This window comes from Lactuca sativa, chromosome 5, assembly GCF_002870075.4.
Source record: "Lactuca sativa cultivar Salinas chromosome 5, Lsat_Salinas_v11, whole genome shotgun sequence".
In the NCBI taxonomy this organism is placed as follows: Eukaryota; Viridiplantae; Streptophyta; class Magnoliopsida; order Asterales; family Asteraceae; genus Lactuca; species Lactuca sativa.
The window spans coordinates 317,318,381-317,390,469 of record NC_056627.2 but is presented as its reverse complement, the minus strand read 5'-3'; the positions used below and the strand labels follow the sequence as shown (position 1 = coordinate 317,390,469).

Below are 72,089 nucleotides of genomic sequence, written 5' to 3'. Positions count from 1 at the left end.
GAACTCGACGAGTTAAAGGGAAACTCAGTGAGTTGGATCGAAATATCACGATTTTGTGCTTAATGGAAACTCGGCGAGTTGTGGGATAACTCAACGAGTTAAGTCAACTCGGAGTGTTGACTTTGACTTTGACTTTGACTTTGGCCAAGTTTGACCTTTAAGGGGTTTTGAAATATTGATCGATATATAAGGGATTGTTTTTGTTTATGGGTTGAGTTGAGCTGTTTCCGGTGTTGGGGATTTATCCAATTATCTTTCAGCCTTCAATGTGAGTTTCCTTACCGGGTTTAGTGGGTCGAAGGCACCAAGGTCGTCCCATGTTTACATTATGTTGTTAGTATGGTAGTTGTCTATGTGACTCTTGCATGTGTTGTGTTCATATGTTTTCTGGGTCAAGGCCCGATGGATATCTGTATGCTATGTATCTCTGTGATTATTGCATGTGTATGTGTTTATTTGATATATGTTATTGTGTGACATCCCCAATTTTCACGGCCAGAAAAGACCGATTTTGTTTATGCTTTATAAAAATCAGAGTACTTCATTTCATAAAAATGTTGCGGAATTTGTTCCCAGAAAAACACGATAAATACGTTACCAAAACATTTTCAAAGAAACGTATTTTATTCATTTTAAAATGTTTAGGATGTCATCGTCAATACAAAAACATAAGCATAAACGGAACTTACATTTATTTACATTAGTGATCTACATCTCTTTAATCTCTCAGTGTAATGTGACTTCGTATCAACACCTGTGATATAAATAAACTGAGTGGGTCAGGTTGGGAAACCTGGTGAGTACATAGGGTTTTCAACCCACAATATTATAATTATTATGTTTAAACAATCAAACAATCAACCTAATTACCCATCCCCATTATCTTCTTTACTCTTAAGGATTTAACCTAAGAGTCATCTATCCTGCATTCGTTTATTCCGAAGTCCCTTACTTCCAGGGTTATAGGACTGGCACTAAGTCCATAGCTGCCAATGTTCGTTCGTAAAACACAAATTCCATAGCTTCTATAGTCTATTCATCGGTTACTAAATCCATAGCTACCAGTGTTTATCTAATAGGTACTAAGTCCATAGCTACCAATTCCCAACAGGTACTAAACCCATAGCTACCGGTGTTTGTCCAATGGGCACTAAGTCCATAGCTGTCGATGTTTATTAGGCACTAAGTCCATAGCTGCCAATGTTTACTCACATCATCTTTTATCTCTCATCGTTCATCTACCCATGTCATACCCAACATATTCGTATATATAAAATATGTATACAGTTTAAATCCTTTAAAACATGCATAAAAACGTTCATCCAGCATAGACAGCAAGTACTCAAATAATATGCACACTTAGCATGTAATTTATATAAAATACTTCATATCTATGTGTAAGATGAAAGTAACTATGCACTCACCTGAAAGGTGGTGATTCGGCACTCGGACAACACTTCGTTACTCTTAAAACAATTATCCCTTGACGAAACCTAGTATCATTACCACTAGAGTTTAGTCTAACGCTTGATGAGACTAATTTAATAGTCTAGCTATTATTACTATTAAATAACACTCAATATAACTCATAATAATAGCCCAAATAATTATTTTAAGGTCCTAATAATGTTACTATAATTAAATAAAATCTATATTAAATATAGTATAGGCGTAGCTCACTTACAGCGGGTTTTTATTAAAAATCGGGTTTCGCTGGAGCAGCGTTTCCGAGCCGAAAGCTTTTCTTCTCGGAGCCGTCGGGCGCTCCGGGGCTTTCTTCTCGTGATAGGGAGGTTCCCTAGACTTGGGAGGGGTTTAGGGAGGTTAGAGAGAAGTTAGAGAGAGAAAGAAAGGTTTAAAGGTGTGAGGAAATTATGAAGAGTTCATCTCTTATTTATAGGAATTGTATAGTAAAGTAGTCTCCAAGCTTCGTCCGTAACTTTTGCATACGAGCTCCGTTTTTGTCTGTCTTTTTATCGTTGAGTTCCTATTAATGATATCTTTAACTTTCATTTAGACCTCGTTGGCTAATTCTCATTCTATCTCGGATTTACAAAACTGTATCGAATTCTTCGCGCTCGAAAAGTAGGGACTAAGCTTCGTCCATAACTTTCGCATACGAGCTCTATTATCGACGTTCTTTATATCCACGCGTTGGTATTTACGAGTACTACAACTTTCATTTAGATCCCTTCGGCTAATTCTCACTCTATCTTAGATTTACAAAACTGTATCGAATTCGCAACGCTCGAAGAGTAGGGACTAAGCTTCGTCCATATCTTTTTCATACGAGTTCCGTTTTCGAATGTATTTTTATCGTTTAACTCCTATTAACGATATCTTCATTTATCATTTAGATTATTTTGGCTAAAAATCGACTGATCTAAAATTCAGATTTCGGGTTATGTACTGCTATGCTAAATCTTAGAAAAATCACAACTTCCTCATACAAAGTCAGATTTGGATGTTGTTTTTATGCACACTATCGGTTTAACATAAACTACAACTTTCGTTCAGATCGCTAAGGCTAAATTTCGCTCTATCGTAAATTCACTATTTACGCCTCCCGGTATCGTGTTGGTTCCGTCGCGAAACTTCGACGGGTCATAACTTCTTTGTTATAACTCGGATTTCGACGCTCTTTATATGTACGGAAACCTTGTAACATATACTAAAACTTGGTTGAGATTATTTATTCTTAATAATCTTTTGTCGAAAAGTCATTTTCGACCCCCTATTGCCTCTAAATTAACTAGCCCGGATCTACGGGCGTTACATATTGTATGCTGGGCGGGGCCCGTTTTACCGAGCTCAGCTCGATGTTGGTTGGGGCCCGATGATGGGCGTGGCTCACTATTTGTTATTGTATGATTGGTATGTGGTATTTTATGGGAACTCGCTAAGCTTTGTGCTTACGTTTTCAGTTTATGTTTCAGGTACTTCTGGTTCCAAGGGGAAGAGCTCGGGATGACTGCATCACACACACCATTGGAATTTTTTTATGATGTTTTACTATGATTTATGACAATCGATACACTGGTTTATTTCAAATGTTTGGATGATACGGAAAACTACTATTTTATCTAATATTAAATCGAAATTTTTTGGGACCATATTTTTGGATGTTACAAGTTGGTATCAAAGCCTTGGTTTGAGGGATTCGGGCGTACCCTCGGGTGTGTCTGAACTCAAACTAAGGATTTAGTGGAAATTTTCAAAAGAAAATATTTTTTTTATAAAAGGGTTTCTAAAGGAAAAAGGGTATGGTGCATGATCAACCGAGCTCAAACAAGTTATCCCAAAATACCCATGCATGTTTATATATGATGTGAATTGTGAATCACATGCTATAGTAGGACTAAGGATCTAGGAGAGATGCCTTTGTATGCCTGTTATATGAGCTTATAGATTTGCAGGCTAGTACTAATCAGTTAGTGATAGAATGGCCTGATTAGGTTATGCTCAGTTTTGTTTACTTGATGCTCGAATGCTGCTTGCTTTGTGCTTTTAGGAGTTCCTGCTAATCTCAGCTAGTTAGTAAGCGAATATGCTAAGTTACATATTATGGAAACTAAATAATTTCAGAAGGTTAGGTTTAGCTCTATTGCGCAACTCTTGTACGAGTCCAACCGTTGTAGGGAGAGACCTCTCATTCAAAGAATTATCTATTTTTTTGTGATATGTAATTGTATTCATGAGCTAGTTAGAGGCGGTTAGCATGATTTCCTTTAGCAACTGATGGCGTAGAGTGGTGTGGAGTCTGCATTGGGAGAACCTAAGATGAGATTTTGTGACATCCCCAAAATCACGGCCAGAAAAGACCGTTTCATTTATGCTTTTTAAAATAATTTCAGAGTAAATCCTTTTGATTTGAAAGAGTTGCGGAATTTGTTCCCAAAACAAAACATGATAAAATAATGTTTATCAAAGCATTTCATCAAGAGATGCATTTTCATTATATAATCAAAACTCGGGATGTCATGTTCCGATACAGACCATAAAGCATAAACGATAACATTACAAGTCATTCAACAAATATATACATATACAGAATTGTAAACAAAACAACTCGATGATTCATCCATCTTATGCCCTTGCGCCACTTCTTGTAATACAAATAAAACTGAGTGGGTCAGGCTTGGGAGCCTGGTGAGCATATAGGGTTTTCAACCCACAATAAATAAATTATATTTAATTTCACCAACCAATCACTATCCCGATTACCCATTCCCGTTATCCTCACTTTACGTCCCTAAAACAACATCTATCTCAGGGGACCTAATCTAGGATTTTCATCGGGACGGACATTACTGCTAAGGGGTTTCCTCAACAATAGATGTCCTAAAGGCAACCATGAGGGGGATATTCACAACACCTACAGGTTATGAACCTGCTAGCGTTCCACTGGACTGTCTAGAAGGAGTCCGTGGTCGTTATCCATACTCCGCTGAATAACTAGATCAACAACATCGAGGCCTCTCATCTATTTATTACACACCAACTATCTACCCATGTTCTACCAAACATATTAGTAGATAAAAATATATATTTTCATACATAGTTTAAAACTTGTGTAGCATGTTCATTCAATATATATTCCACATAACAGATGAGGCACACCCACATAACACGTATTTCATAGAAAATAATTCAGATCTATGATATAGAAGAGAGTGAATATACATTCACACACATAACAACAAAATTATACACATAACACATATTTCATATAAAATACTTCATAATTATGCGTTAGAAGAAAGTAACTACACATTCACACATATAAACAACAATATACTTAATACACTCAGACCATACTTGTATTATTATTGCGTTTATGAAAAGTAGTATACACTCACTTGATCAGAAGATGACCGAGCAGCACTACGACTTGCAGAAGTAGTATTATCCATAGATCTGGAAGATCTTTACAAAAATCGAACTTCTCGCGGGCAGAGCTTCGGCTCGGGAATATCGCTTCTCGGGATCTTCGGGGATTCGAAACTTGCTTCGGGGCTCAGGAATATTACCGGGGCTTCGGGATACTTCCGGCACGCAAAATGATGCAAAACGGGAGAGAGAGAAGAGAAAAATAGCAAAAGAACTCGGTAGCCTCGCATCCTATTTATAGGAGGCTGGAGCCTCGTAGTACGTTGGGCGTACAGGCGTCGCGGGGTGTACGCGTCCGAATTCGTCATTGCTTACGTATCCGAAGAACTCGAGAGCGAGGGACGTCACGCTTCACTGTATGCTGGGCGTATAGCAGTACGCTGGGCGTACTCCGGATGAGTCCGATGACTCCTCTTCGGATAATACCAACATTAGGAATTAAATTTAAATATTAAATATTTAATAAACTTCGGAAATTCATATCTTCTTCATACGCACTCCGTTTTCGACGTTCTTTATATCCACGCGTAGGTGAGACTACGCTCTACAACTTTCGTTTAGACTCCGTCGGCTAATTTTGATTTTATTTTTATTATTTATTTTTAGTAGGCCGGGACAGAAAAACTTCGTTATAAATTCATAACTTCTTCGTCCGACGTCCGTTCTCGCCTAACTTTTCATCGTTTTACTACTAACAACGAGATCTTCAATTCTCGTTTAGATTGTTTCGGCTAAAAACTGCTCGATCTCAAATCAAATATTCGGGCTGCACATCGCTAAGTCGAAACTTCAGAAAATCATAACTTCCTCATACGAAGTCAGATTTGGGCGTTCTTTATATATTCCGAAACCTCGTTCAACTACTACAACATTATCCAAAGATATCAATTTTATTTTACACTTAAATTTTGACGCTCATTTTATTCTTAATTAATCAAATCACATAATTAAGCAATTAAGCACAAAACACATAATACTCAAATAATACACTTCTATTATTTCAAAACGGGTTACAAAGGTTAACCTAGACTATTATATCAACATTAATGACAAGCCCAGAAACACAGGCGTTACAGATTTAGTGTTGAAATCCTTAGTTGCGAGGGATCTGTTGGTTATAAAGTAACTTGGCCGAGTGAAGGCACTTCTTGAGGAAAGTACAGATAGACGTGGAAGGTAGTATGGGCCTGTACTACTTGAAGCAAAGGGTTTGTACTCGATTCAAGGAGGGTTGTAATGAATCCAGGGAGCTTGTGTAGTTATGATTTCCCCAATATGCATTAATGCTTATTCTGATAGTTTTGTGGTCTATTTTCAGTATGGTGGTATTGCAAGGTAGGCCGGTGGGTAGTTTCGGTGTCAGGGAGAGATCAGGCTCGGGTTCTGGAGTCGGGAAACTTGACGACCAGAAGAGGGAGTTCATATCGTCTGAGATTACGTGTAATATCCTTGAACGGAATCCTGTAATTTTTGGCTCGGTCAAGGAGGGTATTATGGAGCTTCTTGATGAGAAATTAAGTGCTTTTCGTGCTGAGATTATGTCTTTGATTGGGGCACGCTCTCTGACCTTCATGGAGTTTCGGGCTTGTGGAGCGCCAGACTATCATGGGGCTAGGGACCCCATTGCGAGCAGCAGGTGGTTGGCAGATGTTGTTAACGCCTTCCATACCAGTCGTTGTCCCGAGGGGGGCAAGGTCAGACTAGCATCCTGTCTCCTAAAGGACAGGGCTCATGATTGGTGGGAGGAGGTAGGGCATCATGTGGGAGGTGATGTTATTGATTCGATGACCTGGAGTGATTTCTCTACCAGGTTCCGAGCCGAGTTTGCACCGGTGATCGAGGTGCAGTAGATGGCGCGAGAGTTTCAGGATCTCCGTCAGACTACTGAGACGGTGACTGAGATCACTGATATGTTCAGGGAGAGGGCACTTGTGGTTCCACAATATGTGGCGGACAAGGAGATGAAGAAGGCTCGGTACGACGAGATGTTGAGGAGCGATATCCGACAGTTTGTGAGCCGATCCAGCTACAAGACGTTGGAAGACATGATAGCGAGGGATTGAGAGAGGGATATTTATTTGGAGATGGAGAGGAAGAGGAAGTCAGATTCTGATGTGAGTGTCGAGGGGTCGGGAAAGAGGCCCAAGGTATCTGATTCTAGACATAGACGCCAGCAGGGTCGTAGCCGTTGTGGCAAGTGCGACAAGTTGCACGAGGGGACATGCAGAGGGGTGGGTTCTGGTTGCTTCAAGTGCGGCCAAACTAGTCATATCAGCAGAGATTGTACTGCTACCACCCCCGTCAGTCCGGTATCTGACCTAATTTGCTTCCAGCGCAATCATAGGGGCTACAAGAAGGCCCATTGTCCGAGTTTGGTTGTGGCAAGGCCGATGTCAGCACCTGCTCCTGTGACATTGAGGATTACTAACGGCCGTCAGGGCCAGGTAGATGCGCCAGCGGCGAAGAGCAGGGCATTCCAGCTGATGGCAGAGGAGGCGCGTGCAGCTCCTGACATTGTGATGGGTATGTATCTTCTATTAATCTCTTTATTTATATTGAATTGTTGCTTATAATTATGTGTTTTATTTTAGGATCGTTCCTTGTGGACGGTATCTCTGCCTTGGTATTGTTCGATTCGGGGGCTACCTGGTCTTTTGTATCTCTTGCTCTTAGCAAGAGATTTCTGGAGCTCCAGGGGAGTTGGTTTTGGATTAGTGTCTAAGTCCATAACTATTTTGGTATGTACTTGACCCGATGGTGCATGGTCCTTTTGGGTTGCCTTCACCAAAGCAACTTGATAGGATGAATTATGGAGAGAAATGATTAATTATGATTTATTAATATATTATGAGAATAATATATTAAAGGAGAAATCATATTGTTTAATTAATATTAGTCAAGAATTAATTGATAATTAATTTTGTGGCTAAAAGAGATTAATTAAACTTAAGGGACTGGAACTGTAATTATAAGATAATTACATTTGGGCTATGGATCACCTTGGAATAATAGGTTGGACGATTCTATGGGGAAACCCATTAGAAATCGTCTAAGGGATATTATAAAAGGGTCCATGGGCTGCTTAGGGCTTAAGCAGTCAGATTAGGGTTTCCTAGTTGAAAACCCTAATAGCCTACATGTATATATAGTACCCTTAAGCCCCCAAAACGTGGTGAAGGTGTTCCTTAGGGTTTCCACACGTTTTGGGCAGCCTCCTCTCTCTTATTCTTCATCCTCTTGCTCTTGGTGTTTGTGACCCATTAGAGGAGTGACAATTGTGACTCTAAGCTTTCTAAAGTCAATACAAGGAGGATTTGAGATTGTTATTGCTACATAACAATCAAGGTAAGATCTAAACCCCATTCTTATGTTAATATGATTAATAGTATGCTAGAACTAGGGTTTAAAGTCTTGGATGAATTGCATGCATAATAGAGAAACCTAGATCCAAGCATTAGGGTTTGCATGAGCACATAGGATTTTCTTATGGCTAAAACCCATCAGTGGTATCAGAGACTAGATTGGTTTCTATTGTATTGATGCCTTGGTTATTTGTTCAAGCTGTAAAATCAATTTTTGGCCCCCTGTCTGATGAACTCGGCGAGTTCCAATGTGGACTCGGCGAGTAGCTCCAACTCGGCGAGTCCATAGAGGAACTCGACGAGTTCAAGCGTTAGAAAGAGGGAATTTCGGGATTTCTTGTTGTTTTGCTTGAGGATACTTGCCTTAATTGTTTTGGATCTTTAATATTCGAATTTTATCTTATATTCGAGAATATCCTTGATTAAACAAAAGATAATTACCAATTAATTAGATAATAACTTCCTTATATGATTAAAGATTGATTATTTGTATTAATTGGGTAACTTATCTTGCAAGAAATTGAAATTAGGTCAAATATAGATAATGACAAAATTAATTGTTTATTTTCTATTATTTGTTATTTGATCCTTGTGTTGTGAAAAAGTTTCATTTGTGCTCATGCAAGTTTTATGGTTTAAATTTGAACTTACAGGTTTTGCTTTGAAATTTAAATAGTTGAAACCCTAATGTTTTGAAATGTTTCAAAACTTGCCCTCAAGTTTTGGAATTTAAAAGTTGATTAAAAGGTTAATTTAGAAATGTTGAATTCTAAAACCCTAGTATTGTTTTGAAAAGTTCAAATCACACCCTTATGGTTTTATTAATTAATTAAAGTGTATAATTAAGAGAGATTTAATAAATCCATAAAAGTTTTGGTTTACAATTTAATTAAATCAAAAGTATAATTATTAAATTTGACCACCTAGTATTTTAAAAAGTATTAAATACACCCTATACTATATATACCATTAAAAGTCTAATATATATATGTATGAGTAAAAGTCAGTCTTACCGTTAGTAGGCCTCATTCACGAAGCTGGTCTATAAAGGGGTGTTTAAGGAAATTGCCTATAAAATGGTGATTGAATGGGTATCCACTCTTACCCACCGCACTCTTGACTAGTGAAGGGTCGTTAGCCGAATGGGTAGGATAGGACAGAAACCTTCCATTATAAGTATAATGAAGTACAAAAGTAACTAAATGCTTTCATAAAATTCCCAATCTTAGTTACTTTAGGCAAAAGTGAATTGATGCAATTCCATGAAATTACACTTTGTGCCCTTGCGAAGACGTTAGTGGAGCGTGTGTGGCTAACTGGCACACTAAATGGTTCTAAGAAAAGGTAGCAAAGGGTGACTCAATGTTTGTCATAGTTCGGTGGAGCATGTGTGGTTAACCGGCACATCAAATAGATGACTGTAACATGTGGGGGCACCATGTAAGTTTGTATGGTTATTCACACCCGCTTTGTGATCCTCGGTATCCTAGTCACAAACTAGAGGGACATATCGAGATTTAAACATGCCATTGAAAAGTTCAATGAATCTCAAAAGATCTAGGAATTTTCAATAGATTTAAAACGTAAATTTCTTTTTCGTTTTTCTACGGTGGAAATTAGTGAATCGTCATTCACTTACCTTCAAATATTGTGCAACTAGATTACGGCATCCCTTTTCTAGGTTGTAGAGTATTGTGTTAGGTTCTAGCCTTAATATCTCATTTGGGTGATTTATTAAGGACTCAATCAATCAACTAACTTGAATTTATTTTTCCTCCCGTTTTGTAGATGTCAAAGTATGACAACTATGGTCTTCCCAAATCCCGTGGAACAAGCTTTTCACATGAAAATGATATTCCACGATTCGATCGAGGAACACGAGATCATGCTTCACTTCCTCCACCTCCTCCTATTATTCTCCCTAACCCACAAGTTCAAAAGATTGAAAAGTTCAAACTCACTCAAGCCCTTTTGGCAAGTAAAAAAGTCAGTGTGTGCACACATCCTAGAGATGAAGTCACACATTGATAGATTAAGAATGTTGGGATCTGTTGTTTGTGAGGAGCTGGCTGTTGACTGGGTTCTTCAGTCACTTCCTGACTCATATAGTGAGTTCGTAAGAGAGTACTATATGATGAACCACGACGTAACCCTCATTGATCTCACCTATATGCTTATTGCTGCTGAATCAGCAATGATTTGGCGCACTGGAAAAGCAAAGTTGATTGGTGGATCTGCCTTCCAGACCTCTATGGATATAGGCAATGGCAACGAAAGTCATGCCATGATCGAAAAGTTTGATCATAAGAGAAAGGCAAAGTCAGAAGTAGTTCCGTGTGTTGTTCCAAAAGAGTCAATTTGCTTTTATTGCCAAGAGAAGGGGCATTGGAGACGAAGCTGCCCTATTTACCTAAGAGATCTAAGAGATGGGAGAGTCAAAACGTATGGCTTTGTTTTAGGTAAAATCCATTAACTAACTCTTTTAAGTTCCTATTCTAGATTCTTAATACATGATGTGATAAGATTACATTTCGATGTCTTGTAGGATCGAAGAAAAGAGAGGAAGCTTAAGGGAAGAAGTGAGCGGAATCTAATTGTGAAGAAATGGATTTCGATCGCATTACTTGAAGATTAGAATCTTAAGCTACTACTTGGAGTTAGAATAAGATTGCTAAAATATATGTATTAACATAGTTTTTCAATTGAATTGCATTGTAAGGACAAATTTTTCCGCAATAAAATAAATTTTGATTTTTATATTATTTATTTATCCTTGCAATGGCGTGTATGAAAAAATTGATGTTTGTAAGTTTCTATTATTAGCAATAAAGGATTTGATTCTTAATTATGTTATTTATGGAAAGGTCAAGAATTTACCAAATAGGTAAAGTTTCTCATCGCCCAAGTTTCAATTGGATAGAAACTTGGAATCATACAACAAGTATTGCATGATGAATGAGAAATTTCATATTTGGAAATTAGACTAATTCGTTGACAAAGTGTCAAGTGAAGGACTAGGAGATCAAGTACACAAGGTTGTGTGTTGATCAAGTCCACCACAAGAATGACAAAGATATTCGTCATGATTTACTAAAGGCTAAGTAAATATGATTATACTTATGAGACTAAGTGTAATTCTCAGTTGATTGAAAGAGTTTCAATCAATAGCATAACGAATGAGAAGAATCAAATAGGCAGAAAGATAAAATTTTCTCTATCCTAAGAAGAAGGGAGAGTACCTTTTATTATGTTTTATGATAGGTCTTAATGATTAAGAACCATATCTCAATTGATCCTCTAAGTGAGTCTTAGTGCAATTGTATGTCTGAGAAGAGGAATCAAGAATTGAAGAAATGGTTAAATCAAGAAGTCAATCATACTTTGTTCCAAAACAAGTCTTAGAGTTAAGATTGTGACATTGAGTGACAAGTCTTAAGAAGGTTTATAACATTCATCAAATGTGGAATTTGAAAAAGTTTTCTTATTTTTGAAATTGGAAAGTTGTGATGTCTTGGATAAGACAAAGACCAACTAGGACCAATTTGTGAAATGTTTTGTCTTGATTAAAGCTACACTAACTCTTGAATATTTGTTTGTCGAGAAATGTTTATTGACAAGAAAATCTTATATGTCAAGGAGTCAGTGGGAGTCTTAATGGTCTCGAAAAGTTTCAAGAACTAATCAAGAATAAACCTTATCGATCATCACTAGCACACGAGTTGAGGTTTACAACCTATCGTGTTGACACTATCTTGTTTATGTGCGGTTCCAATTGAGTTAATTATGCATGTGAGTTCTATGAGTTCTCATTTGAACGCATAAAAGGCAAGCACTTAGATCAATGAAAAGTACATTGATAGGAAAGGGTGAGCTGCTTAACTACTTGGAAGACATGGTGGGCAGCCGTGTTACCATAAGGCAGGAAATCAAGGTTGAAAAGGTTCGGTCCATATGAGTTTAGGTTTGTCGCAAACTTTGGTTTTGACAAATTCTCATGGATAGGAACACATACACCATTAAAATCTTGTAACAGCCCGGATTTCCAGGTATCTTTTATGTTTATGTTTTTGGTGTTTTGAGAGGGGACTCGGCGAGTTGGAGCTCAGACTCGCCGAGTAGGATCGCGGTTCTGGTCGCGGGTTCGCGCCTGGACTCGGCGAGTCCAGGGTATGGACTCGGCGAGTCTGCGCTGTTTAATGAAACCCTAATTTCTCGGGTTTGGGACCTATTTAAAGGGCCTTATGGCCGTCATTTGTGCTCACCAGTCCCTTGAGTGAAACCCTAATCGAGTGTGAGCGTTTGGAGCAAAGTAGGAGGCCATTATTGATCTTGGAGGTGTCATCTTGCAAGGGAAAGGGAGGATCAGCTAAGGGGAAAGCAAGGGGAGCCATTTTCTAAGAGTTTGGAGTCCAGAGCATCACTATTGTGGTAATATCTTCGAGCTATCCTCTTCTACATTGATGTTTATTTGATTTAGGGTTTATTGAACCCTTTTGTGGCTAGATCTAGAGCCCCCTTGGCCCCTTAAGCGATTTAGACCATAGATCTGGACCCTTGGAGGTCCAGAGTGTCCCTTTGTCCAAGCTTTCTGTGAATCAATGGAGGTTTTGGATTGGAATCCTTATGCCTTGGGTCAAAATGCTATTTATGAGCCATGGGGTGTGTTGTGAACACCAAGATAAGGGCTTTACGTGATGAATCAGTCTAGGAAGGCCAGATCTATGAATTGTTGGAGCAGATCTGACCTTAGAAGCGAGTTTGAGTGATTGCATGGCATGGACTCGCCGAGTCCGATGAGCAGACTCGGCGAGTAGCTTGAAGATTGCCCTTAGATCGGCCAGTGAGTGGTCCAGTCGAGTCACAGGTTGACTCAGTGAGTCAGGACGAGTTAGAGAGGGTGGTCAGGTGGACTGAGTCGAGCTGGGACTCGCCGAGTTGTTCTTGAGACTCGGCGAGTTGAGTCGGGGTGGCCCCGCGATTCTTCCAGGTGGAACTCGTCGAGTCAAGGGGAGTACTCGACGTGTCAAAAGGGAATTCCGGAGAGGTTGGTGAAAACGTCTAGACTCGCCGAGTCGCCATAGTGCACTCGCCGAGTCCGGTCAAAGTTGACCGTTGACCGTTGACCAGAGTTGACCAGTGTTGACTTCTTAGGGGTAGTCAACCTTAGTGTAAAGAGTGTTAATTAGAGACATATGATGTTATAAGAGGATTATAGCTCGGAGGATCGAGTACGAGGGATTCCAGGATTGTGAGTCATCGAGATACGCGAGGTGAGTCTTCTCACTATACTTTACCTTGAGTAGGTAATCAGAGTTATGTGTCAGAGTATGTGTATGTTATGTGTATGCTATGTGTTGTACTGCATGATGTCTATGTGATTTATGTTGTGCATGTTTATAGAGTTGGAACCGGAAGGTTCCCAGAGTTAGAACCTGAGGGTTCACAGAGCTTGGGTGCACGGACCCACAAAGTTATAGCCTCGAGTGGCTAATATATATATATATATATATATATATATATATATATATATATATATTTGTGTGTTTATGTGGTATTTTGGGGAACTCACTAAGCTTTGTGCTTACAGTGTTAGTGTTGTTGTTTCAGGTACTAGCGATGACCGTGGGAAGGCGCTGGCTTGATCTGTACACACGCATGGGATTTTTGATATACATTGATCTTGGGATTTTGTATAATGTGAATTGAGATTTAAACTTGATGTCTTTATGGAAAGTTAATGAGATATGTTTTTATAAATTGTGAAAAATTATTTTGAAATTTACGGTGTTACAAGTTGGTATCAGAGCCTTGGTTTGAGGGATTCGAGTACACCTTCAGGCGTATTTGAACTCAAACTGAGGATTTGAGAAGTATTTTAAAAAAAAAAAAGAGAAGTATAAAAGATTTTGAAAATGCAGAGCAGAGTTGTGTGTACGATCAGTCTGCGCCCGAACGGTGATTTCCCAAAATACCCTTATGTTATGTGATATTGATACTGATATGATGTATTCGCATGCTAGAGTAGGCTAGGTATTCCTATTAGGACTAGAGTGGCCTGATTTTTGATGCCTTAGCCTAGGAAGAGGTGAGCTGCTATGAGAGGCTTGAGAGTGAGTAGGTAGCAGAAAGAGGCTTATGAGAGATCTATTAGTGGGAGGTCTATGCATGATAGAGTACTTGGGAATTGGGATCCGAAGAGGAGGACTTGGGGTGTATTCTGATATGGTGTGGACAGTAGTATTGGGCCCGTACTACTGAAAGCATCAGAGCGGTGTACAGCCCAAGTAAGAATCTTTGGAATACCAAGAATCAAGGAGGAAAGAGTTGTCGAGTGTGAGTATGCTCGTAAGGGTTCTAACTTATCGTATGTTGTATTTCAGAGGTAGATCATGGTGAGGACACGCTTGATGCCCGAGAGCAGTGGTAACAGTGATGAGGAGATCCGCCGGATCATTCATGAGGAGGTGGCTGCGGCCATCAGGGCAGAGATACTGGAGATGTTTGGGTCTATAAAGACCACGCTGATTGAGACGTTTGACGAGCGTTATGCCGCTCTTTCTGAGGCTGCTGTTGCAGCGGCTACCGCAGCGATTGCTGCTGCGAGGCCGCAAGGTGGTGATGCGTTGCTGTTCCGGGAGTTCAGCAACACAAAACCACCAGAGTTTGATGGGACCCAGGATCCGGTGGCAGCGATGAGGTGGATATCTGATATTGAGGGGTGCTTCTTCACTTGCTCATCTCCTGAGCATTTGAAGGTTCGGTTCGCGTTGAACCAGCTTCGCTTGGGAGCGAAGGACTGGTGGAAGTTTGTGACAGCGCATTATACGCCTGCTGAGCTTGCGGCAGTGACCTGGGAGAGGTTCACTGTCATGTTCCGAGATGAGTACGTTCCATAGGTGGAGAGGGAGCGTTTGGCACAGGAGTTTCTGACCCTCAAGCAGGGTACTGAGTCGGTTACAGCGATCACGAGGATGTTTCATGAGAGGGCGATGTTCTGCCCTGAGCACGTGTCCATTGAGCAGGCACGTATGAGCCGTTATTTGAGCATTTTGAGGCGGGATATTCGGGAGTTCGCGGCGAACTCCTCGTACCGTACATTTGCTGAGCTTCAGGCAAATGCCCGGAAGAGGGAGATCGAGCTAGAGACTCAGGCTAGGGAGGATGCGGAGTCTCAGGGGAGGGATCGGCGACCGGCACAGTCTCAGCCGGCAGCCAAGCGGGCCAAGCCCGCTGATCCCAAACCAGGGAGCCAGAAGGGCCGCACTTGTGGGAAGTGTGGCAAGGGTCATGATGGAGTCTGCCGAGCGGGATCTTGCTACAAATGTGGCAAGGAGGGGCATATGGCCAAGCATTGCCCCAAGGGGTTTGCAGTGTGCTTCCACTGCAATCAGACCGGACACCGGAAGGCCGAGTGTCCGCAACTGCGAGGGTCATCTCAGGGAGCGACTCAGGGATCTGCCCCTGCCGCCATCAGAGCTACAGAGAGTCGGCCAGTGAAGGCCGAGGCGCCGAGGGCACGAGGGAGAGCCTTTCAGCTGACCGCGGAGGAGGTCCGTGCAGCACCCGATGTCGTGGCTGGTATGTGTTCTTTCATATATTTATTTTGATGTTGAGATATTATGCTTATGTTATGTTATGCGTAGGTACTTTTCTTGTGAATTATGTACCTTCCTTGGTGTTATTTGACTCGGGTGCGAGTCGGTCTTTTGTATCTTTGGCTTTTAGTCAGCATATCAGTGTTAATCGTGAGGCGTTGAGTCGGCCTCTGAGAGTTTCCATAGCTGATGAGAGGGTGATATATGCCACGGAGGTTCTCCGAGGTTGCGTAGTTGAGATATTCGGTGTTGAGTTCCCGATTGATCTGATTCCTATTGCTATGGGTGATGTATGTGTCATTGTGGGCATGGATTGGTTGAGCAGATTCGGTGCGGTCATCGACTGCGAGCGACAGTTGGTGACAATACGAGACCCTAGTGGGGGAGTTCTTTCGGTATACGGCGAGGGTACACGTTTAGGATCAGCGTTTTGTTCGGCCGCTAGGGCGAGGCAGTGTCTACAGCAGGGCTGTAAGGGTTTTGTGGCGTATGTGATGGATACGCAGGTGATTTCCGAGAGGCCGAGTTCAGTGGAGGAGGTTCCGGTAGTGCGTGAGTTCCCGGATGTATTTCCCGAGGAGTTGCCGGGTATGCCTCCTGTGAGGCAAGTAGAGTTCAGTATCGATTTGGTTCCGGGGGCTGCGCCTATCGCTAAGGTGCCTTATCGCCTTGCACCTCCAGAGATGCAAGAGTTATCCTCACAACTTCAGGAGCTGCTGGGGAAGGGGTTTATTCGGCCGAGCAGCTCGTCGTGGGGAGCACCTATCCTGTTCGTCAAGAAGAAGGATGGTTCACACCGGATGTGCATTGATTACCGGGAGTTGAACAAGCTGACGGTCAAGAACCGTTACCCATTGCCGAGGATCGACGATTTGTTCAATCAGTTGCAGGGAGCATCTTGGTTTTCCAAGATCGATTTGAGATCGGGATATCATCAGGTGAGAGTGTGGGATGAGGACGTCCAGAAGACAGCATTCAGGACGCGTTATGGGCATTATGAGTTTGTGGTGATGCCTTTTGGGCTCACCAATGCCCCGGAAGTGTTCATGGATCTCATGAACCGAGTGTGTAGGCCGATGCTGGATCGGTCGGTGATTGTGTTTATCGACGACATTCTGGTATATTCGAGATCTAGAGAGCAGCATGAGGAGCATCTGAGAGAGGTTCTTGGAGTTCTGAGATCGGAGAGGCTCTATGCCAAATTCTCCAAGTGTGATTTCTGGTTGCGGGAGGTTCAGTTCTTAGGACATCTCGTTAACCAGGAAGGGATTTTGGTCGATCCGGCCAAGGTGGAGGCAGTGATGAGTTGGGAAGTGCCGAAGTCACCCTTCGAGATCAGGAGTTTCCTAGGGTTGGCAGGGTATTATCGGAGATTTATCAAGGATTTCTCCAAGATCGCAGTGCCACTCACCATATTGACCCGGAAGGGTGTTGCTTTTTCATGGGGCCCTGAGCAGCAGGCCTCCTTTGAGACACTTCGCCAAAGGTTGTGCGAAGCCCCGGTGTTAGCTCTTCCGGAAGGGATGGAGGACTTTGTGGTATTCTATGATGCATCGATTTTGGGATTGGGAGCGGTGCTGGTGCAGAGAGGGCATGTGATAGCATATGCATCGAGGCAGCTGAAGCCTCATGAGACGAGATATCCCACCCATGATCTAGAGTTGGGGGCAGTGGTGTTCGCCCTCAAGATTTGGCGTCACTACTTGTATGGGGTTCGGTGTACGATATACACGGACCATAAGAGTCTGAAGTATTTGATGGATTAGCCCAACCTAAATATGCGTCAGAGAAGGAGGTTGGATGTGGTCAAGGATTATGATTGTGAGATCCTGTACCACCCAGGCAAGGCTAATGTGGTAGCCGATGCGTTGAGCCGCAGGGCGGAGAGCACTCCATTGCGGGATGTGTGTTTGAGATTGACCGTGATAGCTCCGGTATTGGACGCCATTCGCGGGGCACAGGGCGAGGCTGTGCAACCTGAGATGTAGAAGAGGGAACGGGTTGTTGGTTTGGTTTCAGAGTTCGTGACCGATGGTCGGGGTCTTATGACATTTCAGGGGCGTATCTAGGTACCGTTTGTGGGAGGAACGCGTACCACTTTAAAGGAGGAGGCTCATCGGTCGAAATTTTCGATCCATCCGGGGGCCACTAAGATGTATTTGGATTTGAGAAAGGAGTATTGGTGGCCCTGTATGAAGAGGGACGTCGCATGGTTTGTTGAGAGGTGCTTGACCTGTCGTAGGGTTAAGGCCGAGCACCAGAGGCCGCATGGCAAGTTGCAGCCATTGGAGATTCCCGAGTGGAAGTGGGAACAGATCACTATGGATTTCATCACCAAATTGCCGAGGACTGCCAGAGGAGTTGATGCAATTTGGGTGATTGTGGACAGGTTGACGAAGAGCGCTCACTTCCTTGCCATTAGTGAGAGTTCTTCAGCAGAGAAATTGGCGGAGGTGTATGTGAGGGAAGTGGTATCTCGGCATGGGGTGCCGATCTCGATTGTTTCGGACCGTGATGTGCGTTTCACTTCCAGGTTCTGGAAGAAATTTCATGAGGATTTGGGTACTAGACTGCATTTTAGTACCGCATATCATCCCCAGACAGACGGTCAGAGTGAGCGGACGATTCAGACGCTTGAGGACATGCTCCGAGCATGTGTGTTGGATTTCGGGGGTAGCTGGGATGCGTATTTACCCTTGGCAGAGTTTTCCTACAACAACATCCATCATTCGAGCATTGGTATGCCGCCTTTTAAGCTGTTGTATGGGAGGAGGTGTCAGACCCCCATTTGTTGGGGAGAGGTTGGTCAGCGAGTGATGGGCAGTACAGAGATCATGCTTCAGACGACAGAGCAGATTTAGCAGGTCAAACAGAGGTTGTTGACCGCTCAGAGCCGACAGAAGAGTTATGCAGACAGACGCCGGTCCGAGCTTGAGTTCCAGGTCGGCGACTTCGTTCTCCTGAAGGTCTCTCCTTAGAAAGGAGTGATTCGATTCAGGAAGAGGGGCAAGTTGGGGCCCCGGTATATTGGTCCATTTCGTGTGGTTGCGAGGGTAGGTCGGGTAGCTTATCGTTTGGAGTTGCCAGCAGAGTTAGGTCAGATTCACGACACTTTTCATGTGTCGCAGTTGAGGAAGTGTATAGCCGACGAGTCGGCAGTGGTTCCATTAGAGGATATTCAGGTGGATGCGAGCCTGAATTATGCCGAGAGGCCCATGGCCATTAGAGATTGGAAGATCAAGGTTCTGAGGAACAAGGAGGTACCTCTGGTGTTGGTTCAGTGGCAACATCGGAAGGGATCAGAGATGACCTGGGAGCCGGAGCGTGAGATGCGTGAGCAGCATCCGGAGCTATTTTCAGAGAGAGACTTCGCGGATGAAGTCTAGTTCTAGTGGGGGAGAGTTGTAACAGCCCGGATTTCCAGGTATCTTTTATGTTTATGTTTTTGGTGTTTTGAGAGGGGACTCGGCGAGTTGGAGCTCAGACTCGCCGAGTAGGATCGCGGTTCTGGTCGCGGGTTCGCGCCTCGACTCGGCGAGTCTGCGCTGTTTAATGAAACCCTAATTTCTCGGGTTTGGGACCTATTTAAAGGGCCTTATGGCCGTCATTTGTGCTCACCAGTCCCTTGAGTGAAACCCTAATCGAGTGTGAGCGTTTGGAGCAAAGTAGGAGGCCATTATTGATCTTGGAGGTGTCATCTTGCAAGGGAAAGGGAGGATCAGCTAAGGGGAAAGCAAGGGGAGCCATTTTCTGAGAGTTTGGAGTCCAGAGCATCACTATTGTGGTAATATATTCGAGCTATCCTCTTCTACATTGATGTTTATTTGATTTAGGGTTTATTGAACCCTTTTGTGGCTAGATCTAGAGCCCCCTTGGCCCCTTAAGCGATTTAGACCATAGATCTGGACCCTTGGAGGTCCAGAGTGTCCCTTTGTCCAAGCTTTCTGTGAATCAATGGAGGTTTTGGATTGGAATCCTTATGCCTTGGGTCAAAATGCTATTTATGAGCCATGGGGTGTGTTGTGAACACCAAGATAAGGGCTTTACGTGATGAATCAGTCTAGGAAGGCCAGATCTATGATTTGTTGGAGCAGATCTGACCTTAGAAGCGAGTTTGAGTGATTGCATGGCATGGACTCGCCGAGTCCGATGAGCAGACTCGGCGAGTAGCTTGAAGATTGCCCTTAGATCGGCCAGTGAGTGGTCCAGTCGAGTCATAGGTTGACTCAGTGAGTCAGGACGAGTTAGAGAGGGTGGTCAGGTGGACTGAGTCGAGCTGGGACTCGCCGAGTTGTTCTTGAGACTCGGCGAGTTGAGTCGGGGTGGCCCCGCGATTCTTCCAGGTGGAACTCGTCGAGTCAAGGGGAGTACTCGACGTGTCAAAAGGGAATTCCGGAGAGGTTGGTGAAAACGTCTAGACTCGCCGAGTCGCCATAGTGCACTCGCCGAGTCCGGTCAAAGTTGACCGTTGACCGTTGACCGTTGACCAGAGTTGACCAGTGTTGACTTCTTAGGGGTAGTCAACCTTAGTGTAAAGAGTGTTAATTAGAGACATATGATGTTATAGGAGGATTATAGCTCGGAGGATCGAGCACGAGGGATTCCAGGATTGTGAGTCATCGAGATACGCAAGGTGAGTCTTCTCACTATACTTTACCTTGAGTAGGTAATCAAAGTTATGTGTCAGAGTATGTGTATGTTATGTGTATGATATGTGTTGTACTACATGATGTCTATGTGATTTATGTTGTGCATGTTTATAGAGTTGGAACCGGAAGGTTCCCAAAGTTAGAACCTGAGGGTTCACAGAGCTTGGGTGCACGGACCCACAGAGTTATAGCCTCGAGTGGCTAATGTATATATATATATATATATATATATATGTGTGTGTGTGTGTGTGTGTTTATGTGGTATTTTGGGGAACTCACTAAGCTTTGTGCTTACAGTGTTAGTGTTGTTGTTTCAGGTACTAGCGATGACCGTGGGAAGGCGCCGGCTTGATCTGTACACACGTATGGGATTTTTGATATACATTGATCTTGGGATTTTGTATAATGTGAATTGAGATTTAAACTTGATGTCTTTATGGAAAGCTAATGAGATATGTTTTTATAAATTTTGAAAAATTATTTTGAAATTTACGGTGTTACAAATCTAAGTGTCATAAGATTCCCTCCTTCATGAAAATGATTGTGAGGAAATGTTTTCACTAAGAGAGATTTTAAGAAGATATTGATTGTGAAAATTGTATTCTCGAATTCGATTATGGTTACGGTATCCCTTTCCATGATTCGATTTGTGAGATTTGGCAATTAGTCTGAATTGTTTAGACACACATATGAGCCATCTAAGGCAAATGTGTATAAGGTTGAGAAGCTTAGATAAAGGATTATCAAAGCATTAGGTATTAGAAATATGAACTTAAGAAATTCAATAGGTATTGTTTTTCTGGAAGTTAAGTTGTTTTCTGAATACATGTCAAAGCTAGTGGGAGCATAAGTGTTTTGCTTATATGATAATAATCATCATGATAGTGGGAGCATAAATGTTGTGCTTATATGATTGTTAAGTCAAGTATTGCAAGTTAGCAATATTAATTATAGAAAACAAGAGTTATACTTTGCAAAGTCGCAAGGGTTGAATAGTTGTTTTGCTATAATTAAGGGATAGAATATTATGCTTCATTTCAAATATCTAAAGGCTTAGGTTGTGGAATGTTAATAAATTTAGTCAAGGATACATAGTGTGTTCTCAAAATTTCGATTATGATTGTGGCATAGTTCGAATTGTGATATCGTGACACATAAAATATTATGGCAAAAGATTAATAAAGTATCAGATCTTTATGTAAGACATTATGCATCGTGTCCCATACACTTCGGGTAAAGGATCGATTGCAAATGCTATAATATTTGACAATTCTAAAATTTTCCAAATGTCTAGCGCATTTTGAGGGAAAAAGGACAAGAATCGGTTTTGACTAAAATAATTAAACAACTATCAAAGGACGATCCAAAGCTCGTTGATGATTGGTCGCTTGTGAGTAGTTGGAAGTATAGTATTGGATGGACCATATCGACATTATTATGAATAGATAAGATTCTATTAAGAATGAATTGTCATATGGCAAATATGGAAATGTTTCCATGTTGGGAGTTGGATATTAAGAATCTATGTCTAGATTATAAACTTTTTATGCAAGAAGGATGTTAAAAGGAATGTACTTTGAGTGAGAGACATCATATCTATAGACTTGTTTCTGATAGAGATTGGCTAAGTCTTGATGATTTTGAGCTATGACTTTACGAAAGAATCATCGCATAAAATGTTAGAATCTAGCATAAGTAACAAGAATTTGATATTCTTACACTTATGATAAGGATTGGGAGTTGTGAAATGAGTATGATTAGAAATGTGTTCATTTGATCTATTTCACAAAGTAAGGACCGTAGATAAACAGTGTGTGCATGCTGAGAGCATGGGACAAGTGTAGTTATAATTCAAGTAAGAAGTTGATTACCCGAAACAACAAATAATGAGTAATCAATATGGTGATTAAATAAAATGTTTTATTTATACCCAGAGTTTGGGGCCATATGGGACTAGTATTATTCTTGTGTTTCACTTTGCATGTTTTGACTTCCTGAATAATTAAATTGGTTCAGAACAATCAAATTATTCAAACGGACCACAGTCGTTCATATGTTGGAAGTAGGTATGAATGAAGATTGTCGTGAATTGGTGTGTGGATTGTCTAAAGTGTATTAGACATAAGCAAATGTTTACTGCAATGTTCATGAGTGCTTATGAATATGATTGAGCATTGGATTAAACCCACGCTCACTTGGATCACTTCATGGATTTTATCAAGAGTGATTGGTGAGACGATAATATCTTATATTCTTGAAACCGAGATGTGTGAGTTGTATCTTGCGAGTTGGTTACACATTGATAATATGTAAACGCACCAGTAACTTGGTGTTATAAAACATATTATTATGTGTGATTTGGTTAGTGAGTGCAAGCAAACATTGAATCAAAGTTTATCCGTTCCTTTTATCCAAATTAGGATGAAAGCGATATCTGTGGGCCCCTCAATGATTTAGTGATGACACTAAGTGCTTGGCCAAGCCAGGACTAATTTGATGTGTTCAAATGTAGTCTGTTGTCAGTCGTCATAAATCAGAAATCAGGAAACAATATAGAGAGAATGATTGAAATCCATGTCTCAAGTCTATACGATATCTAGAATGGAGGAATATATGATCCCTTATCTAAAGGACGCGGATCTGATAAGATCATAGTTAACATCGGCTTTTGAAAGCTATGATTGCAGATCAGGATCTGAAGTCATACGCATAATAGTTATTAGACTTATCCAAGTGGGAGACTGTTGGATTAGTGTCTAAGTCCATAACTATTTTGTTATGTACCTGACCCGATGGTGCATGGTCCTTTTGGGTTGCATTCACCAAAGCAACTTGATAGGATGAATTATGGAGAGAAATGATTAATTATGATTTATTAATATATTATGAGAATAATATATTAAAGGAGAAATCATATTGTTTAATTAATATTAGTCAAGAATTAATTGATAATTAATTTTGTGGCTAAAAGAGATTAATTAAACTTAAGGGATTGGAACTGTAATTATAAGATAATTACATTTGGGCTATGGATCACCTTGGAATAATAGGTTGGACGATTCTATGGGGAAACCCATTAGAAATCGTCCAAGGGATATTATAAAAGGGTCCATGGGCTGCTTAGGGCTTAAGCAGTCAGATTAGGGTTTCCTAGTTGAAAACCCTAATAGCCTACATGTATATATAGTACCCTTAAGCCCCAAAAACGTGGTGAAGGTGTTCCTTAAGGTTTCCACACGTTTTGGGCAGCCTCCTCTCTCTTATTCTTCATCCTCTTGCTCTTGGTGTTTGTGACCCATTAGAGGAGTGACAATTGTGACTCTAAGCTTTCTAAAGTCATTACAAGGAGGATTTGAGATTGTTATTGCTACATAACAATCAAGGTAAGATCTAAACCCCATTCTTATGTTAATATGATTAATAGTATGCTAGAACTAGGGTTTAAAGTCTTGGATGAATTGCATGTACAATAGAGAAACCTAGATCCAAGCATTAGGGTTTGCATGAGCACATAGGATGTTCTTATGGCTAAAACCCATCAGTTGGATCGTCCTCTCAATTTGGAGATTGTCAATGATAGGTCGGTAGGGTCACAAGGATTCATCGGGATTGTACTCTTCAGTTGTTCAACGAGCAGTATCCAGTGGATTTGGTTCTTATCCCTCTGCGTGGGAACAAGGTTATCGTGGGCATGGATTGGTTGAGCCCTAATGGGGAAGTGCTCAACTGTGAGCAACAGTTGGTTCGGGTGAGGACCCCAAGTGGGAGAGAGTTAGTGATTCCGGGTGAGAGACCGCAATATGGGGCGATCGTGTGTTCTGTAGCGAGGGCCAGTTGTTACCTTCATCAGGGTTGTGTGGGTTTCGTCGCCTATGTCATGGATGTTGGATTAATGTCTAAGTCCATAACTATAATTGGTAAGACTTGACCCGACCCGACATGGTCCATTTGGGTTGCATGGCATCATGCGCTTGGATAGACTATAATGAGAGAAATAAGACACTTATGGTTATTAATATATTATAAGTTCTAGTATATTAATAATAAGAATAATAAGATTATTTAATTAGTATTGATCAAGAATTAATCTAGGATTAATTAAGTGATCAAAAGAAGACTAATTAAATATATGGGTTGATTGTGTAAATCATCCATACTTGTATAGTGGGCTAATGCTCCATGGATAATCAAGTTGGGCTAAAACCCATAGGATGGTCCATGGATGCTCCATGGTGTATTTGAACCCATGGATCCAAGGAAATGGAAAGTCATGACAATTAGGGTTTACCCTAATTGTAACACTATATAAAGATCTTATTCTTGACAAAATCGGCGACTAGTATCATACTTAGTGAGAAAAGAAAGGGCTAGCCGATTTTCATGAGTGTAGAATTCTCTCAAGTTATTCCAAATGTATTTGGTGTTGTGTGAACCATTTGAGGTGTCACACTTGGGGCACTAGGCACTCAAGCTTCATGAAGACTTTCTACATGAAAGAGGTATGTATTCTATCTTGTTATATTCATTATTTTATATGCTAGATTAGGATAATACCTTGGATGTAAATATTTGCATGTATAATAGAGAAAACATAGATCCAAGGTATTTAGGGTTGCATGTACACTTAGGAGTGTTAGAATGCTCAAAACCCAACAATGGATACCCGGATAAGGGTAAGGCGATCATGGGCTATGTGCCGATTGTGTGCGAGTATCCAGATGTATTCCCGGAGGATTTGCCTGGGGTATCACCGGAGAGGCAGGTGGAGTTCAGGATCGATTTGGTTCCAGGTGTGGCTTTGATAGCCAAAGCATCTTATCGGTTGGCTCCTCCCGAGATGCAGGAGTTGTTTACACAGCTGCAGGAGCTATTAGACAAAGGGATTCATTAGACCGAACAATTCACCTTGGGGAGCCCCGATTTTGTTTGTGAAAAAGAAGGACGGATCCCATCAGATGTGTATTGACTACCAAGAGTTGAATAAGGTAACGGTGAAGAACCATTATCCATTCCCGAGGATTGATGATCTTTTCGACTAGCTTCGGGGTGTGTCTTGGTTTTCAAAGATTGATTTGTGGTCGGGCTATCATCATATGAGGGTCAGGGATGAAGATGTGCAGAAGACAACTTTCCGGACTCGCTATGACCATTATGAGTTCGTGGCAATGTCATTTGGGCTCACCAATGCTCCTGTCGCGTTCATGGACCTCATGAACCGGATATACATACCGATGTTGGATAGGTATGTGGTAGTCTTTATTGATGATATATTGGTTTATTCCAAGACGCAAGAGCAACATGAGGAACACTTGAGGGGGTGCTGGAGACTTTGAGGAGGGAGATATTTTTTGCAAAGTTCTCCAAATACGAGTTTTGGTCACTCGAGGTGCAGTTCTTGGGGCACCTTATTAATCGACATAGTATTTTGGTCGATCTGGCCAAGGTCGAGATCGTGATGCAGTGAGAGGTTCCGAGGTCTCCATCTGAGATTTGAAGCTTTCTTGGTTTGGCGGGTTATTATCGAAGATTTATCCAGGATTTCTCCAAGATTTTTGTTCCATTGACCCGACTGACCAAGAAGTCGGTGATATTTTGTTGGGGGCCTGAGCAGCAGGCAACTTTTGAGACTCTTAGACAACGATTGTGCGAGGCTCCGATTCTGACCCTACCTGAGGGTGTCGATGATTTTATGGTCTATTGTGATGCTTCGGTCACAGGTTTGGGTGCAGTTATGATGCGGTGGGGGCGTGTGATTGCATACACTTCGAGGCAGCTGAAGCTTCACAAGGCGGATTATTTGACGCATGATTTGGAGTTAGGGGCAGTGGTTTTTACCCTCATGATTTGGCGACACTACCTCTATGAGGTTCGTTGTACTATTTACACTAACCAAAAGAGCCTGAGGTATTTGATGGATTAACCTAATTTGAATATGAGGCAGCGTCGTTGGTTGGATGTGGAGAAGGATTATGATTGTGAGATCTTGTACCACCCGAGGAAGGCCAATGTAGTGGCTGATGCTCTTAGCCGCAAGGCGGTCGCGGCTCCGATCAGGGATATATGTTTGAGGATGATTATGATTACTCCATTGCTGGAACGGATCTGGGAAGCTCAGGTCGAGGCTATGAAGGAGGAGCGTCGAAAGTGTGAGAGGATTGTGGGTCAGGCGGCTTCCTTCGATTATGATAGACGCGGATTGTTGACCCTACATCGGAGGGTCTGAGTTCCTTATAGGGGTGGTGTGCACCAAGTTCTGATGGATGAGGCTCACAAGTCGAGATTCTCCATTCATCCCGGGGCGACGAAGATGTACAGGGATCTTCCCCTGATTATTGGTGGCCCTGCATGAAACGGGATATAGCGTGGTTTGTGGAGCGTTGCTTGACTTGTAGGAAAGTAAAGGTCGAGCATCAACGACCTCACGACAAGTTGCAACCATTGGAGATTCCCGTATGGAAATGGGAAGACATCACGATGGATTTTATCACGAAGCTCCCCAGGACAGCGCACGGAGTAGATTCTATTTGGGTCATCGTGGATCGATTGACTAAGAGCGCACATTTTATTCCGATCCATGAGAGTATTTCTGCCGAGATGCTAGCCGAGATTTATGTTCGGGAGGTGGTGACACATCATGGAGTGTCGATATCAGTAGTTTCAGACCAGGATGTTTGCTTTACTTCCAGATTCTGGAAGTGGTTCCATGACGAGATGGGTACTCGTCTCCATTTTGGTACAACTTTCCACCTATACACCGATGGGCAGAGTGAGCGGACGATTCATACTCTTGAGGTTATGTTGCGTGCGTGCGTATTAGATTTTGGTGGGAGTTGGGATACGCATCTTCCATTAGCGGAATTTTCGTATAACAACAAATATCACGCTAGCATTGGTCGACCTCCTTTTGAGATGTTCTACGAGAGGAAATCTAGGACCCCGATTTGTTGGGCGAGGTCGGTCAGCGAGCCATGGGGAGTACCGAGGTGGTACTCAAGACTATTGAGGTGATTCAACAGGTTCGGAGTAGGCTTCAGAAAACTCAGAGTCGGCAGAAGAGTTATGCCGACAAGCGCCAGTCAGATTTAGAGTTCCAAGTGGGAGATATGGTTCTCCTGAAGGTCTCACCTTGGAAAGGTGTCATGTGGTTCAGGAATTGGGGAAAGTTGGACCCCAAGTATATCGGTCCTTTTAGGGTTTTGGTTCGGGTGGGTCGAGTTGTGTATCGTTTGGATCTTCCAGCCGAGCTCAACCAGATTCATAGCACTTTCCATGTCTCTCAGCTGCGAAAGTGTTTGGTTGATGATTCCGCAGTTGTACCCTTTGAGGATATTCAGGTCGATGATAGCCTGAATTATGTCGAGAGTTCGGTGACAATATTAGATCGGAAGATGAAAACCTTGAGGAACAAGGTGTTGGAGCTTACGAAGGTGCAGTGGCTACACTGTAAGGAGTCGGAATGGACTTGGGAGCCCGAGGAGGAACTGAGGGAGCATTGCTCGGGATTGTTCGAGGATACAAACTTCGAGGACGAAGTCTGAGACAAGTGGGGGAGAATTATAATGCCTGGTTCCTGTTATGTATTTAAACTTTTAATTTATTCAATTTTATAGGGCAACTCAACGAGTTAATAGCCCCGAACTCATCGTGTTGAAATGTTATGGACCGCGTATTTGAAGTGACCAACTCGGCAAGTTGGGAGGTCTTAACTCGACAGTTGTCTGGAAGAAATGAAATCCTAATTCTGGGGTTTTACACCCTATTTAAACAACTTAAACCCCACAAGTTGGCCTCATTTCCAACATCCATTGTGTTAAACCCTAACCTCGAAACCTTAAGGCACTTTTGAATGTTTGTGAGCTATTTTGAGTGTTTTTATGTGCGTGTTTGAAGCCATTGGAAGAAAGGGAAGCGTGGTGATACAAGAAGGACCTGCTAAATCTCGAATCTTTGCTTCAATTTTGATACAATTATGGAATAAAGTCTCAAACTTGCTTAGTTTATGCTTAGATCTCCTTATTTGGATTATTTTTCATGTTTAACCGAGATTAAGTGTTTGATGGGAGCTGTTCGTCCCATTGAGATAACCCTTTTAGATCTATAGTCCTCTTGAGCTGCTATGGCATAAAGGTGCCAACTTTATGGTCCTAAGAGCTCCATGCATCCTTTAAGCCTTTGATTTGGCCTTTTAATCTTCATTTGGCCATGCATGTGAGTAAAGTTGAAGACTTTGCGTGATTTTTTAGTCTGTAAGGTCCAGATCTGTGTTCATGAGCTTTATCTTGAAGATATGGTGGTTTTTGGATTAAGACATAAGCCTTTTAGGATTAGGGTTTGAGCTTAATGTATTTGGGGTGGTTCTTAATGGGTAAAGTTGGAAACTTTACCCTTCTAGACGTAATATCAGTCTAGATCTGAAATATAAGGCTTTGGTTTGAAGAATAGTGGCTTAATGCATTAAGTGGGTTGGCTGATCGAAGAACTCGATGAGTTCTTAAGGGAACTCGGTAAGTTGGGTTGGGTTTGTCCCGATTCTGTTGAAAAAGGAGGAACTCGACAAATTAAAGGGAAACTCAACGAGTCGGATCGAAATATCGCGATTATGTGCTTAATGGAAACTCGACGAGTTGTGGGATAACTCGAAGAATTGAGTCAACTCGGATCGTTGAATTTGACTTTGACTTTGGCATACTCACAACTGCATACTCACAAAACTTCTCTTTTTCACATTAAAGAGCTTAATACATCGACTTAATGCGTCCAATTGCAGTTTCCAAGGCCAAAATATCGCTAAGAGTCATAAAGTTTCCAACTTTATGACCTTGCATGTCCAATAAGTCACTTAAAAGTCAGCGAAAAAGGCGTACTCACCCTTTTAGGTAGAACTTTTTATTATAATGGTTAATGTTTAACTCTCGTCATAATATTTTTTTCACAAATAACATCTAAAAGGTTAATCCGGTGGTTCAAACTCACTTAAAAGTTAATAGAAAGGACGTACTCACCCTTTTAGGAAATGTTATTGTGGTTTAGAAGCTTGATTTGTACAACAAATAAATGAAGACCCCTACAATGTCGATACAAGAAACGCTCAGTGAGTTTTAACCATTAAATCGACCTTGTAGGAGTCTTCATTTACTTGTTGTACATATCGAAATTTTAAACAACAATAACATCTTCTGAAAGGGTGTAAGTGAGTTTCAACCATTAGATCGATCTTCATTTATTTATTGTACAAATCGAACTTCTAAACCACAATAACATCTTTTGAATCGGTAAATTGGCTGACATTGCAAAAAATTATATAATATAATGACATAATTGAGAAAATAAACTCGATGCCAAAATCGAAATTTTGTAGTAATATAGTAATTTTCTTACAAATTTAAACTGGAGTCAAAATCGAAATTTTGATAAACTTAGTGATTTTATTGCAATTCAAGAAAAGTGGTTACCGGAAGAATAAAAAAGAACTAGTCATTTAGTTGATATTGCAACAAAGTTATAAATATAATGACATAATTGCAAAAAAAAAAAAAAAATCAGTATCAAAATTGAATTTTTATGGTAATATAATCGATTTTTTTTTTGCAATTAACCGTATTATACATGACAATTATTTTTACGTTACAAAGTAAATACCACGGGAATTTCGTAATTTGGTCATAGATACGTGATGATTGATCAAAATTGCTATTTACATCACACAAGAGAAAACAAGGGAATTTTGTGAAATTCTACTGTAGTACAGGGTAGCAATGTGAAACTTTTTGTAGCGGCGGCATATATAAACCCCCAAGATTGACGCTAGGGTTTTATCTGTTATCCCAGACCTCCTCCGTCACTCTCAGCTTGCGTTCGTCGCTCTATATCTTATCAACGCCAAGGTAAATGTTTTTCCGCCTTCAATTACCATCTGATTTCATAAATCGATTCAATATATCTCGACTGTAAATCTTTTTCTGTACAATAGCTTAGGTAATTTTACGATTCGGTTTCTATAGTCTGTTTTAATAATTGAGAGCTGTGAGCCGAAATTAAAAGGTTGTTTGATTTAGGAGTGTGATTATCGACTGTGCTAGGGATGTATGTTTAGCATTTAATATGTTGATGTTTAAGTTCGCCATTTGTGAAGTTACTACTGATTATAAGATTATAAGTTTGCATTTACATTTGATTATTGATACTTTATCCACATCTATCTTTCTATTGCTTGTGGCAGATGAATGTTGAAAAGCTACAGAAGATGGCAGGTGCTGTGCGCACTGGTGGGAAGGGAAGCGTGAGAAGGTCTGTCTCTAATATGTTGTCGTGCTTTAGAGATGTGTGTTTGCTTATCTTTGTTTTTATTTAAATGAGGAAATAGACAAAAGAGAATGTATCTGTATTGAATTGTTGTTGTTTACATCTTCAATTTGATCTAAACCTGCAGAAAGAAGAAGGCTGTACATAAAACAACCACCACAGATGACAAGAGGCTGCAGAGCACTTTAAAGAGAATAGGTGTAAACGCAATACCAGCAATTGAGGAAGTTAATATTTTTAAGGATGAAACAGTTATTCAGTTCTTAAACCCTAAAGGTACCAATTTAAACTCTTATCCTTTTATTATAACTACAAGTTAACAGAAGAAATCAATAATCTTTGTTCATATGTCTTCAGTTCAAGCCTCTATCGCTGCCAACACATGGGTTGTTAGTGGTACTCCTCAAACAAAGAGTAAGTTGCCTTTAATATATCTTGCTTATATTATTAAGATGTTTTTCGATTTAATGGGGGATATTGCTATGTTTAATATGAATGGTGTATGATAATATCTGTTTTTATTATGTTTTATTTCAGAATTACAAGATATTCTCCCTGGCATCCTCAACCAGCTTGGTATGTCTAAACACCACCATGTTTTGAATTAGATTTTGTGTTTGTTTTTTGGTGATAAAAAGATGACATTTTTTTAATTGTTTGTTACAGGACCAGATAACTTGGATAACTTGAGAAAGTTAGCCGAGCAGTTCCAGAAGCAGGTGCCAGGTGGTGCTGAAGCAGCTGCTGCCACGTCAGCACAAGTGGACGATGATGATGATGTCCCAGAACTTGTGGCAGGTGAAACCTTTGAGGCTGCCGCTGCAGAGGAAGGACAAAAGTCATAGGTTCTTTGAGGTTGTTACATTTTATATTTGCATCATTTATTGTTTTGAACCATTATTTTTCTTTATTTGATACGTTCCATTTGGATGTGCTCTTTTTGTAACTTGTAGGAATATGTATGGTGTTTTAGTCATTTTGTTCTACTTGTTTTGATCAATTCGCCCTCTAAAGTTATTTGTAAAATTTTCCACTATTTATAATCCCCAAAGTACCTCTATCTTCAACTATAATACCAAAAAAACCAAAATTGTAACTTTCAACTGTCAAATCATGAAATTTACACATAAAATACACATGTTGACTTTAATAACTTGGTGATTCTAACTGTTTTGTATCACACATTAAAAGTCACAAAATCAAATTAGGTGTCATCAAAAGAATGCATAATAAGATCATCGTTCATTAAGTGTGATATGAGATGTAGCATTCATCAAACAACGAATTCGATGAATAGATAAAACATTGTAACCAAGTTGAATTCATTTCTTTCATTTTGCACCAAATCAAGATTACAACTCAATTCTCGTAATCAGATTGAGCCCATATATTTAGTACAAGTTACCTGTAGTTCTTTGTGATGCATAACAAATTGGCATCCTCATTTAATAATCCATTTGATCACAAATTATGTTATTCTTTATCAAACGAAAAATTTCCAAAATATGTAATGCACCCATCTTTAACATAAGTTTGCACATTTTATGTAATCATATAATTGGCGTAAATATTAGTTTCATAAGATAAATACATCTCTGTTTTCATCCACATCGTAGTAAAAATTCCCAAAACATGTACTGCACCCATCTTTAACATAAGTTTGCACATTTTATGTAATCATACAATTGGTGTAAATATTAGTTTTATAAGATAAATACATCTCTATGTTTTCATCCACATCGTAGTAAAAATTCCCAAATCATGTAATGCACCCATCTTTAACATAAGTTTGCACATTTTATGTAATCATACAATTGGCATAAATATTAGTTTTATAAGATAAATACATTTATATGTTTTTATCCACATCGTAGTTACTTATGTTGTGTTTCACATGTCACAGCTAACTGATAAACTAGTTTATTTTTCGAGTTTTTTTAAGTTGTGATATTTGGCAAACCAAAAAACTAATTAAAAATGCTACTTATATTAGTTTTTCAAGAGTTTTTTATTTTTATTTTTATTTTTATTTTTTTTTCTTCTAAATATACCCTCAATTAATTATAGAAAACTCATTATCCTAAATGTCCTTTCATATCATTTTATATATTTAAGCTAACTTATCAATTAGCTTATAAGTTCGCAGCTAGCTTTTCACCTATCAACTATCTTTTTTGCTAATACGCCAAACATAGTCTTAATTGATACCTTCAAATCGCTTTAACAAACGCCACCTCTTAGTGATTGCTTATACATCTTCATTGCTAGCATAAAATACACTATTTATTTGTCAACCATAATCTGAAAAACTAATAAACAAACCTCATATTGTATTAATGAGCTTGTTTTATTAATACCTTTGAACGAATTGAGAAGCTTATAATATTGTATTTAAGCTCGGAATTCGATCTTTGAAAAGCGACCAAACATGCTACACATGAAGAGACTTACTTTTGGTCGAATGTCACAACTCGAGAATCAATTGTGTAAGGTAAAATACTAAGCAATGTCCTAAATCAAATGCATCATGAATAAAGGTAGATATCAATCTCCTTAGAGTTTGCTTATCTCTTATAAGCTATATGTACTTTGAAGACAAATTAATTAAATAATTGCTACATTATATTAGATCATGAGGATAAATAAAGAAAGGAACATGAAGCTGTTCAGAATGTTTACATAAGGAAGATAGTGTAACTGTTAGGTCCGGTAAAAATAAAATGAAATTGTATGCTTAATTAAACTTGGTATGTTTTAAAGAAGGGATTTGTACGTTGGGTATAGATAATACATAATTAAGTGAAGTGATATCATCAAATATGGTTTTGAAAGCCATGAGCTTAAAACTATTGCCATGGAGCTGCTTGTGAAAGCTATATATATATATATATATATATATATATATATATATATATATATATATATATATATATATATATATATATATATATATATATATATATATATATATTACTAGGATCTTACATGATAAAATGTCCATTTATTTCCATAATACGATATCTTATTAGCCAATAATCTTTTACAATTATTCCATAAAATTACATATGATAACATACTTAGACAAATAATATTCAAAACGCTATGCCATTATCTAATAGTTGTAAAACACTTAACACAAGCTTATGCAAAAGGATATCCAATTGACTTTAAACCCCGCACAACCCAACGTGGTGATATAGGCTACAAACAAAAAGTGATATTCCTAAAAGGAACTCCATTATTAAAATATCAATTACAGTTAAGAAAACTAGATGTGCACATAAAACATATTAAAAATATAATAAAACAATGTTATTCTGAAAATTTGTTACTGACGACACACAATTTATATGACTGAGTCCAGTCCAATGTCATTGACCGCATACCAATCACATCGGACTCGAGGGACTTGATGATATTAGGTCCATTCGCATGGCCTAGACAACTCTAGCGTGCAAGCCTTGTCTGGCGCTCTCCTGTCATCCCTGTTTGACACTCCCTTGCTAGCCTTGCTTGGCGCTCTTCTGACAGCCGAACCTGACAAGCAGACACTCCATTGCCATCCTTGGCTGGCTCTCTCCTGTCAGCCCTGCCTAGCGCTCCCTTGCTATCCTTCCCTAGTGCGCGCGCGCCCGCTAACCTCACCCGGCGCCCCTAGGCGACCTAGCCCAAGTCTTTGCTAGTTGGGCCTGAATTGGGTTGGACCAAGGCCTGACTTAATTCCCCTTGACCTATTTATCCACTATAAAGTGTATAATACCTCCTCCATTGAGAGGGACCTCCTCCGGTGGCTAAGCCGCCACCCAGGACCTTTTCCCGGTGGCTCAGCCGCCACTCTAGACTCCGACCGGGTGACTAAGCCGCCACCCTCCGCCTTTAGCTGTCATACACCACCACCAACACCAAAATGGTTCTCTCAAGCTAAGGAGAACCATCTCATCTCTACCAATCGATCTAACTTGATTGTTGGAGCCTACTCCCTGGGCACTGTCCCTAGGGCGATTCTAACGACTCTCTCTGTGACTCTCAGATCTCCCTCGTAGCAGAAGTCCAAAAGAGTTGTCGGAGATCCATGTCGCATCAGTTACAATTTTGGGAGAAAAACCAAACAACAACTAAATTAGAAATGAAAGATAAAAATAAAGAGATGAGAATCAAACCAATGAGATATAATCCTCATGATCAAAATGAATTTAAAAACCAAACAACAACAACTAACCTTACCCGGCGCCCCTAGGCGACCTAGCCCAAGTCTTTGCTAGTTGGGCCTGAATTGGGTTGGACCAAGGCCTGACTTAATTCCCCTTGACCTATTTATCCACTATAAAGTGTATAATACCTCCTCCATTGAGAGGGACCTCCTCCGGTGGCTAAGCCGCCACCCAGGACCTTTTCCCGGTGGCTCAGCCGCCACTCTAGACTCCGATCGGATGACTAAGCTGCCACCCTCCGCCTTTAGCTACCATACACCACCACCAGCACCAAAATGGTTCTCTCAAGCTAAGGAGAACCATCTCATCTCTACCAATCGATCTAACTTGATTGTCGGAGCCTACTCCCTGGGCACTGTCCCTAGGGCGATTCTAACGACTCTCTCTGTGACTCTCAGATCTCCGTCGTAGCAGAAGTCCAGAAGAGTTGTCGGAGATCCATGTTGCATCAGTTACAATTTTGGGAGAAAAACCAAACAACAACTAAATTAGAAATGAAAGATAAAAATAAAGAGATGAGAATCAAACCAATGAGATATAATCCTCATGATCAAAATGAATTTAAAATACAAACAAAAGAATTGTTAGATCTTAAATTAATCAAACAAAGTCATAGTCCATATAGTTCTTCTGCCTTTATGGTTAGGAAACATGTTGAAATAGCTAGAGGAAAAGCTTGAATGATGATAAATTATGAATAATTAAATGACAATACTGTATTTGATGGATACTTTTTACCACATAAAGAAAGTCTAATCAATTGGACTAGATATAAAAAGATATTTTCAAATTTTGATTGTAAAAGTGGATTTTTGGCAAATAAAAATGCATCCAAATAGTATTTCATACATTGCATTTCGACACCACAAGGACAATATGAATGACTTGTTATGTCTTTTGGATTAAAAAATGCTCCACAAATATTTCGAAGAAAAATGGATAATATATTTAAAAATCATGATTTTTTTTGTTTATGTTGACGATATTTTGGTATTATCAAATGATATACAATCGCATTTACGACATTTAAACACATTTGAAGATTTATGCATTACAAATGGATTAGCTTTATCTGAAAAGAAAACTTAATCATTACAAGATCAAATATAATTGATTCGTATCCAACTTCTTTGTTGGAGACTTGGAAGTCGAATCTCAGGGCGTATGTGATTTCTTCTCCACTTGGGTTCTTAAGGATTAAGCCTAATCGATATCCTTCTTTATTCACAACACCATCGGTGTGTAGTTCTCAAATGTCTTTGCTTGCTTTCGGTTCCGATGGGTCTATCGGTATGACTGTCGGTATGCCTCTGAGTGTATCGGGGATTTCTGCTAAAAAGTATGCCAAGGCCTGAGCCTTAATGCTGGCGCGTGGTCGATAGTCTATGTCATGCTCCCCTAACCCGATGGCCCACTTAACTAGTTGTCCTAACCTTTCTGGCCTTAGCAGGACTTGCTTCATCGGGAAACTAGTTAGGACCTCAATTTTATGCTCTTGGAAGTAGCATCGGAGACGCCTAACCGTATAGATCAATGCAAGGACCAATTTCTCTAAGATTGGGTAGTTGATATCAGGGGTTTGCAGCGCCCTGCTTACGAAATGTATCAGCAACTGTTTTTTCATTCCTTTCAACAATTAGCAATGACGATATGGCTTCGTCGGATGCTGCAAGGTATACTTGCAGGATCTCTCTTGGCAGCGGGACTTCCATGACTGGTAGTTGATGAAGGGCTTCCTTCAGGCATTCTAGGGCGTTATCATTCTCCACTGTCCATTTAAATTGGTTTTTGTCGACACATCCCTTTAGAGTGTGGAAGAGTGGGACATCCTTTTCAATTGACCTGGCAATGAATCTACCATGCACCGTTAACCTTCCATTGATCTCCTGGACCCCCTTTATACTGTGGGGAAGTTTGGAGTCGAGGAATTCCTGGATCTTGGCTTGGTTTGGCGCAATCCCTTCTCTAGTTATCTGATAGCCCAAAAATTGTCCCTCTTCCACTCCAAAGTGCACTTTCCTAATGTTGATTTTCATATATTTTTGTGCTAGGTTGCGAAAGGTTTCTTTGATGTCGCGAAGCAACGCCACTTCATCATGGCTCTTGATGACCATATCGTTGACGTAGACCTCGACGTTCCTTCCGATCTAATTTGTGAAGACCTTATCCATCAAGCGCTGGTACATTGCGCCAACGTTCTTAAGGCCGAATGACCTTTTTTGGTAGTAGAATGTGTAGCAATCAATGTGGAAGGTTGTTCTCTCTTCGTCCTCCCTGCATATTTGGACTTGGTAGTAGCCTTTATAGGCGTCAAGGAAACATTTGAGTTGGAAGCTTTCTAGGGACTCGCCCTTTTGGTCTATCATCGGGAGGGGGTAATGATCTTTCGGGCATGTGTTGTTTAGATCATAGTAATCAATGCACATTTTCCATGACCCGTCATGTTTCTTTACCATTACTGGGTTTGTTATCCATGTCGAAAAAATCGCTTCCTGAAGGATCCCTACGCCTACTAGCTTTGCGACTTCTTCATTGATCGCTTTGGTCCCATCACCTGCCTGCCCCCTCTTTTTGTGCTTTACTGGGACACTTCCCGTCACAATGTTTAGGTTGTGCTCGATTACTCTGTGATCTACGCCGATCATGTTCGCGGGCTACCATACGAATACGCTGGAGAACTACATTTTGGAGCTTGGATAAGTGGATTAGGAAGGAAATATTGAAGAGCAAAGGGGTTGCAACAAGGAAGGGACATAGATCCGAGGTCTACTTCAGTGGGAGCTTGCATTGGAGGTAATAGATCTGTTCTTGAGCTTTTGTACATCTAGATCTATCAATTGTGGGGGTTTTGGAGCATAAATGAGGTCCATCTCGAGTTTGGTGTAAGATCTGAGGTTGCTACCTCAGATCTAGGCTTGTAATGACCCAAGGAGTCATAAAGTCTATGCCCAAGAGTTGTTGGTGAGGTTCCTTTGTCCCAAACCCTAGCCCTAGAGTGTTTTATGCTTAGATCTCTTTGGATTCACGTAAAGTTTGCTACTTTATGTGATGGGTGGGTTGTAGAAGAGTAGATCTATGGATTGGAGCCCCTGCATGGCTTAAAAAGCCACTGTATGGATTAAGAACTAGAGGTACTCGGCGAGTCACATGGGTGTACTCGGCGAGTTGCATGAAGACAGGCATGAACTCGGCGACTTGGAAGAACAAATCGATGAGTCTGTTGAAGATTTCCTTGGACTCGGCGAGTTTGTTATTGGACTCGGCGAGTCTGGTCATGGAACCCCAACCTCTTCTGGTTAAGTCGCAAATCTGCGAGTCGAGGGACGACTCGGTGTGTCGAACAGGAAAGGACTCGGAGATCCTTGAACTCGGCGAGTCTTGGGGCGACTCGGCGAGTTGGGTCGCGATATGGGAGTTTTCAGAACATGGGGACTCGACGAGTCAGCGGGCTGACTCGGCGAGTAGAGTCAGTCAGGAAGTTGACTTTGACTGAGGACTTTGACTTTGACCAAAAGTTGACCAGTTGACTTCCAGGGATATTTGGGTAATTATTGGTATTTATTGAGTTCGGTCTTTTGGTATTATCAGTGGTGGAGTTCGTGTCGGAGGTTGGAGCAGCGTGATCTTATCTTTTCAATCAGCAGTTACGAGGTGAGTTATCCTCACTATATCGACAGGGTCTAAGGCACCAAGGCCGGCCCTTTATCGGATTGTAATCCGGGTATCGTTGTTATGTTATTGCTTTGCTATGTTTGCATCCTGGTAGTTAGGATGGTATATGCTAGTGACTGGTTAGGTCGGTATCCTGGTTAGGATGATGTTATGTTATGCGATCTGCTAGATCGGTTGATTGATGATTAATTGTTATATGATTATATGTTTATGTGCACATGGTTGGTTGACTGGGGTTGGGTTGAGGCGGGTCCTTCTTTGTGCTGTAGGCCAACATACCCAGGGCGGACCGGATATTCCGAAGGCCTAGCGAGCAGGTCCGGATAGGCTGTAGGCCCCACGAGGGCGGACCAGACGTGCCGAGGCTCGGAGAGTGGACCAGGCCGACTGAAGACCCGGTGCGGGCGGACCAGTCATACTGTAGAATCAGAGAGTGGACCAGGTGGGTTGAAGGACCGGTGCGGGCGGACCAACCACACTGCAGACTCAAGGTATATGGCTAGACTCGGAGGGTGGACCAGGTGGACTGAAGGCCCGGTGCGGCGGACCAGTCACACAGTAGACCCGAAGTGCATGGCTGTTTTGTGTTCTATCATGATATGGCATGTTATGTGTATGCTATATGTGGTTGGTATTTTGGGGGTATCTCACTAAGCTTTCGGGCTTACAGTTGTGGTTTAAATATTTCAGGTACTTCAGGAGACCGTGGCAAGGCAACGGTGTGATCGTATCGCTCCTCATGTTTATGTTTTATGATATGGTTCTAGGAAGACTCTGATAATAATTGTGTTGAAATCCTTTTTGTAATGACTTAACGAAACTGGGTTGTTTTTGAAAAGTTTAAATTGGCTTGAATTTTTAGAGTGTTACAAGTTGGTATCAGAGCCTTGGTTTGAGTGAATTGGAGAAACATTCGTGTGAATCCAGTCTCAAATCAAGGAGAGTTTTCAAAAGAGAATTTAAAATGGTTTTCAAAAATGAATAAAGGAGGACACGGAGGTAAGATCAGCCGGAGCCAGTAAGTAGCCCCAAAATACTATACAAGTTATTTGTTTATGAGATATGATAGAACAGCATGCTAGTACTAGGCTAGGTATCTTCATGAATTGCATGATAAAATTGCCTGATTATATGATGCCTGCTAGCCTAGGGTTTCCTTGTATGAAATTGACATCATTACTGTAGATATTTAGTGTATGCATCACGACCATATGTAATTAAGATCTTATAGCCTGAGAATGTTTGATTTGGCCTTATGTTCTGTTCTTGTTTGATTGGGAGCTTAGGGTAGGATTGAATATTCGAAAGTCTATGGGGTCCAACGTTATGTATGACTAGCATACACTAGTGCTGCAGGAGTTGGTGGAAGTTTCATGGTCGGGTGAGTTGTGGGACCGGTAGGTCAGTATGAGATATTTAGTGTTCCTCTAGGATTGAGGATTTGTTGCTTGTTATGTATGTTCATCTCTAGACGGGAGTAGGAGAGGGCGGTCAGGGTGGATCGGTGCCACCGGAGGTCATCGGTCAGATGAGTACGGATGAGTTGGACGCTAAGATTCGTGACATTCTACATGATGAGGTTGCTGCTATGTTCCGGGCCGAGCTGCCGGAACTGTTTGGGTCGATCAAGACCGGCATGGTTGAGTATTTTGATGAGCGCTATGCAGCTCTTACAGAGACGGCTGCTGCGGCGGCTACATCGGCTGTAGCAGCGGCAGGGGGGAGAGCCAGTAGAGGTTTTCAGTATCGGGACTTCAATAATACGAAGCCCCTACCTTCGATGGAGTTCAGGATCCAATTGTCGCTATGAGATGGTTGTCAGACGTGGAGGGGTGTTTCTTCACGTGTTCATGTCCTGCTGATCAGAGAGTGAGGTGTGCTCTGAACCTGTTGAGGCTCAGGGCGAAGGATTGGTGGAGATTGACCACGGGGTCATATTCGGATGTGCAGCGGGCTACGGTTTCTTGGGATCAGTTTCGGGAGGTGTTCAACACTCGTTATGTTCCACGGGTTGAGAGAGAGAGGTTGGCTCAGGAGTTCTTGGAGCTGAAGCAGGATTCGGAATCGATGATGGAGATCACCAGGATGTTCATTGAGAGGGTGATGTTTTACCCGGAGTTTGCATCGGATCAGGCTCAGATGTCCCGATATCTGAGTATGCTTAAGAGGGATATTAGGCAGTTTGTATCTACGCAGAGGTGTGAGACCTTGCTGGAGTTGCAGGAGGCCGCTCGGCGGCGTGATTTGGAGATTGAGTTGTAGTTGAGAGAGCAGAGGCAGGCCTCAACACAGTCGCAGCCGGCGCTGAAACGCTCCAAGACCGTTGACACTAGGTTGGGAGATCAGAGCAGCCGCACTTGTGGGAAGTGCGGAAAGGGTCACACCGGAGTTTGTAGGTCCGGTGGTGCATGCCGCAAGTGCGAGAGAGAGGGGAATTATGCGAGGGATTGTCGTCAGTCAGCCCCAGTTCAGGATATGAGGATCTATTATCAGTGCCATCAGGTTGGTCACATGAGGGCCAACTGTCCACAACTTGCGGCAGGACCGGTGCAGGCTCCAGCACCGGCCACTTTGAGGATTACGGGTGGAGGTCAGGGTGGAGCAGAGCCCCTGAGGGATCAGGGGCGTGCTTTTCAACTTATAGCAGAGGAGGCCAGGGCAGAGCCGGATGCAGCTGCGGGTACGTTTCCTTCTTGATATCTTGTTATCTTATGGTTGTTATGGAGTATTATATCTGCCAGTCTTGTTCACATAATTTATGGTATTGTATCCATTTGATATTTCGGGTTTATGGTATTTTTGAGGAGTCGATAGTTAGGGGTTGAAATCAGTTAGCATCCAAGGGATTGATGGCCAGATTTTGGTGGATTGATCTTCTTGTCAGGTACATCAATTGCGACTTGAGAATTGTTCAGCTAAGATTCGAACTCCCTTAAAGTTCGAGATGTGCGATGTCGGATAAGTGATTTTGTGGAGGTTGCTCGTTTTGATTTAGTTCAAGTAAAAGAGAATTTGTTGAGTAAGAATGTTTAAGTGATGCCGGTTGGGTCACCAGTGGTTGGTAGTCAGTGCTCTAAGTGGGGAGAATTGGAAAATTCTCAGGAGGATCGACAAGTATTTGAGGTTGATCAGCTGTTTGGAAGTCAGCGGTGTTTCAGTCAGCCAAGAGTGTGGGCTGATATGAGTAAGTGGCAGACTAGTGGGTGCAGGGAGCAGACCATGGATTCGGGTAGATAGTGTCTGATGTTAGGCTCGGGTTTAGGCCATGGAAAGGATTCCAGGATCGGAACGAGAGTTCGGAACCCCTAAGGGGCTAGAACAGTATGATCGGGAAGGATTCCCTGGAAGGGTAGTTGGAATGATGTATGATAGTTGAGCAGACCGGATAGACTGAAGGCCGGAAGGCGTACCAGTCAGGTCGAAGGCTCAGGAGAACGGTCCAGATAGGCTGAAGGCCCAGAGAGGCAGTCTAGACATGCTGAAGGTTCTGAGAACGGTCCAGACAGACTGAAGGCCCAGGAGGGCGGTCCAGACATGCTGAAGGTTCCAAGAGTGGTCCAGATAGGTTGAAGGCCTGGAGGGGCGGTCCAGCCATGCTGAAGACTCTGTACGTGTTTGTGGATCGGTATGAGGAGAATGAGGAAATGTGTCACCAGGGAATGATGATTGATATGGTCTGTCCCCAAGTGTTGATCAAGTTAGTGGAAAGCAATGCATGGACTCGAGAGTCCTTGCAAGCAGATTTAGAGCATGTGCGATGCACGGAGTACGGTTACTCTACAAGGGATAGTGTAGAGTGGGGTGTGTACACCGTGGCACTTGTCTAAAGTGGCAAGGTTGGCAAGTAGATTTCCTTGGATAAGGAAAGGGGAAGATATGTAACCCTGGGAGTGAGTGTTGGTTCACAGAAGTGGAAGCCGTAGTGAGAATGGATGATCAAGAGTATTTCAATTATGGTTGTTGAAGCACTGTGATAATACAAGTGGTATGGAAGCACATTCGGATTGGGTGTTTGTTGAGGTTGCGGATGAATTTCCGGTGGTATAGAACCTGAGGAGTTCAGAAGGGAGGCAAGGATGGAGCCTTGGATTTTCAATATGGTTGTGATCAGGAGGTTATGTATGTAGCGGTAACTCATCCTGGGGATGTTGGAGGTATCGTCAGTGTGTCGGGTTTTCCCAGCCCGAGGATGTTAGAGCAGGTTCAGCACGTGTATGTGATTGTGGGGGAGAGCTCATGGGAGTTGCTCAGGAGCTGAAGGATGTGTCATCCTGTCAGCACGAAAAGAAAAGAGTTGGATTCGAAAAGGGATAGCAGTTGGTACCGGGTCAGGACCCGGTGGTTCAGGGTGATATCTATCTTGTTTGAGACAAGTGATTATGTGTTTTGGAAGGATGGAAGAATCATCGGGTGGTCATTGATCGATAAGTGTTGTTATCAGAAAAAGAAGTCGGTGGCCGGCTTGAAGCAATTATCGTGACTCTGTGAGAAGGATTTAGACTTTATAGGGGTTTAGTAACAGTGTTTGGAGGAACCTGGGTCGGTTGATTCCAGTAGATGCGTTGTGGGAATAGTATCTAGAGTTGTGTGCTGCAGCAGGCTTCGAGGACGAAGCCTAATTTAAGTGGGGGAGAATTGTAACATCCTGGAAATTTAGAAGTAAAGTTGATGGGCTAAAAGTGTAAATAAGAAGGTCGACTCAGCGAGTCGATGGATAGACTCGGCGAGTAGATGGATAGACTCGGCGAGTCGAGTCGCGTTACAGGTCGCGTGTTAAGTGACCAACTCGGCGAGTCGCATGGGTGGACTCGGCGAGTTGGTGCTGTATGGAGAAAACCCTAATCCCGGGGGTTGAGCCCTATATAAAGAACATAATACCCTCTCCCCAGCCTCTTTACCCTCCCTTGAGTTCCAGAATCCCTAATAGATGTGAGTGAGAGATTGGAGCACATTTTGGAGCTTGGATAAGTGGATTATGAAGGAAATCTTGAAGAGCAAAAGGGTTGCAGCAAGGAAGGGACATAGATCTGAGGTCTACTTCAGTGGGAGATTGCATTGGAGGTAATAGATCTGTTCTTGAGCTTTTGTACATCTAGATCTATCAATTATGGGGTTTTTGGAGCATAAATGAGGTCCATCTCGAGTTTGGTGTAAGATCTAAGGTTGCTACCTCAGATCTAGGCTTGTAATGACCCAAGGAGTCATAAAGTCTATGCCCAAGAGTTGTTGGTGAGTTCCTTTGTCCCAAACCCTAGCCCATGGGTGTACTCGGCGAGTTGCATGAAGACATGCAGGAACTCGGCGAATTGGAAGAACAACTCGACGAGTCTGTTGAAGATTGCCTTAGACTCGGCGAGTCTGGTCATGGAACCCCAACCTCTTCTGGTTAAGTCGCGAATCAGTGAGTCGAGTGATGACTCGGGGTGTCGAACAGGAAAGGACTCGGAGATCCTTGAACTCGGCGAGTCTTGGGGCGACTCGGCGAGTTGGGTCGCGATATGGGAGTTTTCAGAACATGGGGACTCGACGAGTCAGCGGGCTGACTCGGCGAGTAGAGTCAGTCAGGAAGTTGACTTTGACTGAGGACTTTGACTTTGACCAAGAGTTGACCAGTTGACTTCCAGGGATATTTGGGTAATTATTGGTATTTATTGAGTTCGGTCTTTTGGTATTATCAGTGGTGGAGTTCGTGTCGGAGGTTGGAGCAGCGTGATCTTATCTTTTCAATCAGCAGTTACGAGGTGAGTTATCCTCACTATATCGACAGGGTCTAAGGCACCAAGGCCGGCCCTTTATCGGATTGTAATCCGGGTATCGTTGTTATGTTATTGCTTTGCTATGTTTTCATCCTAGTAGTTAGGATGGTATATGCTAGTGACCGGTTAGGTCGGTATCCTGGTTAGGATGATGTTATGTTATGCGATCTGCTAGATCGGTTGATTGATGATTAATTGTTATATGATTATATGTTTATGTGCACATGGTTGGTTGACTGGGGTTGGGTTGAGGCGGGTCCTGCTTTGTGTTGTAGGCCAACATACCCAGGGCGGACGGGATATTCCGAAGGCCCAGCGAGCAGGTCCGAATAGGTTGTAGGCCCCACGAGGGCGGACCAGACGTGCCGAGGCTCGGAGGGTGGACCAGGCCGAATGAAGGCCCTGTGCGGGCGGACCAGTCATACTGTAGAATCAGAGAGTGGACCACGTGGGTTGAAGGCCCGGTGCGGGCAGACCAACCACACCGCAGACTCAAGGTATATGGCTAGACTCGGAGGGTGGACCAGGTGGACTGAAGGCCCGGTGCGGCGGACCAGTCACACAGTAGACCCGAAGTGCATGGCTGTTTTGTGTTCTGTCATGATATGGCATGTTATGTGTATGGTATATGTGGTTGGTATTTTGGGGGTATCTCACTAAGCTTTCGGGCTTACAGTTGTGGTTTAAATGTTTCAGGTACTTCAGGAAACCGTGGCAAGGCAAAGGCGTGATCGTACCGCTCCTCATGTTTATGTTTTATGATATGGTTCTGGGAAGACTCTGATAATAATTGTATTGAAAACATTTTTGTAATGAATTAACGAAACTGGGTTGTTTTTGAAAAGTTTAAATTGGCTTGAATTTTTAGAGTGTTACATTGTCTGTCTGGTGGCATTCGAGTCTCTTGCATAGCTTCTTGATGGTGAAGATCTCGTTTTGGTTTTGGTGTGTGTGCCAATGTTCCGCTGAGACTAAACGTTTTTTTATTTGCATTAGACTTGTCCGTATAGTCAGCTATGGTGACGAGTGGCGGTTGCCATAAGTTGGCTATGAGTTCCGCTACGGAATTAGGTGATGACGTTGCTACGGAATTAGGTGATGACGTTGCTGGTGTCTGTGTCAACGTTTTCCCCTTTGGTGTAGAAGAACTAGTGCCGTCAGGTGGTAGTATGAGCCTGTATGGGGCAAGTTCATCACCGTTCGGCAAACGAGTCCTCCATCTGCCATTGCCAAAGTCTAGTGTCGTTTTACAGGTTGTGTAGCACTAAGTACACGTCCGGATGACGCCAGATGTTGTGATATGTCACCGGGACTTAACGTCGTTACTGTATGTCTTGATTGGGTTAAGCCTAATAATCACAACAAAGAAAGAATATATGTCATTCTTCGTTTGGGAGGGATCCCAGAACGAAGCTCCGATGGTCTAGTCAGTGTCTAGATGAGAGAATAAGGGTTTAACTTAAGAAAAGGAAGAAACGATCCCTTCTCTTGGAGGATAAGGGTTATTTTTATACTCGTTTTCGTGGGGACTGAACCCTGACAATACTTTTTATCCATTATGAATTGACAGGGCGTGGGGGCGTCATATTGACATATCATTCTCTACTAGCGGTTGCTCGCTATTGGTGCAGAACTACCAGAGGGCGGCGTGCTGAGAGCTACATATGTCGCTCTGGGAGACATCTGGTACTATTTTGTCTTGTTGTAGACCGAAACTTCTCGACTTATGCATGACCTTGGCACTAGAGCGCTGAAGCATAAGTGCGAGGTCTTGAAGGTAAGGGCCCCGACCTAGAATTTATCGAGCAGCGACCATTGAATAGGTCGTCCTAAGGTGATAGTTTCGTTATATTTGACATATTCCTTGTGGGATATGTTAACAAGTTTATATTTAGATATAGATTGTACAATTAATACACAAGAAGCAATTGATAAATGGGAGACTACTCTTAGAATAAGTATTGCAGTAAATAAAATGGACTTTGAAATTTCAAAATTATTCCTGGAAAAAACTTTACTAAATAGCGTCTTACGATTTTGGAAAAATATGAGTCTTGAGACTAGAAATCTTATTTTTATGGATGATGACATAGCATAAATGATAACAAGAGCTAAAAAAGCATTTAGATTAGAATTTTTTGGTGAAGGAATTGTTTTTAAAGATCCTACAATAGTCTAAAATATACAACAACTTTATACAAATTATAATTATGTGAGATGTATGAAATTGAAAAATATATTTGTGTCTTTCAAGATTACTATTATCGTATATATAACCAAGTATTAGATATAAATAATTTCCTACCATTATTTTTTTTTTCTAAAATGCCTAACCCTTGGGGGGGGGGGGGGGGGGGGGGAATTAATTCAAACATATAATCCACGAATTGCTAACACTTTAGGAAAAAGAATATTTCACTTTAGAGATAAATTAAGTGAATGGTGTGGTAATATAATTCTAGCTCAAATAACTAAAGAATTAAGAAAAAGAATTTCACTATGTTGTGACAAGCCAAAGATATCACTTATGATAGGATGTGGTCGTACATATTACTATAGAAAAAAGTAAGTTTATAAAGAAAAGACTATATAAAAAAATATTTTAAAAGAAGAAAAAACAAAGTATAATAAAAGAAAAGGTTATAAGAATACAGAGAAACCTACATATAAAAGAGGACCAAAACCAAAAGAATGTTGTTGTTACTATTGTAAGGAAATAAGATATTGTGTTAATAAACGCCCAAAAGAGTTTGATAAAAATAAAAAGAAATTTAAAATATATTAAGATGTATAAAACATGATAAAAAATGGAGATTTTGTCCAAATAAACGACTTTGAAAATATAGATTTTGACGAAAGTATTTTCAAATTAACTGAAATAGATACCTCATCTGAGGAATAAATCAGAAATAGTTTTAACAGGTTCTTCAAGTTTACATAATTTTATAATAAATGACTAAATTGATAAACATGAGAATATAGACATAAAGTTTTAATTGATAGAAAAAAGTTAAAGCAAATACAACATGCAAACTTTTCATTATCTAATTATTCGGGATTTAAAACAAATTCCTTATAAAAATTAGGAATTAATCCTAGAAATCATCATTTATTTTATGGATTAAATATCTAAGAAAGAGCCTTAGAAATATTGATGACCTCTATCGATGACCTCTAATAAGGATAGATTACTACTTTACTACTCTCTTTTATTGAACTAATAACCGATGGAAAAGAGAACAATCAATTATGAAACATACAATAAAACTATTATGGGTATAATCGAAAATTTAGATTTTCAAAAAGACAATACACCTCCTCCTTCTTCTATAGAGAAATCAATTTTTGAAGATAAACATATACCAACAAATTCAAAAATTAAGGAGGATCATATTTCTATGAGTCTGACATATTTCTTTGAGACCTCACTGGGAAAAAGATTTCTGATGAAAGAAAAAATTCAGTTTAATTTTACAACTCAAAATTTATTTTTTGGAATACAAAGCTGAAAAATGATATAGAATTATTTAATCTTTGTGATATAGGTTTTAGATATGTTGATTTTTTGGGGATTTATACTAGAATTTATTATTTACAAGATTCTTCACCCAAAGAAATTAGATATTGGTACGATTTTGGTGCCATAAACTCGATATATCTCACATCTCCAGATTTCTAAGAGATAAAAATGTTACCATAATGGATAATAGAGGGTGTAAAAAATTATTATATACATAACCCTACTATATCGCGAAAAAAAGTTATGGTCCTTAAACTCATATCAGTAGGACAGGATTCTTATGAAGAAGACATATATCCTTCTTATCATGTCATGCAGGTAGGAAAAGCAGAATCATTTTCTAGTACTACAGTAAGGCAAAAAAAGAATTTATGTAATTTGAAGAAAAAGATATTCGTTATCGGAGAGCTATAGGCATCAGAGTTATTCACCAAACTATCGAAACCAATTTTAAAAAAGGATTTCGTACATATGGTGGAAATATATATTCGCCCGTCATGATATCATTTGCTAGGGAATCCCCTAGATCAACAATTCAATATTTACAAGCAAATAAATTTACTTGATAGAGGTAAGATAAAATCAAGTCCACAAGCACAAGACATAATTTGTCAATACAGACAACACACTTAAGATATTTATCCGACATGTACTTCTTCAAAAGATCAAGAAAAAGTCTCGCCATTAAACTCTTCAATGACTTTCGATGACATAGACTGATTGTGGGTCCATGTAGAGACAAAAAATACAGGCATAAATGGATAAGTCATGTTGACTTAAGAAGAAAAATACTATACACAAGTTACAAGGATAAAACTTACACATAGGATGTACATGGCTAAATGTTAAAGAATGGATACAACTTGCATGTGTGTGTCATACATGCATGAAAAACCTCTGACATGAAGATGATAGATGTTTAAAGAACTAAAGAAAGAGATGAGTCTTTGATGTATGTACCTAGTACAATAAATAATGGCCCCATGTTAAAGAAAAGGGCATCATTTGTAATCCTTGTTTTTCTATCATGTTATCTTATAAACCCACTTTTTTTTTAAATAAAAATAATGTTTGGAAAAATTCTTCTTTTTCTTATATTTGCCTAGAGCCATATAATACTACACGTATTTTCCATTAAAAAACGAAAAATCCCACAAAAACCCATACCTATTATCCATACACATAACGTAGGAAACGAAATTATATTGTGTTGAGTAATATTGAAGGAGCTACAATGAAGTTACCTGTCCAAAGTAAGTTGGAGCTGGAATGCTCGGTAAAAGTCTCGTAGTCTAATCGGACAATATTCCGGTCAAAGCGGAAAATAGGTACAAAAGCATGTTGGATCATTATTTTTACAATGTGAAAGTATTATTGTTCTATTATTAAGTTCTTGGTAAATATAAGGAAACTTGTTAAAAAAGTACTTTTCTATTGAATACATCAAAATAGATTATTAAAAAAACTTTACTATTTAAATTAAAGAACGAGATTAATCATATATCCGTTAACTAATTTAAATTTAGTATTGTAATGCTATAAAATGATTTTCAAATTGACAATTTAGATATTCATTATCGAAGAGCTACAGACATCATAGTTATTCTCCAAGTTATGGAAACCAATTTTAAAAAAGGATTTCGTACGTATGGTGGAAATATATATTCACCAGTCATGATATCATTTGCTAGGGAATCCCCTAGATCGACAATTCAATATTCACAAGCAAAAATAAATATAGTGGATAGAGGTAAGATAAAATCTAGTCCACAAGAACAAGACATAATTTGTCAATACAGACAACATACTAAAGATATTTGTCCGACATGTACTTCATCAAAAGATCAAGAAGAATGCTAGTCATCAAACTCTTCAATGAATTTCAATGACATAGACTGATTGTGGGTCCATGTAGAGACAATAAATACATGCACTAATAGATAAGTCATGTTGACTTAAGAAGAAAAAAATACTATACACAAGTTATAAGGATAAAACTTACACACATGGATAAAACTTACACATATGATGTATGTGGCTAAATGTAAAAGAAATGGATACAACTTGCATGTGTGTGTCATACATGAATGAAAAACCTCTGACATGAAGATGATAGATGTTTAAAGAACTAAAGAAAGAGACAAGTCTTTGATGTATGTAACTAGTACTTTAAATAAAGGCCCCATGTTAAAGTAAAGAGCATCGTTAGAAATCCTTGTTTTTCTATCATGTTATCTTGTAAACCCACTTTTTTCTAGTAAAATTCTTGTTTGGAAAAATTCAACTTTTCCTTAAATTTGCCTAGAGCCATATAATACTACATGTATTTTCCTTTATAAAAGAAAAATCACTCAAAAACACATACCTATTATCCATACACATAACGTAGGAAACGAAATTATGTTGTGTTGAGTATTGTGAAGGAGCTACAATGAAGTTACCTGTCCAAAATAAGTTGGAGCTGGAATGCTAGGTAAAAGTCTCGTAGTATAACCCAATAATATTCCGGAAAAAGCGGAAAATAGGTACAGAAGCATGTTGGATTTTCTTTTTATAGTGTGAAAGTATTATTGTTCTACTATTTAGTTCTTGGTAAATATAATGAAACTTGTTAAAAAGGTACTTTTCTATTGAATATATAAAAATTGATTATTAAAAAAATTACTATTTAAATTAAATAATGAAATTGATCTTATATCTGCTAACTAATTTAAATTTAGTATTTATAATGCTAGAAAATGATTTTCAAATTGACAATTTAGATACTTGTTATCGCAGAGCTATAGGCATCAGAGTTATTTTCCAAGCTATGGAAACCAAATTTCAAAAAGGATTTTGTACGTATGGTGGAAATATATATTCGCCAATCATGGTATCATTTGCTAGGGAATCCCCTAGATCAGCAATTAAATATTTACAAGCAAAAATAAATTTACTTGATAGAGGTAAGATAAAATTAAGTCCACAAGCACAAGACATAATTTGTCAATACAAACAACATACTAAAGATATTTTTCCGACAATTACTTCATCAAAAGATCAAGAAAAAGCCTCGTCATCAAACTCTTCTATGAATTTCGATGACATAGATTGATTGTGGGTCCATGTAGAGACAAAAAATACAGGCACTAATAGATAAGTCATGTTGACTTAAGAAGAAAAATACTATATACAAGTTATAAGGATAAAACTTACACATAGGATGTACATGGCTAAATGTTAAAGAAATGGATACAACTTGCATGTGCGTGTCATACATGCATGAAAAACCTCTGACATGAAGATGATATATGTTGAAAGAATTGAAGAAAGAGATGAGTCTTTGATATATGTACCTAGTACTAAAAATAAATGCCTCATGTTAAAGAAAAGAGCATCGTTTGTATCCTTATTTTTCTATCATGTTATCTTGTAAACCCACTTTTTTAATTAAAATAATATTTGGAAAAATTCATGTTTTCCTTATATTTGCCCAGAGCCATATAATACTACATGTATTTTCCATTATAAAAGAAAAATCCCACTAAAAGTCATACCTATTATCCATACACATAACGTAGGAAACGAAATTATGTTGTGTTGAGTATTGGTGAAGGATCTACAATGAAGTTACGTGTGGAGCTGGAATGCTCGGTAAAAGTCACGTACCATAACCCGACACTATTCCGGTCAAAGTGGAAAATAGTTATAGAAGCATGTTGGATCAATTTCTTTTTATAATGTTAAAGTATTATTGTTCTATTATTTAGTTCTAGGTAAATAAAATGAAACGTGTTAATAAATTAATTTTATATTGAATACATCAAAATAGATTATTAAAAAAATTTACTATTTAAATTAAAGAATGAGATTAATCTTATATCTGTTAACTAATTTAAATTTAGTATTTGTAATGCTAGAAAATGATTTTCAAATTGACAATTCAGATATTCGTTATCGGAGATCTATAGGCATCAAAGTTATTCTTCAAGCTATGGAAACCAATTTTAAAAAAGGATTACGTTCGTATAGTGGAAATATATATTCTCCGGTCATGATATCGTTTGCTAGGGAATCCCCTAGATCAGCAATTCAATATTTACAAGCAAAAATTAATTTACATGATAGAGGTAAGATAAAATCAAGTCCACAAGCACAAGACATAATTTGTCAATATAGACAACATACTAAAGATATTTGTCCGACATGTACTTCATCACAAGATCAAGAAAAAGCCTCATCATCAAACTCTTCAATGAATTTCGATGACATAGATTGATTGTGGGTCCATGTAGAGACAAAAAATACAGGCACGAATAGATAAGTCATGTTGACTTAAGAAGACAAATACTATACACAAGCTATAAGGATAAACCTTACAAATATGATGTACGTGGCTAAATGTTAAAGAAATTGATACAACTTCCATGTGTGTGTCATACATGCATGAAAAACCTCTGACATAAAGATGATAGATGTTTACAGAACTAAAGAATGAGATGAGTCTTTAATGTATGTAACTGGTACTATAAATAAAGGACCTATGTTAAAGAAAAGGGCATCATTTATAATCCTTGTTTTTCTATCATGTTATCTTGTAAGCTCACTTTTGTAATAAAATTAATGTTTGGAAAAATTCCTCTTTGTCTTATATTTGCCTAGACTAATATAGGACTACATGTATTTTGCATTATAAAAGAAAAATCCCACAAAAACCCATACCTATTATCCATACACATAGCGTAGGAAATGAAATTATGTTGTGTTGAGTATTGTCGAAGGAGCTACAATGGAGTTACCTGTCCAGAAAAGGTTGGAACCGGAATGCTCGGTAAAAGTCTCGTTGTATAACCCGACAATATTCTGGTCAAAGCAGAAAATACGTACAGAAGCATGTTAGATCCTTTTCTTTTTATAATGTGAAAGTATTATTGTTCTATTATTTAGTTCTTGGTAAATATTAGGAAACTTGTTAAAAAATTACTTTTCTATTGAATACATCAAAATAGATTATTAAAAAAATTTACTATTTAAATTAAAGAATGAGATTAATCTTATATCCGTTAACTACTTTAAATTTAGTATTTGTAATGCTAGATTATGATTTTCAAATTGATAATTTAGATATTCGTTATTGGAGAGCAATAGGCATCAGAGTTATTCTCCATGCTATGGAAACCATTTTTTTTAAAAAAAAAGGCTTTCGCACGTATGGTGGAAATATATATTCGTCAGTCATGATATCATTTGCTAGGGAATCCCCTAGATCAGCAATTCGATATTTAAAAGCATAAATAAATATAGTTGATAGAGGTAAGATAAAATCAAGTCCACAAGCACAAGACATAATTTGTCACAATAGACAACATAATAAAGATATTTGTCTGGCATGTACTTCATAAAAAGATCAAGAAAAGCCTTGTCATTTAAACTCTTCAATGAATTTCGATGGCACAGATTGATTGTCGGTCCATTTAGAGACAAAATATACAAGCACTAATGGATAAGTCATGTTGACTTAAGAAGATAAATACTATAAACAAGCTATAAGGATAAAACTTACACATATAATGTACGTGGCTAAATGTTAAGCAAATGGATACAACTTGCATGTGTGTGTCATACATGCATGAAAAAACATTTGTAATGAAGATGATGGATGTTTAAAGATCTGAAGAAAGAGATGAGTCTTTAATGTATGTACCTGGTACTATAAATAAATGCCCCATGTTAAAGAAAAGGGCATCGTTTGTAATCCTTGTTTTTCTATCATGTTATATTGTAAACTGACTTTTTTAATAAAAATAATGTTTGGAAAAGTAACTCTTTTCCTTATATTTTCCTAGAGCCATATAATAGTACATGTATTTTGCATTATAAAGGAAAAATCCCACAAAAACCCATACATATTATCCATACACATAACGTAGGAAACTAAATTATGGTGTGTTGAGTATTGTTGAAGGAGCTACAATGAAGTTACCTATCCATAATAGGTTGGAGCTGGAATGCTCGGTAAAAGTCTCGTAGTATAACCAAACAATATTCCGGTCATAGCGAAAAATAGGTACAAAAGCATCTTGGATCCTTTTTTTATAATGTGAAAGTATTATTGTTCTATGATTTAGTTCTTAGTGAATATATGGAAACTTGTTAAAAAATTACTTTTCTATTGAATACATAAAAATAGATTATTAAAAAATTTACTATTTAAATTAAAGAATGAGATTAATCTTATATCCGTTAACTAATTTAAATTTTGTATTTGCATTGCTAGAAAATGATTTTCAAATTGACAATTTAGATATTCGTTATCGGAGAGCTATAGGAATTGGAGTTATTCTCCAAGTTATGGAAACTAATTTTAAAAAAGGATTTCGTACATATGGTGCAAATATATATATTCGCCAATCATGATATCGTTTGCTTGGGAATCCCCTAGATCAACAATTCAATATTTGCATGCAAAAATAAATTTACTTGATAGAGGTAAGATAAAACAAGTCCATAAGCACAAGACATAGTTTGTCAATACACACAAAATACTAAAGATATTTGTCCGACATGTACTTCATCAAAAGATCAAGAAAAAGCGTCGTCATCAAACTGTTCAATGAATTTCGATGACATAGATTGTCCGTGTAGAGACAAAAATTACAGGCACTAATGGATAAGTCATGTTGACTTAAGATCTAAATACTATACACAAGCTATAAGGATAAAACTTACACATAGGATGTATGTGGCTAAACGTTAAAGAAATTAATACAACTTGCACTTGTGTCATACATGCATGAAAACCCTCTTACATGAACAGTGGCGGAGCCAGGATTAAAGTAAAGGGGTATCACAAATTTTTTTGGGGTAACCAAATTTTTTTTTCCGGAGTACTTGGGTTTCCCCGGTTCGATTTCGGTTTTAAACTCAAACCTTAATCATATCTTTAGCTAACCTCAAGTCTTGTTATATAAACATGAAGTTGAAGTATATTTTGATACTTGAATCGATGTGTGACTTAAAGTAGATATCAAATGAATCATGAGCATAGCAGGATTATATAATAGACATAAATGATTGAGTTTATATGTGTTTAGCGATGTGGGATATAATAGCTAGGAAAATAAAACGAAAGGATTTTGTACGTATAGTGGAAATATATATTCGCCAGTCATGATATCATTTGCTAGGGAATCCCCTGGATTAGTAATTCAATATTTACAAGCAAAATAAATTTACTTGATAGAGGTAAGATAAAATTAAGTCCACAAGCACAAGATATAATTTGTCAGTACAAACAACATACTAAAGATATTTTTCTGGCATTTACTTCATCAAAATATTAAGAAAAAGCATCGTCATCAAACTCTTCAATGAATTTCGATGACATAGATTGATTGTGGGTCTATATAGAGACGAAAAAATAAAGGCACTAATGGATAAGTCATGTTGACTTAAGAATACAAATTCTACGCACAAGCTTTAAGGATAAAACTTACACATAGGATGTACTTGGCTAAATGTCAAAAAAAATGGATGTAACTTGCGTGTGTGTGTCATAAAAGCATGAAAAACCTCTTACATGAAGATGATAGATGTTTAAAGAACCGAAGAAAGAGATGATTATTTGATGTATGTACCTAGTACTATAAGTAAAGGCCCCATCATTATCATTATCATACATACTTATAAAGCTAGCATTTTTTCTTGAATCTCATGCATTTGAAACCCCCATTCTTTTTTCCTTTCACCACATTCATTTGAAACTCCCATGACCTTTAAATTTCTTTATAATAATAATAATAATAATAATAATAATAATAATAATAATAATAATAATAATAATAATTTGGTAATTAGGTTAAATAAATATCAAACCTAAAGTGTAATCATATATAAACTAAAGTTCAATATTAAAATAATATCTTTACTTCTACTTATAAAATTATGTTTTTTTATTAAAATAATATATTACTTCTACTTATAAAGGATGCATTTTTTCTTTCACCACATTCATTTGAAACTCCCATGCATTTTTCTTTCACCACATTCATTTGAAACTCCCTTGACTTTTCAATTTTTTCTAATAATAAATATAAGTTGGTTAATAAGGTTAAATAAATATAAAACCTAAAGTGTAATCATATATAAATTAAATTTTAATATTAAAATAATATCTTTACTTTTACTTATAAAGTTACGTTTTTTAACTTTTAACATATTATAGTTAATTTATTAGTTTTAATATATTGTTGGATGTAAACCATTATCATTTTAAAGATACAATTTTGGAAAAATTTGTATAATATACTTATATTATTAATTTAAAGATAACATTACAGGGTCAACTTAAATATAATTTTTAGTTTAACTTGAACAACCCAAAAAATAATTTGTAAATAGTTAAAAATGATAAATTGTAGTGTCTTTCTAATAATGATTATAAGTTGGTTATTAAGGTTAAATAAATATCAAACCTAATGTGTAATCATAAATAAACTAAATTTCAATTTTAAAATAATATCTTTACTTATACTTATAAACTTATGTCTTTAAGTTTTGACATATTATACTTAATTTAATAGATTTAAAATGTTGTTATATGTAAACCATTATCAGTTTAAAGCTACAACTTTTGAACAGTTTGGATAAAATACTTAAATTGTTAATTTAAATATAACATTACAGTATTAACTTAAATATAAATTTCAGTTCCACTTAAAAAATCAAAAAATATTTTGTAAATAGTTAAAAGTGATAAATTGTAATGATAAATGCAAAAACTAAATTGTAATATCAATTTAACTAAAATATTTCCTAAAGATACTTTTATAATCGTGAAATTTTTTTCAAATAAGTAGCTTAAAATAATTTACAATAAAAATAGTTAAAAATAAATCTATAGAAATAATTATATTTTTACCTTTAAAATAAAAAACAGTGTTTGATATTTTACTAAATTATAATGATAGAAATTAAAACATTAAGCAAATAAATTTTAAAAATTAATTATTAATAACAACAACTATAAATAACATTAAACCATATATTATATTTAAATTTATTCATGAGTAACTCGCTAATAGAAGTCATTCAACCGATTGAGATTATGCAGTTATAATAGATCTATATATTATCATATAGTTCAAAATAATCAATATATTATATCAATTTAGTATTTAAATTATTATATTAAATTTAACAATAACGTTGTTGTTATATTTAAAAAAAACATATATTTGTAAAGACTTCAACTATATAGGTGTTTCTGCGCAACGCGCGGGCATTCGCCTAGTATACTTATAAAGGAAGCATTTTTCCTTTCACCGCATTCATTTGAAACTCCCATGTATTTTTTCCTTTCACCACATTCATTTGAAACCCCCATGACTTTTCAATTTCTTTCTAATAATATTTATAATTTTGTTAATTAAGTTAAACAAATATCAAATCTAAAGTGTAGTCATATATAAGCTAAATTTCAATATTAAAATAATATCATTACTTCTACTTATAAAGCTATGTTTTTTAAATTTTAACATATTATACTTAATTTATTGGTTTTAATATATTGTTGGATGTAAATCATTATCATTTTAAAGATATAATTCTCGAATAGTTTGTATAAAACACTTAAATTATTAATTTAAAAATGACATTATAGGGTCAACTTAAATATAAATTTTAGGTTAACTTAAACAACCCAAATAATATATTGTAAATAGTTAATAGTGATAATTTGTAGTGTATTTCTAATAATGATTATAAGTTGGTTAATAAGGTTAAATAAATATCAAACCTAAAGTGTAATCATAAGTCAACTAAATTTTAATTTTTAAATAATATATTTACTTCTACTTACAAAGTTATGTCTTTAACTTTTAACATATTATACTTAATTTATTAGATTTAATATGTTGTTATATGTAAGCCATTATCAGTTTAAAGCTACAACCTTTGAACATTTTGGATAAAATGCTTAAATTGTTAACTAAAATATAACATTACAATGTCAACATAAATATAAATTTCAGTTCCATTTAAAAATCAAAAAAATATTTTATAAATAGTTAAAAGTGATAATTTGTAGTGATAAATGTTAAAACTAAATTGCAATCTCAATTTCACTAAAATATTACTAAACATATTTTTATAATGGTTAAAAGTTATCAAATGAGTAGCTTAAAATAACTTATAATAACAATAGTTAAAAATAAATCTATATCAATGATTATATTGTTACATTTAAAATCAAAAAATAATTTTTGATGTTTTAAATAATTATAATGATGGAATTTAAAACATTAACCAAATCAATTTAAAAAAATTTGTTAACAATAATAACAAATATAAATAACATTAAACCATATATTAAATTTAATTTTATTCATGTGTAACTCACGAGTAGAATTCATTCAAACGATTGAGATTATGAAGTTATAATAGATGTATATATTATCATATAATTCAAAATAATCAATATATTATTTGAATTTAATATACAAACTATTATACCAAATTTAACAACAATGTTATTGTTATATTAAAAAAAACATATTTTTATAAAAACTTCAGCTACACAAGTGTTTCTGCGCATTACAATGTTAACTTAAATATAAATTTCAATTCCACTTGAATAACCAAAGAATATTTTGTAAATAGTTAATAGTGATAAATTGTAGTCATAAATGCAAAAACTAAATTGTAATATCAGATTAACTGAAATATTTCCTAAATATATATTTATAATTATTAAAAGTTTTCCAAATAAGTAGTTTAAAATAACTTTTAATAACAATAGTTAAAAATAACTCTATATAAATGATTATATTATTACCTTTAAAATAAAAAAAATAATGTTTGATGTTTTAAATAATTATAATGATAGAAATTAAAACATTAAGCAAATAAATTTTAAAAAATTAATTGACAATAACAACTATAAATAACATTAAACTATATATTATATTTAATTTTATTCATGTGTAAGTCACGGGTAGAAGTCATTCAAAAAAATTGAGATTATGAAGTTATAATAGATGTATATATATTATCATATAATTCAAAATAATCAATATATTATATCAATTTAGTATAAAGATTATTATATCAAATTTAACAACAACGCTATTGTTATATTTAAAAAACATATATTTGTAAAGACTTAAACTATATAGTTACTTCTGCGCAACGCGCGGGCATTCGCCTAGTGTTAAAGAAAAGGGCATCATTTGTAATCCTTGTTGAAGAAATGGATACAACTTGCATGTGTGTGTCATACATGCATGAAAAACCTCTGACATGAAGATGATAGATGTTTAAAGAACTGAAAAAAGAGATGAGTCATTGATGCATGTACCTAGTACTATAAATAAAGGCCTCATGTTATAGAAAAGGGCATTGCTTGTAATCCTTTTTTTTTTTCTATCATGTTATCTTGTAAACCCACTTTTTTTTTATAAAAATAATGTTTGGAAAAATTCCTCTTTTCCTTATATTTGCCTAGAGTCATATAATATTACATGTATTTTCCATTATAAAAGAAAATCCCATAAAAACCCCTACCTATTATCCGTACACATAACATAGGAAACGAAATTATGTTATGTTGAGTATTGTTGAATGAGCTACAATGAAGTTACATGTCCAAAACAGGTTGGAGCTGGAATGCTCGGTAAAAGTCTCGTAGTCTAACCCAACAATGTTCCGGTCAAAGCGGAAAATAGGTATAGAAGCATGTCGGATCCTTTTCTTTTTATAATGTGAAAGTATTATTGTTGTATTATTTAGTTCTTGGTAAATATAAGGAAACTTGTTTAAAAAAATACTTTTCTATTGAGTACATCAAAATTGATTTTTAAAAAAAAATTTAGTATTTAAATTAAAGAATGAGATTAATCTTATATCCGTTAACTAAGTTAAATTTAGTATTTGTAATGATAGAAAATGATTTTCAAATTGACAATTTAGATTTACTTTTAAATCCACCAAATAATTGACCAACTATAATTTTTGTTTTTAACCGAGCATCTGGTTCAGCCACCCCCACGATTGGTATCAAAGCGATAGAAATTTTCTTGGAGGGAGAAATCCCTCACTTAAATTTAAGTTCAAATTTAATACAACGTTTTCAGCAGAATTTTTTTTTCCTAATAATGATAATCAAGATTCTACTTCTGAAAATGGATTTTATAATTATATGTCAGATACTTTTGATAGATATGAATGGACTAATAATGACAATATTGTCGATGATAGTGATTGGATATATAATTATCCTTAATAAATAACAATAATTACACAAAGCTTCAATAAAATGATAACCCTTTAAAAATTGAAAAAAGATTTTATAGATATACAAAGAACTATTATTTATTATGACGAAAAAATATTAGAAAACTTAGTAAACTTAAGGTATTACTACAAGAGGTGGACCAAATCAATAAAAGTCCTAAAGATATTAATAAAGACCCAATAAATAAATATTTGAAAAAATTAAATGAAGTCAGAAAATGAGTTCTAATTCAGAAACATAAGATTATATATCAAAAAATATATATAACTTAATAACAAAAATAGGAAAAATAAATATTAATAATGTTTTTATAAACTTAAAACCACAAATAAAACAATAAGATTTTAATCCTAATATTAATGAAATTCCTAGTTATAGTAATCAAATACCTCTAAGAAATGAATTAGATAAACTTATCAAAACCAATGTTACAGCAGCATCAATAATAAAAATTGATGAAAATTATACACCTTATAAAAAATGAAACATGAACCAATTAACACTTTTGGTATATATTTAGATATAGACTGTATAAGTAAAACACAAGAAGCAATTGATAAATGGGAGACTGCTCTTAGAATGTGTATTGCAGTAAATAAAATGGACTTTGAAATTTCAAAATTATTCTTCGAAAAAAAACTTTTCAAAATAGCACCTTAAGATTTTGGCAAAATGTGAATCTTGAAACTAGAAATCTTATTTTTATGGATGATGACATAGCACAAAGGATAACAAGAACTACAAAATTATTTAGATTAGAATTTTGTGGTGAAGGAAATGTTTTTAAAGATCCAACAATCCAAAAATATACAACAAATTTATACTGATTACACTTATGTGACATGTGTGAAATTGACAAATATATTTGTGTATTTCAAGATTACTATTATCGTATATATATATATATATATATATATATATATATAACCAAATATTAGATATAAATAATTTCCTACCGTTATGTTTAGCTAAAATACCTGACCCTTGGGGACAAAAAATAATTGAAACATATAATCCATAAATTGCTGACACTTTAGGAAAAAGAATATCTCACCTTAGAGATAAATAAAGTGAATGGTGTGGTACTGTAATTCTAGCTAAAGTAACTACATGATTAAGAAAAAGAATTTGTGTAACAAGCCAAATATATCACTTATGATAGGATGTGATAGTTCATATTACTATGGAAGGATAAAAAGAATGTTTAAAAAGAAAAGACTATAAAAAGAAATATTTTAAAAGAAGAAAAAACAAAGTATTATAAAATAAAAGGTTATAAGAAAACAGATAAACCTAAATATAAAAGATGACCAAAACCAATAGAATATCGTTGTTACTATTGTAAAGAAATAGGACATTATATTGATGAATGCTCAAAAAAGTTTGATAAAAATAAAAAGAAATTTGAAATAGATGAAGATATAGAAAACATGATAAATAATGAAGACTTTGTCCAAATAAACGACTTTGAAAATATAGATTCTAACGAAAGTATTTTCATATTAACTGAAACAGAGTATACCTCATCTGAGGATGAATAAATCAGAAATAGTTTTAACAGGTTCTTCAAGTATAGATAATTCTATAATAAATGAACAGATTGATCAAACGGTAAAATATAAACATGAAATTTTAATTGATAAGAAAAAGTTAAAGCAAATACAACATGAAAACTTTTCATTATCTAATTATTCGGTATTTAAATATTCATTTATTGAAATACAAAGCTCAAAAATAAGCGAATTATTTAATCTATGTGATACAGTTTTTAGATATGTTGATTTTTTTGTGATTTATCCTAGAATTATCTATTTACAAGATTCTCCACCGGAAGAAATCAGATATTGGTACAATTTTGTGTTGGGACTTTATATATATATATATATATATATATATATATATATATATATATATATATATATTCCTAATAAAAACCTCTCTAAGGCCCCACGTGTCCCTCCTATAAGCTCCTTCAATCCACGTGTCAGTTGCACACATCTCCTCACAAAACTTTTCCCTCCCAATGCACTGTTAACGGAAATCAAAATTCAATCACAATCAAATCAATTTAATTTAAATCATAATCATAATAAACAATAGAATTATCAACTCCTACTGATTAGCAACTCAGTTACCATAATCTAGCAATCTTTTTGAATTTCTATATCTTTGACCCATTATATCTCCATAATAATAGGAATTATAATAGAAATTAAATAATGTTTGCTATATTATCATTTATACAAATCGAATATCTAAATAGCTTTCTGACCTTTATATCTTTCAAATTTTGGTTCTTCTTTTCAACCCTGGTAAATCATTCTCCTTTATACTTCTTATAGAGCACCTCCTGATTCTACAACCTTTCATTCACATAATACAAAGTCATCAGGTTAGTGTACAATCATCTTAAAATTCATGTTTTATTTGTTGATTATATGCGTTTTTTGTTTTTGTCATGTTCCAAAAGTGTGTTGTGATAAACATATAATAGTTTTGACAAATGCAAACTAATGCATACTTTATTTGTTGATTATCTATGTTTTGTTTTTGTTTCTGTTATTTATGTTTGTTTCTTTTTCATTCTATTTCTTTTGTGTACTTCTATTTCATGTATTAATGTCAAATTCAAACTAATATTTCGAAAATGAATTAAATTTTTATAGACATCTTCCATATTCATAATTATATAAATACCATGGAAGAGCATAAAATTTAGAGATCATTTTCATATGTATTTCTTAAAAAATAGCATAGAACTGTTTATTCTAAAATATGTAGAAATCAGATTTCAACATATTTCTGGTATTTTAAATTGAAGGAAATATCAACGTACTATCCTTTCAACATATGTTAGTATTTTGTTTACAATAAGTGGAATTATTAATTTTTTCATATAAAATATAAACAGATAATTGCTATAATAAAGAAATCGACACAAGTTCATTGTTGTTTCTTGCATTAGAATAACATGAATATATAATAGAATAATGTTTAGCATAAAATTTCATATAGGGTGTTCAAACATAAAAAAAATAGTTATATGTTGCCAGTTTTATTTATTTATTTATTTATTTTGCATTTTTTATCATAATTGGTGTAACGGTGATTTCATAAATCATACTTTTCTGTTGTAACAATTTTTTTAGAAACTCTTTTAACATAATGTTTAAATGCAAAACTTAAACTTTCTGTTAAAATTGTATTTAATGTAATCAACATTACAACAGTTATGATAAAAAATGCAAAAAAAAAAATAATAATAATAAAATATTGTTATTATTTATTGATTTATAAATCAAATAGACATCTAGACATTGTACTTCTATTATGAAAACAAATTTACTCCATAAAGGTATTTTGAAAGTAAAATTGAAAAAAAGTGGTTGCGTTTTGATTTGGATGTGAAGTTGGAAAGGTATTTAATTTTTACTTTTAAAGAACAATTACAAATTTTTATTTTGGATGCTTGTATTTTCACATTGTGTGCTAGAAGGTTCAAACATTTGCTACTGATGATTGTTTTTTTAATTTATGGTTTGTTTGTGCTACATTCATAAAATATTCTGAATTTATGAATTGGATTTTTTTGTTATGACATCATATTTTTCGTTCATCAGACATAAAGTTTATCTATGTAGTATGGTATCTATTTGTATTTCCTATCATTTGTTTTTGTTTTTTCATAAATTATAAACAAAAGGGCACAATTGTCCTCTTTGTTCATGTTCAGAAATAATATCAGTTTTATTGCATTTTTTTTTATCATAATTGTTGTAATTGGTGATTACATTCAATACAATTTTAATATAAAGTATAAGTTTTTCATTTTTTTAATCAAAGTAACATTTATGGCAATGTACTTTTGCCATTATTTCTTTTAAATAGAAAAAGAAAATTTTGTCCTTTTATATTAATCTTGCACCCTCTTAAATTACAATGATACCATCTTTTGTTTGACTTTGATTACAAACCGGAATTTGTTTTATGTAATAATTCTTTTATTTTGATTATAAATATAAAAATAAAATTTTAATATTAATATTAATCTAAACTATATTCACAATTTAATTTTATTTCATATTAATCTTGCCATTGAAGTTTGCAAATTACCAAGCTATCTTATGAATAAAACTTCCATGATTTCTTTTAAATAGAAAAAGAACAATTCTACCCTTTTTATTAATCTTGCACCTTCTCAAATTACAATGATTTCAAGTGAAAAAAAATGAAAATACAACTTCCTAATATAGAAAAACAGAAATATGATGCTATAATACGCAAATAAATGAAAGTAAGTTGCTATTTCTAACATTTATCACGTTTATATCCAAACATCAGTTAATGGGTAAAAAGAGACTTACATTGACGATTAGAACCAGGCAATTGAGTTTCTGTACTTTGTCAATACTCTGTATCAAAAACAAAAGAAAACACGATGAACAAATTGAAGCGTGAATGAATTGGGGGACAAATAGTTGAAGTGAAAATTGGGAATTATCTTAAAAAATCGAACCAGAATGTTATTTTAACAGGATAGAGAACACTTATTCCTGGAATTATAACCCTATGTATAACAACACTCCTCAATTTTTGTAGTTGAGAAGACAGGTGTAACATGGGCCTACTACAAACCGGTTGTGCATATAAGATCATGTCTTCTTGCTTGATTCCATAACATTTTAAAACAAATGTAAACAACCTTTATGTCATAGTATGTATTGGTAGCAAATTGAGTTCACTCTTTCTTTCTGCATATAAACTAATGCCAATAAAATAATCAAAGAACTCGGCTTGTATCCAAATGTGTAAAATACCCTTAACGATAACATATAGGAAGAAAAACCAAAACGAAATGCATCTTGAATCTTGGCTTACCTTGCTAGTGGAGGCTCCATATCCTGAATAATCATAACTACAATATAAGCATTAACACAAAATGTTGTTATATAATTAAAAATACTAGCAATTACCACTAGCGAGTTTATAATAGAAAACCACACGGTTCACTAATTTTTCTATATATATTTTTACATACAAATTCAAAGATATTTATAGGTAAGATGGGTCCTAAATTTTTTAAGGTAGGTCTCTAAAAAAATTTTATAGAAATTTTAGATAAATTAAAAAAATTAGGTGGGTCCTAGGACCCACTTTCCTAAATTGCCAATTACACATACAGATAGCAAACATAAAGTTGTCCAAAGAACAAAAAAAAACCATAGTTTTCTTGGTCTTATTTTTGAAGTAATTAATCATTGGAATTTTTGTAAATTGACTAACCTATGTAATTATGGAGCAAATCTAAAGTGCCTAATTAACTTGTGGTCCAATAATCGTATTTAGTTTTATTTTTTTTAATGGCAACATATGTTTATATTCCCAAAACCAACAATAAAATATGGATTATATTTGGACATTAAGTTTCTTAGTCAATCCTTTATATTTGAAGGAGATTCAACAAGTATTCACCAAATATGGAAGGTAAATTAGCAAAATCAAATTCCTATTTATTTAAAATGTATCAGAACAATACCTTGAACCAAAACCGCCTAATATTTAGCAATTTCGAATCCCAAAATTTCAAGTTATAGTTGCCGAAAAATTTAAAGTACCTAATAATTTCTTTCATACCCGCTCTTAGCAATATTTTATCTTTCTACTTCATATGGCTATCATCATCGAAGAGATAATTCCTGTAGATTCACATGTAAGTTATTATATGTAAATTTTTATAAAGATATTAAAATAATGAACAAAGAGGATCAGTTCCTGGAGTAATTTGTTGAATCTTACCGCCGTTAGAGCCAAATCACTTTCAATCTCAAAAGTTTTGTCCTGATTTGTAATCAACTGTGCAAAAGGTGTTTAATGAATGCATTTCAAATATAATTCTTTGGTTTCTCTGCTTCTGATATTTGATCGACTGATGCAAAGATTGGGTTTGCTTTGAAAAATAGGGAACAAGGGTTGGCGGTGGTGCCCGAGAAGTAAATTGGCCATAGGGTTAGGGCAACAAATTGGGTTGTATGATTAATGTACGTGTTCGTGTGTTATAGTGTAGGCAGAATGTGTATGTTTGGTGGGTGGAGTGATTAATGTATGTACTAGACTTAAACTTATTATTATTTTATTTTATATAGTTAACTTTTAGTACCATTAATATATAAATGAACTAGGTTAAAACCCATGGAACCCACGGGTAATAATTTTAAATAAAATTAAAAAAATGATTATATAATAAAATAATATATCATTAATTTAGAAAAATTTATGAATTGTAATATTGTATTTTGTAATAACTTTGTAATTTGTAAGTATTTAATTACATATGTAAATTCACTTATGAATTGTAATTAGTTTTGAATCATATTTATTGATATTTTCTCCATTTTCACCGGTTTGTTGTTCAAAATGTTGGCATGGTAATTTAAGCATCATAATCACAAGGACTTTGTTTTATGGTAATTTAAGCATCATAATCACAATGACTTTGTTTTTGGTTTTGGGAACCTTATTTATCATTTTACCCCTTAAAATCCTGCATAATAACACCCATAATTTCATGTATTCAAGCGCTTGGTAATTGTGTGACCTGCTGGTATTCTCCTTGGAAACTATCATCTTTCTATGTAAACACAATTTTGTACTTTTGCGATGAGGTGCTATTCATTGTGCAAAAGATCTATAAAGATTAATAAATGTTTGCAAATCTATAATTAACAAGTTTTTTAAAATTTCAATGTTATTTAGCACATATATTACATAAATAATCCGAAACAGTAAAAAAATTTTATAACTTTTGAACATATAGTCTGTCCTAACTCAAAAAACCTGAAGTACCTGGCAAAAGTAAAACTTGAGATATCAATCTTAATATGATGTCTTTCTTCAAGCCCTTGTAATAAAAAATAAATTAGTGAATTCTGATGGGATAAAAGCAAACAATAACACATTGAAAACCCAACCAAAAAGTGGTTATCAATAGAAAATAAATGAGTGAAATTATATAAATTGACAGAACTTAAACAATTTCAATTCAGATTACATGGTTTTCGGGGCTAAAACTTTTTTTTGGGGCAATTTTAGTCAAAATCAATACAGTTGTTACATGAACATGATAGAAAAAAGGTTCTCCATTGAACAACATCACCAATTGATTGAGTAATAAATCGAAGCACAAAATGTAGGTTATAATTAACGTTACCTTGTAGTAACTGTCGTCGGGGATCCATGAATTGTATTTTCCGGTGAAAACTCCATATACCAGCAGTTTGAGGAAGATAGCTTATGATCTTTGAAATTTTCATTATGATACAAATTAATAATTTTTATGTTCTCTAAAATGAAAAAGAAAACAGTGTGAGATTTAGAAAAGAGCATTGTGTTAGAAATGACCAAAATAAACATGTATTTAAGGTATAACAGTTTTAACTCGCTGAATAAAGTGTCATACAAGGCAATTACACCATTTTGACCAACATCTGCACAAGCCTTTCCATAAAGTCCAACTTGTGGTTTTTGGATGTCAACAAAACTACAAATTGTTAGCAAAAATACCCCTAGAGTCAACATTTATGAAAGAAAGATAAATGATTGTTGTTGATCATTTTTATGTATTTTAGCCTTTGGCGGCCGGCTCCAACACCTTCTAAAGCAATTAACATTATTTCAAAGCCTTTGGAGTTCAACTTTTCAAGCTGCAAGCAAATCGTTTATTACATAAGTTAAACAAAAACATCATTGGAAAAAACAACTTAGCATGCTGAAGTTGTATATCATGCATATATAAAAAATTTCATTATTTAGGTACTTTTTAGGGAAAATTATATGCCAAAGCAAGAGAACCAATGGCAGTGAATAAATAACAAATAAATAACTATAACTCTAAACAAATAAATTGTTAATTAAGAAATATTAAAATATCAATCAGTGGGTCTTTAATAATCAATATTACCTTGTTTTTGCAATAAGCTTGAGTTGCACCATTTCCATTATCACCATTAAAGATGACGCCTGCAGTATAATGTTAATTGTTAACCAAAACTACATTACATCGACAAAAAATAGTAGTTTGCAAGAATTAGAAGATCAAAAAAACATTCAGATAATCCTACCTTCAAAGAACCTTCAAAGAATGGATGTAGAAAATTGATTTGGCCCTAGTGTGAATCGAATTTCTCATATTCCTCCAAGGTACGGTTGATATACGCCCAAAACTACCAAAGAGTAACGTAAGTGCTTTACTGCATCCACACACATTCCAATTCCAATTGTAATCAATCCGGCATCGGTTTTATACATTGTCAAAAAATACCAAATTATCCAAGAAGTTACAAGGGTTTAGTAAATTATAATGAAAATAAATCTATAAATAAAACAAATCTACAAGTGATTAAATCAAAATCAGATCATTGCAAAAAAAATCGATAAAATCGTTCAAATTTGCAGGATCTATTCAAAACTAAAACCTAGAGACAGAAAAACCCAAAATCAAAACAAACATGTTCATGTTAGAAAACTCAAATCAGTCTTGGTTATGGTTTATTACAGAGAGAGTGTGTGTGTGTGTGTAAGAGAGAGAGAGAGAGAGCGAAACTACCGACAAATCATTCATATATCTTTTTTCAATGTAGAAAACTTACCAGGGTCTCGTTGTAGAATAAATATTGAACGTAGATGAATCTATGATTTTAAAAATCAAGTTATGATTTTGAATTCAAAAACAACAAAATTTGGAAAAACCCCAAATCACTCTTTGCTTTGGATGTGCCTCGGAAAAAATGAAATAAGATTGAAATTGCTCCTTCAACTTGCTTACAAAAAAGTGAAGAACCCTAGATTTTTTGTAGACGAAATTGTAATACATTAGATGTGCGATTTAATTGTGGATTTGAAAATGATATTTTTTTCCTGGTTTATTGCAATATAGTTGCTAATCCCTTGAAATAGTTATTCTCGAACAATTTGAATTTCAAAAGAGAAAGAAACGGAATTAATGGGACAGCTGGCCAGGCGATAATATAGTATCATAAGGGCAGGATAGGAATTTCAGTTTCGTAATATAGGCGGGAAAAAAATCTAGAAGTGGCTAAGGAGATGCCACATGGCATAAAATCTACTGTTTTTTTAGAATAGGGGATTAATATTTGGTATATGTCAATATTGATTTTGTAACTATCAAAAATATTTTATATGAAACATAGGAGCTTCCAATCGTCTCTAATCCTATTTTAAAATTATCATTTTTATTGTTAACTTTACTTTATTATTTTTCATTATTTATCAAAAAAGAATATGGATGCCACGAATGCTAAAGAGTGAAGAAAAAAAAAGTTATATTTGAAATTAAAATTGTTAATTTTACATAAAAATGATAGAGTAACAAATAAAACATCTTATGTTGTATATAAAGAAGTTTTTAAAAATTTATAAAAACTTTGTATAATTTTATTATTTATATCAATTTTTGTTTATATCTTATTTAAATTTAATTCTACAAAAATCATATTTTTCTAATATATCTACAAACACAAATTGCCTATCGGATATTCAAACCACTATGCTTTCGTAATTTTGATGAATCATTATATCATAATGAAATTACTGATAAAACTTCTACATTTATTACTTATTAAAAATTTTATTATCATCACCCAATTATTAAGTATCACTTTAAATAAAATTATTTTTAATTTTCTAATCCGTGGTGTCCACGGGTTATAACCTACTATATATATATATATATATATATATATATATATATATATATATATATATATATATATATATATATATATATATATATATATATAAAGGAATTGCAAGTTGGCAATTTCCTTTGTATCCCACATTGGTGGGAGGAAGAAAACATTTGTGGGTTTATAAGCTTATTCCCTTGATAGGCCTTCAAAGGCTTTAGTGGATCAAAGGAATGGACCAAGCCCACGCATGCGCCTAGCCTAGCCTAGCACTAGCCGACGCCACGAGTGTGCGAAATGGCACACTTTGCACTTCACATAAAGCTGAGGAGTTTTTATTTTTGATGATTTGGGGTCAAGCCGGTTTGACTGATCCGATCAATGGTTGACCGCCGTTGACTTTGTGGAGGACAAATCGGGATATTCTGGAAGGATTAGGAAACGGATTACTTAGAGAGCAAGTCATCGCCGTAGGGTTTCTAGGGGGTGGCCTATGAGGGCCCATTTCATGCCTTCTAGGGTTTCAAAACCTATAAATGTTGCTCCCTAAGAGTTGTATTGAACTCTCATGAAAAATCAAAGCTCTCTCTCTCTCTCTCTCTCTGCGTTTTTTCTTCCAGTTTCCGAGTATTCGCTTTGTGTTTATAGATTTCCAGTGTTGTTGCAAAATTGATAGATTTGCATTAAATCTTGGGGTTTTTTGTTTCTTATAGCCAGTAAAAGCAGAGTAAAAACCTTTAAGGATAGGAGTCCGATCCATGCAATTATTCCACGTTCAAGATCAAACATCAGCAGGTCAGTTTTATATTATTGTATTGTTTAGTTTCATCCAATAACAGGGCACTATCTGTCTTCCTTTCTTATAATCAAATCTAATCGATAAGGATTAATCTGGTTTCTAGACGAAACTTGGTAAACATATTAATAATAATTAGATCTATTAATCGCAACTAGTCGACATATAATTATCAATATTATTTGTCGGTTTCCTTGCACGTCTATTAGTTTCATTTACAACAATCTTAAAGGTTTTTATATTGTGTTTATAATCAATAGATTAATGGACACTCAAATCCAAACTGCTAGTCTCCACTACATGAACCGAGAGTTTGCCAACCTTGACTGATTCGATGGTCAGAGCTACACCCGTTGGGCTGATAAGGTCAAGTTCCCGCTTCATGTATAGAAGGTCGCATATATTTTGGACCCAAAACTGACCCCAATTCCTGCTGAAACAATTCCCGGGGAGAGGAAAATTGTGGATCCAACGATCATATTTAATCTGGAAAAGCAAAGGGCTCTGTGTGGGTCACATCAAGAACTCACTATATGATCGGCTCTATGATCTTTACGTGTCGGTCAAAGATCGGAGAGAGCTATTGAGTGCTTTGGAACTCAAGTACAAGGCATATGAGGAAGGTACTAACAAGTACTTAGTGTCAAAGTACCTAGAGTTTCAAATGGATGATGAAAAACCTATTATGCAGTAAGTGAATGAACTCCAGGTCATGGTCAACAAGATGAACGCACTCTCCATCTTGATACCAGAACTCTTTCAAGTTGGTACGATCATCCCAAAACTACCACCCTTGTGGAAAGACTTATCTAAGAGAATGATGCACAAATATGAGGACTACTCCTTCGATGATCTGATGAAACACCTTCGCATTAAGGAGGAAACACGCATCAGGGACAAGCGTGGTAAAGTCGGATTGAGTGTGCATCATGTATCAGCTGGTGGTTCTGGTCATAAGACCAAGTCTGGGGGACAAATCAAAAGGAACTTGGGATCCAAGAAACAAAGCTTCAAGAAACCAAGTCATCAAAATGCTAACTCAAAGCCAAAGATGACCAGACCTTGCCACGTATGCGGAGAGATTGCGCACTATGTGAGAGAACGCAAGGATCGCAAATCAGGCCCGGTAGCACATACAGTCGAGCATGTGACTGACATGGTGGGAAGTGTGAAGATTTGAGAGATTTACATGATCTATTCACTTACCGAGGCAATCTGTGCTCGAGGATGGTTCGTAGACACTGGTGCCATTATGCATATTTGTGGGCAACGAGAGAGCTTCCGTACTTACCGTCCAACACCACCAAGGACGGTAATGGTCTATGCAGATGGTCACAAAGATGAATTTCTGAGAAAAGGTCAAG

General features: G+C 36.7%; 1 protein-coding gene across 1 annotated transcript; it reads left to right on the top strand.

Moving 5' to 3' along the window:
• The first annotated feature begins 30,240 nt into the window (after positions 1-30,240).
• Positions 30,241-31,798, top strand: LOC111915530 (nascent polypeptide-associated complex subunit beta-like). Its single transcript, XM_052763586.1, has 6 exons — positions 30,241-30,380; positions 30,716-30,783; positions 30,926-31,074; positions 31,156-31,212; positions 31,336-31,374; positions 31,465-31,798. The coding sequence occupies exons 2-6, from the start codon at positions 30,716-30,718 to the stop codon at positions 31,641-31,643; spliced, it is 492 nt and encodes a 163-aa protein (XP_052619546.1). The 5' UTR covers positions 30,241-30,380; the 3' UTR covers positions 31,644-31,798.
• Positions 31,799-72,089: the final 40,291 nt, after the last annotated feature.

What these genes read in the sequence shown, in the direction of transcription:
- LOC111915530 (XM_052763586.1), top strand. Translation starts at nt 30,716, where the DNA reads ATGAATGTTGAAAAGCTACAGAAGATGGCAGGTGCTGTGCGCACTGGT. An exon ending in GGGAAGGGAAGCGTGAGAAG is followed by an intron (nt 30,784 to 30,925) that starts GTCTGTCTCTAA and finishes CTAAACCTGCAG; the next exon opens with AAAGAAGAAGGCTGTACATA. An exon ending in TGGTACTCCTCAAACAAAGA is followed by an intron (nt 31,213 to 31,335) that starts GTAAGTTGCCTT and finishes GTTTTATTTCAG; the next exon opens with AATTACAAGATATTCTCCCT.